This window comes from Mixophyes fleayi, chromosome 1 (genome assembly GCF_038048845.1).
Source record: "Mixophyes fleayi isolate aMixFle1 chromosome 1, aMixFle1.hap1, whole genome shotgun sequence".
NCBI classification, from domain to species: domain Eukaryota; kingdom Metazoa; phylum Chordata; class Amphibia; order Anura; family Limnodynastidae; genus Mixophyes; species Mixophyes fleayi.
Genome location: NC_134402.1, coordinates 49,989,020 through 50,061,108, shown reverse-complemented (window position 1 = coordinate 50,061,108; position 72,089 = coordinate 49,989,020). Strand labels below are relative to the sequence as shown.

Sequence of the window (72,089 nt, the reverse complement as noted above, 5' to 3'; positions counted from 1 at the left end):
GTGTCTGTGATGGCAGATATGGGGAGATCCTCGAGGGCTAAGGCTGGGTTTACTTCTATGATGATGTTTACCTGCACCAGATACAACTCCAATTTGCCTTCAGGACAATCATGTGTGGCTAGTTGGTGCGCAGCCTGCTAGTCTGAGGATCAGATGGTGTGTGCCGCTGGGGCTCTGGTTCTGACATGGTGGAGGCTGCCTGGGCTAGATCTCTAGCCAAGTCTATTGCTGAGCTTTCTTAGCTGATCCATTCTTAGGAGGGAGGTCCATTACAGATTTCCTAAGGCTCTACAAGTAGTTTGGCTCATGCAGTGTCACCAGGCCAAGGTTCTGTGGGCCCTGTTGTCTGGTCCTAACGGACCAAACTTGAGCCAGAAGTCTGGGCTGGTTATGGTTTCCTCATCTTCAGAGAGGATGTTGAAATCCACTACGCTGCACATCTCGCACACGCTCAGGAATGAGGTGACACCTTAACTTGGGAAAGAGATTCTGACTCTTCCTTTCAGGAGGAGGATTAAATGCTCATAGAATCTAATGTTGAGGACTCCTCTTTTGGGCGGAGGAGCGGATACAGGCAGTGTGCAAGGTATTAGACACAGTGGTCCCTGAGGCTACAAAAACTTCTCTGTTTAAATTAAAGGTGAAACGAAAGCTTTCATTTCCTTCTTCCTCTATGCTGGATGATTTGTTAGGCAGGACATGGAACTCACTGTAATTGAGGTCCAGGTGTCCCATAGGCTGCAGACCTGTTATTCTCTTCTTTCAGAAGATATTGGTAAATGGGAATCACCCTCTAAGGTGCATGCATCTGTTGCACAGTTGTCTACAACAACTACCATCCCCATTCCCAAAAGCAACCATGCTTAAGGATGGCACAGACCGTAAGGTTGAGGACATCCTTAAGTCCATTTTAGTGGTGGCAGGAACTTCTTTAACCTCCACCTTAGCCTCTGCTTGGGTGAATAAAGCTATAGAATGCTGGTCCAAACAGCTTTCTGGGAGCTAGTTAGCTCGGTCTGTATTGCTCGCCTTGGTGGATCAAATTCAGAGAGTTTCAGAGTACTTGGAAGAGGCAGATTGTGTGGTGCAAACCATGATCCAGACCAGAAAACCAGTTTTGGATAGAAATTATCACAGAGTGAAGAACATATATCCTGGTTCAAGAGGAAATGGTTTCCTGCCTCTACTTTTCATTTAACGAGGTTCCTTATGTTCAAGAGGAGTTTGATGCCAGTCTGGATATTATCTCTCCTAAGATTTAGGTGTCAACTATTTCCATTTTTTTCAAAGACCACTGGCAGTGTGATCAGATGTTCAGATATGTTTGCAGGGTGCACTTCACGTACAACCTCTGAATGTCCTTCCGGTGGCCCTATGGGATCTCAACTTGGTCTTGAATGCTTTACAACATTCGCTATTTGAACTGTTGCCCATTTCTATGACTAGGAGATATTCAGTGTTAGCAGCCTTGTCCTGCAAGTCTCTACTTCTGATTTGCCGTGAGGATGTGGCAGTTTCTCACACCAAACCTTCTCTCCAACAACCTCTATCCAGAGGCAACGGGGATGGAGGGGGGTCAGAGGCACACACACAAATTGACACACAATGGGGGGGCACAGATAGGGGGTGACAAACACAGAAGGGTGGGCAGACTGCTGCAAACATAAACAGAGGGTGAGACTAACAAAGAGGGGAAAATGTAGGAGAGTGTAAGTAAAGGTGTGCAGGCTTACTTGGGACAGCAACAGGGTGCTTCATTTCCTAGGAGAAAGTGAGTGAGGGGAATGAAAGAGAGGTAGATGTGGTTGAGCAGGAGGAGCAGTCCGTGGCACTTCTTCAGATGAGGCCACTCACGGAGGTCGGCGTGGGGGCAGGAATGCACGTGCGCACAGAGACTGCGGTGGCTTTGCACATGGCCAGCCTATCCCAAATAATTGAGCACAGGACTGTTCCTGCGGCCAAGCAGCCTCATATTGTCATGGGGTTGGCATTGGCCTCCCGGTAATACTCCCGGTAGGGCCAGTTTATGGCCAATTCGCCCTGAATGGACTAAGAGAAAAGGATTTAACATAAGCATAAAAAGTCTGTGTTTTGTATATTCCTTCCTATGAAGAGCTACAATGTGGACAGCAGTAATAATTGACATCTGCTCCTCTTTTATCTCTTTTCAAAATGCCAGCATTATTTTTCTTTCACACACTGTGTCCTGCATCAGGGAAAAGGAGCTTGCACCTCCTTGATATTAATTAACAGTTTTTTTTCTTATGAGGCTGTCCTACTATTTTGTGATCATTGTTTACGTTATAATATTTGTATTAGATGGTTTGTAAGTATACTGTTACTGATTATTATGTACGCATAGAGGGGTCTATTTGTGCATCACTCCCTAAATCACCCACAGCCTCCTTGGTATTTATATATATTTAAATCATTGTGGTATTTTTGATTGGGACATGACTATGTTTGTATGTTTATTGCAATAATAAATATATATTTTTCTATTTTGTAGTGTGGTTTTACCCTACCTTTGTGGTTTTATTTTGGGTAGTATGATAATTTTATTTTAATTGCCAGAGTAGTTTCTGCAGGGTATTAAGAGCTTCAAAGTGCTTTAAATACACTCCAAAATAGCATTGATTGGTCTGGATGTGGCCATAAAGCTCCGGCATCATAACAAAACAATAAACACAATAAAAATACATAAACACATAATTTTGTTAAATCGATTGCTGATTTAAATTGTTTTATTTTTGCATAAAATATTACAAAATGTGCCTAGGTTATATATTTTTTGGAAATATGATGTACATGAATCATATCTCCTAAATTGTTTTGGTAAGTTCCTTGGAAAGAAAGATTTAGGGAAGAAACAAGCTAACAAATAAAAGTGATGATATTATGAATGGTTAGTCCTCAATGCCAACTGGAGTGGGATTCTCAGAGATTACATAACTACCACTTCTAAAACCTGGAAAGGAAAACCGCATACAAAACAATCCATAGTTTGCCAAGCATACCTTCTGCCAACTCAAGTTCCTCTATTTTCAGAGCATGCAGCTTATACCAAATTCTTTTAAGTTTTCTAGATATAACTTTCTCATAGCACATTAAAATACCATCCAAGCGATTTGCACATTTTTTTTTTGTCTTCCTTTCCTTTTTTGCTACCTGAATGTGTTTCTCAAGCAGCTGAATTGGCCAGAAATGCTTATGTTTCCATTCCTGCCGTCTCCGAGCCTTCTAAGCATGAAATGAAGTGATGCTATGGGCAGCAGGTGTCTGTGCACATATCATTAGCCAATGTTATTGTGGGTCTCGGCTCCAATTGATGTACTACAGATGCTATTTTAAGTGACTAAGACATAACCCTCTCAATACCAGCGCCCCTGTCTAAATCTTCCTAACACACACAGTGAAAACTTGCCTTTGTTTCAAGCATTTGTAAGAAGAAAAAAAAATACACTATGGAATGTAGCCATTGGGGTAGGAGAGGATGCAACTGCACCCGACCCCATCTTGCTTATTTTCGTTCTCCCTCTTTGTGAACATGGAAACAGCAGTGCAGTCCTCCCACAAGAACTCACTACTAGAAAGTCTCCAGCATCTGTTGAACAGTCCACATTGGTGCTTCTGCATGTCCAGAGGCCATTATTTCAAATATAAATAGATTTTTTTTACAAAGCAAGTAAAAAATGGTGATACTGATATTGTTTACAGTATACCTATTGAGGCAGCCATGTTGAGAATACAGCCTGGGGGCCAATGACATTGGTGGGAGTAGGGTAACCAGTGACAGTGGGACTATCTATTCCTGTAAAATTTTCATTATTTTTCTATTGAGCAACGTAAGTCAGGGCCTTAAAGTGCATTCTTTTGTTTTGATTGTTTCAAAAATCCTTTGACCAGTATCCTAGACAAGCAAATACATTTTGAAAGAGAGTGGTTACCATTTTTCATTTAATTCAAATATTCATGCTCTAGGTATATACCATACTTGCCAACTTTTAAATGTTGGCCTCCGGGAGATCTGGGGGAGAAGTGGGAGTGTAGTGGCAGGGCTTGGCCAATGGCATCATTCTGGCCCCTCCCCCACAATGCAATGACACAAACTCGTCATTTTACCGCACGAGGACGACGACAAAATGACACGATTGCCCCGAGAATCGCATCATGGAGGCTCCAAATCCTGCTCACTTCACTATGAGACCTACCCGGAATATGGGAGTCTCCCGGACATTCCGGGAGAGTTGGCAAGTATGGTATATGCATACACTATATACTTAACATGGTTTATTTGATTTTCTTTGGGCACTGCCCAGATAAAAGTGAGTGAATACATTTAACTATGTTAGTGTTCACATTTTTATTATTCCTATTTCAGGACCCCATGTTGGGACATAAGCTATATGGTCAGTTGATCTGACTGATGGAAAATGGTAACTACCACACCGCTATGCTGCTAGTCGGGTGGTGAGGGGTTAATGGACAACATAATAATCGTATTATAATAATCGGCCTCCAGATATAATAAGGATGACTGTATACAGGGCCTTATTAAGGGTTCAGGCCACCCTAGGCTAATATGCTAGTGGTGCCCCCTTACCATCCACCACAGGCTAATATATGGTAGGTAAAAACAAACTCATCCTTATATTAAAATCCACATATATGGGTTTAGGTACGGTCTGCATATATGGCACTTGCCGCATTGAGACAGACACAAGACACTGCAGGATACGTACAATACATATGTGGAATATAAAGTTCCAGGAGAACGCAGAGAAAATTTTTTTCATTTATTGTCACCTGTTAATAATATAGTTTGTTTTGTTTTTTCTACATGAAATACATTTATCAGGAAGCTATTTAATTCTACTTTAATTGCAAACACATGTTCTAGCATACATACGACCACTCAGCACTTACACCTGACCTGTAGCTGATGCAAGTGATATGACAGAAAAATACGTACCTTAGAGATGCCCAAAGCTTGAATAGGTCACTGCTGCGTGCGCTCCAGCTTGGCACGCCCTTACTGTACATTAGCTATGTGCATGCGCCCATTCCACTCCCCCTTCCGCCCATAAAACCAGTTCAGAGAACTTAGGAAATATCAAACCCACTTTGAAGACAACAATGTGTGGAAACTAGTAAAAGTGTTTCTGTTTATGTTATGTGAGCTTATGTGACAGTGAGACCAAACCTGAAGTATGCCTATGCTGCAATTACTTCATATTGTAGAATCAAGGACTACTACCTACTGAAAGATGATCATTAATATGATATTAATATTATAACAACACCATTAAGGCATATTGTTGTTTGTAGCCGTGAAAATGTCTTGAATGAATTTTTTTTATTGTTTGCATTTAATTCTGAACATCACAGATTAAGAATAGAAAAACAGTGCAAATGTTTAGATAATGATAGATCTTATTTTAATCAGCAAGTTTGGTCTAGACGGGTTTCCTCGGACTTGCCTATAAGCAAAAGCAAAGTAAAACAGAATAAACCATAGGTTGAGTGACAAATGTGTGTCTGTTAATATCTAGGTCAATGTCTGTGTGTACTGTATATTTGACAATGATTATGTATTTATAAAATTAAGGCTAATGACAAGCAGATACTTTGAGAGCCTGCATCTTTTAGCCTTAGGTAACCTGGAGTTTACAAGTTGTATTTACCTGCATATAGCAAGCAGTGTAAGCGCTGAATTCCTCTTACATGAAAGCGGATGTGTTCTATGAATGATTTATGCAGCATTCATAGAGAGCATTACAGCATATGTGACACTGGTTTCTATTAGCTTTAATTACAAGATAGGTATGTGGGCATGTATGTTAGAACATGAAAGAGATTGGGAAATGCTGACTTAAATGATTACATGCCATATGGGCAGCATAGTGGTTAGCACTTCTGCCTCACAGCACTGGGGTCATGAGTTCAATTCCCGACCATGGCCTTATCTGTGTGGAGTTTGTATGTTCTTCCAGTGTTTGCGTGGGTTTCCTCACACATTCCAAACACATACTAGTAGGTTAATTGGCTGCTATCAAAATGACCCTAGTCTGTGTGTGTGTTAGGGAATTTAGACTGTAAGCTCCAATGGGGCAGGGACTGATGTGAATGAGTTTTCTGTACAGTGCTGCGGAATTAGTAGCGCTATATAAATAGCTGATGATTTTGATAAAGATTTGGAAATGTCACTGTTTTTTTTTCAATGCTGTGTAAATAAACTCAGCAGAGCACGGGATGTAATTCTCCATTATCTTTTTGTATACTACAAGTTTCAAGTTAGTATTTCCAACTGGCTTACTGTATTTTGTGTATTCCCACTAAAATAAAAGGGACAAAAAAATGATCATTGACCTATGATAGCTGCCATCATGCCAACAATTCTTTGTGTGTGATTTCCCGGTTACGATTTTGGCTTGTCTGACCTTATGCTTCACGTCCTCAACTCTGATTACGCCCAATCACATGGTAGAAATGCCTACGGTAACAATGTCTAATGACTTACAGAAGGTTACCAACTCTCAGAAAGGCAGTTGAAGTGTAATGTGGGGCCATTAAATAAATAAGTGTGGTTGCCAAGATAGCACAAGATAACTAACAAAATCAATGTTGTGGGTCTAATAAACTGCAGTGTTGAGAAAGTAATAAAAAGGTGCCAGATTATTAAGAAAGACCAGATCTGTGACTGCCAGAGGCATGTCAGTGAGCTTGAATGAATATGCCCAGACTGACGGAGTTGAAGGACTGAGCAGTGGAACTAGAGTCATATGCGCTCTTCATATAGGCACTTTATATTTTTTATTACATTGAGTTCTTACTAGGAGGGTTTCTCTCTCCACCTGACTTCTTATTCGCTTCCACTTCTTTCACCAATGCGTCCTTGTAAAATGCCTTTTGCATGTTCAGTAGAGTGGGCTGTATTTGATCTGCACCTTTATGTATGATGTTTTACTTATTATGCTTAATTTCTTATTGCTATAGCATTTATGTTTGTAGAATGTTCAGCATTTTGTATCAAATGAGGAAAGATACCCAGTTCCTAGGGGCTTGCCATACCATGCACAACAGATGTTCTCTACCATAATGTGGATCGGGTGGTATAGGAATTCAAAGCAATGAGTTCCTAGCTACATTCTATGATCAAATATTTGATAGACACCTGAAGTCAGAGCAGACACAAAAGGCTGACTTGCGCTGCTTCCATGGTCACAGATTAGGGATCATCATCTGAGTCTTAAGCAAAATATGCTCTTTCTCTATAGACAGCCTATTCTGTATGACTAAATTGTGAGACATGACACAGATCAATTATATGGCATCCAACTTCTGGCACTTACATGAGAGCTCCTCCAGAGTGATCTAGACAACAAAATCTACATTTGAGCAAATCATATGTTCATTCAATTGGGGGAATTCAAGTCAACACAAACTCCCATCAGAGCCTTGTGTGATGTGCTCTAGAGTGCACTTCCAGGTAGTACAGTGAGTAACACATCACTAGTACATGATTAATTATGTTACACACTAATAAGTACAGTTAATTCATGTTATACTTACTTAATAGCCACCGCTTGACTCTCAGATCATTTTTGCCACACTGTGGGCTTCCCCTGTCATAATGTGAAAACAACCCCAACCTGGTCAGTAGGGATATGAGGCCCCCAAAACTTGTATGTTCCTTTCCCAGCAGGTGCAAGCGGCCCTGTTCTGAGTAGCACCGGGGCTCTTCCTGGCTGTGTGTCCCAGGGTAATATTAGATTGTCCGAAAATATTATGTATTGTTGTGGGACTGCAACTCCCAGCGTGCCCATGCTGCCAGATATTAATGGCACATGTAGTTCCACAAAAAAAAACACCAACATAAGTCATTTAATTAAAAAAACACTATCCTTTTTGTTACACCTTTATGTCCAAAGAGAATCTTATTTCCTAAAAATTCTATAGGAAATAAAAAAAAAAACATAAGAAACTGACGCAATGTGCTCTTAGTGGAGCCATGACACAAATGAATTAAATCAAGTGACCTGGGGAGATGTACCTTACATGTGCCCCCTACTGTACTCAACTTATGGTTGCCCCGATCCATTTCTCCAGGCTGCAGGGTCATCTGCAGAAGACCTAAAGCAGATCAGACCCATACTTCAAGGAGAACTGGTCCATCCCTACAAGGACAATTGGTACACCCTACGCTTAAATGTTTAAACATCTAGGGCCTGATTCATTAAGGATCTTAACTTGAGAAACTTCTTATTTCAGTCTCCTGGACAAAACCATGTTACAATGCAAGGGGTGCAAATTAGTATTCTGTTTTGCACATAAGTTAAATACTGACTACTTTCTCATGTAGCACACAAATACTTGATAGCTTATTTGTACTCTGACATTTAAAGTTTATATTTGTGTGCTACATGAAAAAACAGGCAGTATTTAACTTATGTGCAAAACAGAATACTAATTTGCACCCCTTGCATTGTAACATGGTTTTGTCCAGGAGACTGAAATAAGAAGTTTCTCAAGTTAAGATCCTTAATGAATCAGGCCCTAGCTCTCATCCTGTAGACATCAAACCCGGGCGGATTGCTACACACAGATAATCTGTAGTAAGTTGTACATACAGACACCGGAACACGACCCCTTCCACTTGGTACAAAATGCTTTGTACTGAAGATAACTAAGCCAATTCAGCCCAAGTTATAGCATCAGGACCATAAGTGGGATGTTTGGGAGCAGAGCATTAAGTAGGAAGAGGGCCTGGTACCAACAGTATTACAATAAAATATAATTAATTTAATAAAGTAGGTGGTACTATTTCATTTTATAATAAGCTCTTTACATGTTATAGCTTAGAATTTATTTTATTATAGGCTCTGGTTGCCCTACTTTCAATTGCTGGCATGCTTTGCCTGCAAGAACTGTTTCCCAGGTGCAGGTTTGAGTCAGCAGTGATTACAATGTGAGCTTCCTCTCTTAGCCAGCCAGCCAGGCACCTGCTACTGTTGCTTTTCTAAAGATATAACAGTTTTCAACAAGAATAAAAAATTGAGAAAGTCCCCTAACAGCTGGCACTGGTAACTCTCCGCTCCTTTATAGATCGCAGACACCTGGACATGTGCTGACATAACACTGTGTTAGAAAAAAAAAAAGACATGGTGAGGTTTTAAGTTACACTACAACTATAAATAGCTGGTTTTCTTGCACCTGAAGGTTGCTCAACCACGTCATCCCGAATAGTGATTTATTTCAGATAGCCACACTTGGCGCCATTCATGTTAAAGATTCCGCAGTCTCCTACGTCAATGCAGACAATGGAGCTCGTAATATTTCTGACTGATGATAAAAATGAACCAAAAATTCAAAAGTAAAAAAAGAAAGATAAAAGCAATCTGATAGAGGGAGTAATTAAACAAAAGATGTCAATCCTTTTTTTTTTTTCTTTTTTTTTTTTAAAGAAATATGTTTTATGTCTGTAGTTCCCATACAAATATTAAATAAAAAGTGTTGATATATTTTAGTGATGTTTAATGCTATACAAGATTCTAATATAAGTGGATTTTTTTTATATTTTTGAGAGAAGCTGCTCTATATTTTGTAAATCAAATACAGAGAGCGGTAGTGTATACAAATGAGGACATTTATTTTTTCATACTGTGTGAAGGAGATCATTTTTATTGTAACTTTTTTGCTAAATATTTTAGTCAATAGCAAACAACCCTATTCATTGTTCTGTGTTATTTGTTATACTATGTTATGTATATTGCATAAACAATGTTATTAGAATTAAGAATTAAAATGCAATTGCTATGGTTGCTACTTATTTTTAACATGGCTGGCATTATATTTAACTTATTAGTGTAACTGATAATAATGATATGCTAACTGTACAAAAACTGCAAAACAACTGATCATGTGACCTACATATTACCAAACATTTTAAAATAATTATGACAACCACTTAACAAACCCAGGTTTTTTATACCACAAAGCCCAGACATATTTGTACATGTCTGTGTTGTGTCACATAAACCAGGAATAACTTTTTAATTGTTTACTCTTCCCAAGTGAATGTTATTTTTTTTCCAGAAAGTTGTTTTTTTTAATAACATATTAGAATAATTATATATTTATTTTTTTAAAACGTTTTATTTTTAATAGAAGGTGATACCAGGTCATAGAATACGTTAGGTGTGTTTGACAAAAGAACTGTGAAGAGAAATGGACAAGGCTATATGTTTATTTTAATTGTAATTTTAATTGTAATTGAGATCAAGCATGCACTTAGGGGGGTTATCTGTTGCCCAAAACCACCACCCCCCACACTCAAATTACGTGACTCACCAGTACATCTGCAGTCTTCCACACAGTTGATCCTGCTGCACACCCTTTGCACCATTGGCCTTTCTAACACTGTCCTCTCTTGAGTCAACTCCTATCTCTCTAACTGCTCTTTATCTGTTTGTCTCTTTGGGCTCCTCCTCCCCATCTTCCCTATTTTCCATAGGATTCCCTCAGGACTTCATCCTTGGCCATCTACTCTGTTCTCTGTACACCTCTTCACTGGGTGAACGTATCCATTCCTTCGGCCTCCAGTACCACCTCTATGCCGATGACATCCAAATCTACCTCTCATCTCCTGACCTCTCCCCTTCCCTCCTCACTAAGGTGCCCTGCTGTCTCTCAACTGTTACGTCCTCAACTATCATTCAAAACAGTGTTTCCCAACTCCAGTTCTCAGGGACCCCTAACAGTGCATGTTTTCCATATCTCTTTGCTGGAGCACAGGTGTATCCATTACTAACTGACACAGTTTGAAAGATCCACAGATGGTACTAATTATTTCACTTGTGACCTGGAAAATCTGCAGTGTTAGGGGTCCCGGAGGACTGGACTTGGTAAACATTGATTTAAAATAAGAATTGTCCAAGGCGATCGCTGTGGTTCCAAAGCACAAAGGATTTATTAGCAAAGGCAAAGTTTGGTATACATACACGTGCGGCAGTTGGCACTTAACTCCAGCTTCAAACAGAAAGCTCTGGGGTCCAAAACCAGAGCTCAACAAGTAATACACTGTACAGTTGTCAATGTAGTGACATTACAGAGATATACAGTTACAGTTGTAAGGTCTTCATTCATAGGTTTAAGGTCCTTACATTCTCAGGTACTCAACGTGGCATTGGTGAATTCCTCTGGTCATTGTTCATCAAACTGCCAGGTGTCCTCAGGCTCCCGCGCTGTATGTACTGGTTTTCATGACCCCTATGTACTGGTTTTTTGGTGATAATATTTATAACTAGCGTTCGCACCTTGCGAACGCTACACAAGTAAAACCGGAAACATTCTCATGAATTTGCAAGCAGATTGACACCAAACTTAATGTAATTCAGATGTCATAAACATTATTTAGCATTTTCCCAACATTATATTTTATATGAAAAGATTGTAAATTACATTAAATACACTTAAATGTTATGATAAAAATTACGTTGCATACGATTTGCATCACAACTGATTGTAGTGTACAGGAATTACTAATTTAGCTCCTTCATCCAATTAATTATCTTTAACACAACCATCTCCTCCTTGATGTCCAAATGTTTCCTTAAACTGAACATGACCATAAATAGTCTTCCCTCCCTCAAGAGTCTTCTTCCCTCCCACCCTCTCATCACTATTGGTAATACCAACATCTCCTCTCTTACGCACGTTCGATGATTTGGTGTCATCCTTGACTCCTCCATTTCCTCCACCACCCATATCCAGTCCCTCACCCAACCCCTCACCCAATCCTACCACTTTCATCTCCGCAATATAGCTGGTATCCAAACCTTCTTCTCCACTGCCCAACTTCACCGCTCCTTACGTCTCCAACCTCATCTCCAGTCATATTTCCTCTTGCCCTCTACAGTCAGCCAATGACCGCTGTCCCACCACCCATCTGATTACCACATCTCACTCCCACATTCAAGATTTCTCCTGTGCTGCCCCCTTCTATGGACTGATCTCCCTTGTTCTGTCAGGCTATCCCCTAGCCTGCAAATCTTCAAACGATCCCTCAAAACCCTCCTGTTCAGGAAAGCTTACCCTTCATCTGTCTAACCTCCTCGATCCCTCCCTCAGCCCACCTTTTCATGAGGGCACAGGTTCAGCGTGCTTTAATTCACTTCGCACTCCTCCTTCCCTTCTTTTAGTTTGCAGTGCCCTAGAATCCTCTTATGCCTCTTTCTCCAGTGTACCAGTTTTTAGCCGGGTTGATAATTTAATTGTACTTTGTTTTTATTGCCTGTTTGCCTGTTTTGTCCTATGCTCTCTGTATGTCACTGCAGACTTTTGTGGCACCTTATAAATAAGAGAATAAAATAGTAATAAAACACATCACTTTACCATACAGAATGATGTACCACATTTCCCACCTGGCTCCTGTTTGTACTTTCCCTGCAGCTGATAATTAGCTGTTTATTAGACAGGGACACAAGAATACTATACCTCCCACAATGCAGCAGGAAGCAATAGGATCACATGACAGCTCTTGCCCTGATTGGTTCTGAAGTAGACAGATGACTACTGGAGAAGCTTAGCATTAAAGTAACTCAGCTCCTCCACAAGTGTGGGACAAGGCAGAGAGTATGGTCTCGGCCCTAATCTGCACTTATAGATATAACAGTCTTGATCCTGCTCCATTTACTGCTTTCATGCAAAATAGTAACTTTTGTGGTTCGTAATTATCTTTATTGGCAAAACCATGCTGAAAAAAAAAAATGTCAGTGTCACTTATGACCTGTAGGTATCTTTCACGTGAAATGTATTTTTATTTTACAGTGGACAATGGAATGTGTAGACTATGTTAGGATTGAATTCATAATGGTGCAGCACAGTGGTTAGCATTCCTGCCTCTGTATGGAGTTTGCATGTTCTTCCCATGTTTGCATGGGTTTACTCTGGATTCTCCAGTTTCCTCTCACAATCCAAAAACATACTGATTCCATATTCACTGTACAGCACTGTGTAATATGGTGGTTCTATCCCCAAACACACACATACAAATCTGGCATTTGCCCCTTCTTAAGGCCTTTTTAACAGCAAACTGGTCACATATATAGGTATATTTTTATGGTTGCTCTTTGTTCATATAGTGCTGCTAGATAATGAATAGAATAGATACGTTAGTGATTTATCATGACAATACCAAAATAAATCACAAGCCTATACTACGGTTTCTCTTGCATATATCATCCAGTTTTTGGATCCAGCGTTGAAGAAGAAGCCAGGAACTCTCGCATCATTAACCTCTCTGTCCCTGCTGATTGTTTTGCTCACCACATTCAGTATGGATTTCGGGGTAGGGTTAGTTAATCTGTTATTTTGACTAAACTCAAAGCTTCCCACAGACAGTGTGTTCCGGAGTGGAATATGAGACTTTATGCAAATGAATGCATGCCATGACTGCTCTTTTCACAGTATACAAAAGACTGAAATTGCTGTGTATAAATGTGGAAAATGCTGATATTTTGTTTCTTTAAATATCTCGCCTTTGGAGTGTCGAGTTTCATTGGTGCCATTTCCTGGGAGTTTTTTTTTTTGGCTTCTTATCGCTGTTTTTCAGAGAGCTGAATACAAATGAGTCTGTTCTGCGGATAGTCCCAACAATCTGCAGCTAGAATACTGGTGACTGGTTTCCATTCATCTGAGGATGAGTGATTATTGGGAGAAAATTGCAATCCAACTTACACAATGGTACGCAAAGTATAATTAGTGAAGGTGTATTAAATGTTTAATGGCAGCATCCCTGGGTGCTACCTGATTTAAGGCTTCAATGCAGCGCAGAAAACATTTGCAGTTTTCAGTGTTAAGGCCCTTTCAGTCTGCTGCCTCAGTAAGGATCGTAGGAGACAATGGCACAGAAGTCCCACAACTTGAATAAAAAAAAAACCAAAGATATAACAAGTCAGCAGCTGGCTATTTTAGGAAGTGATGACCCATATTCGGCAAGCTCACAGTGCTGAGCGTGAGGGGCAGTATATCCCGCTAAATGAGGCATTGAGTTCAATTTGCAATAAATCATCACGGCTCAACACCTGCCACATATGACTGACAGGTATAATAATACATTTCCAAGCAATTAAAAAAGTTAATTGATATATTTTTTGTAAGGTATTGAAAATGTTATAAATGTTATGTTATTTCAAATTGTCCAATATTGCTGTTTTAGGTCTGTGACTGAAAATGTTAAACATAAATGTGAAAGCAGCAATCCCATGGTAAATCAAGTGTATTTTTTTATGTGAACACTTTTTCAGGTTATAAGAAGAATGTTATTTTGTTATTCCCTTGTTTTTTTCTTCTTCACGGTGCTATTAATAGTTTATTATTCTGGACTACCATGGCAACCACAGTCACATAGCACATGAGGTAGTGAGAAGAGAGGCTTTGGAATACCCCATCTATATCTGTGTGCATTGTGACATATGCCCCATTTGCCATCGCAGGACATGCTGAGAGTTGTGAGCCTGTGTCTGTGTAACACAGATTGACTGTGTCTGGCAGACATTTTTGTTTACCAACCAGAGAGCTTTTGAAAAGAAGATAATGATTTGTAGGATGATAGCTAAGAAAAATTATTATCAGATTCATTGTTAAAATGTACTTAACATCTATGTGGGATTGTTACTTTAAAAACCAAAGAGAACACACAGTGAAGGTAGTCGTTTTCTCTTCTGAACCATTATCAATGAGAATGCATTCTATCAATCACAAGTATTGAAGCGACATCACTGAGACATTGCAAAACTAATATTCATGAGGCATGACTAATATTCATAAGGCATGACTAATATCCATGAGGCACTGTTTCCAACTGAATTTATAGGCTTTCTCTCAAACAATTTACAGGAAGTTTTTCAAGACTCCTTATTTTACGTAATTAGTGCATATAGTGTGTGTCTAGGAATCATCGTGATTTATGGATCCCCCAGTCTTTAAAAGTTGGATGCCCCCCCAGACAGCCCCCCAGTCATTAACAGTTAGGGTCCAGCTCTTCATAGGCAGTAAACAGCAGCCATCTCTAATGTATATTTATCAACATCTGTTCAGAGCTATGGTACTTCTAAAATGGGCATGTATAAATGTCACATGATAAGAAGAGTTATTTCACTTTCAGCCTGATACATTGCAGACTATTAATTAAATTACTTCTAAGAGCTGCAGAATATTGCTCTGAACCAGCTCTCCTTGACCAATAGACATTGAAAGAATTTAACATCTTGGAGTCGAGATCCAAAACTGAATTTAGGTTGACTCATTCATTTCTGACCAGCCGCAGTTCTTTGTTCCTTTTAATTATTACCTTAAGAAACACAATTCGTGCTTGATCCACTTAAATTGAAATACATAATGAAATATGGTATAGAGTTTTAAACAAGGAATAAAGGTGAGACTGATAACAGCAATTTGGGTGTATTTGCTTTGTATCAAGTGCAGATATACTTAACAGCAAAATCTTCAGAAAACCTGCAGAAATTTGACATAAGGCTCACATCAATACTCATTCTAATTCCACTACCTAGCACTCATGTTGTGGCCTCCCACTTGTCCCCATTTCCCTCCATGACTTTCACATCAGGGCCCACTCTCTGTGGATAGAAACCAATGACCAGGGTAGTTCTTTACCAGTAGCAGCTCTCTTTGCCTTAAAGCTTAATTGCCCCCAGGACTAGTACAGGGTAAAAGAGCATCCAAATTCAGAATTGTCCAGAGCCAAGGACAGGGCAGGCAGATAACAGGCAAGACCAGGAATCAGGCAGAGTCACTACACAAGGGAACCATGGATACCCCACCACCAATTGAGAAGGGTTCCTTAGGACCCAAACCACTTTGTTTGCTAGGATTTTCATAATTTAATAATAAGACAACTAACATGATTATTCTGAGCAGGTATCCGGAACATATGACTTCCAGTGGACCAAATATTGAATTTTCAGGACTTCACATTCTAGATGTCCTTATGCAAGATTGGGTGGTGGTCTTTAGCTTAAGGTGAATATTTTTGGCTGGTTCTAAAAAATACACATGGAAGACCTTTGGAATTCTCATAATTAATAAACAAATTATCTAATTTTGCGCGGATGCAATCTGTGACAGTTATGAATTATTTTGTGACAATCAGGGCCGCAGAGAGGGGGGGGGCGGGTACTATTTACCTGGGCCCGGCAATGCCAGGGGGCGCGGCCCGGGCTCTCACTGCTGAATTTTTTGTAAAAATTCTATTGCAATTTTTTTTTCTTTTGACATTTTTTTTGCCCCCGAAATGGAGGAGGGGGGGGGGGGAGAGGCACAGAGTGATAAAGAAGGGGGAGAGAGAGACTCAGAGTGATAAAGAAGAGGGGGAGAGAGGGGCACAGTGTGATAAAGAAGGGGGGGGAGAGGAACAGTGTGATAAAGAGAGGGGGGAGAGAGGCACAGAGTGATATAGAAGGGGGAAAGCAGCATGGAGGGCGCAGTGTGATCGTAAGGGGACACAGTGTAGTTGTGATGAAGGGGCACAGTAATGTGTGTGTAATGACACAAGGGGCTTGTGGCAATGTAGTGTGTGTGAGGTAGGTGGTGGCTAATTAATGGGTGCTATTTTGTTTGTGTGATGGTGAGGCAATATAATAGTGGGGATTATCAATTTAAGATGGGGTGGTTTGAGGGCTATTGAATGTGGGGGTGAGTTTGGGGAGAATGAGGTCTATTTATTAAATGTGACTATGAATTATTTAATGGCAGCGATGGTTGCGGGAAATAGGTATATTTCTGAAATGTAAATATTATTAATTCATTGCTGGGGCTGTTTGCAGAGAGGGAAATAGGTTTATTTATTAAATGGGAATACTATTATTTTAATGTTGGGGCTGGAGGAAGGTCTAATTATTACTCGTGGGTGCTATTGATTTAACATCGGGGCTGGTTGTAATTTTCTAAATGTACCCATTTTTTTCCCAAATAGGGCCCCCAACATTCCAGGATCCAGAGAAGCCGCAACTAAATAAAGCAGCAGCCACAGGTGGTGAAAGTGAGAAGAACAGGTAGGAGAGTGTGTGAAATGTGGGACAATCCCAGTTTGTGGTGAGTGTTCTGCCCAATGTAAGGGGCAGGCCAAGACTGTGAACTCTTTATGTACACACTGCATTCTTTATATACTACACTATGGTGCTAGATGTCCTGAAGGTCAGGAATGCTGGGACACATGTCACGTTCCGGCAAGCGGGCACTGCACCCTTGTGTCAATGGTGTACACAACAATGCAGGTATTTTTTGTGTAGGAGGGTGGCCTAGCACTTTTCAGCTGCTAGGCATGCCCCAATGATGTATAGCCACGCCCCAATAGTATGACCACACCCATATAAATTTTTGTGCCACCACGGAGATTTTTTTTTAGCATGCTCAACTATAAGGGGGGCCCCATGAAATTGTTGTACCGGGGCCCTGAATTCCTTTTGTCAGCCCTGGTGACAATGCTAGGTATATAATAAAATCTAAAGAAAGAATACTCCAGGGCTTGTTTGGAATAGGTAAAGGAAGCAGTTGACCTAAATTGGGCTACCTTAAAGACTTTGATTTGACACAAATGGTAAGAGAAGTAACAAAGGTCTTCACACCTATTTGAAAAGTAAGCCACCAAACTGAAACCCAACAAGAAAAAAATATACCAACAGACTGGATTCAAGACCAAAAATCAGATAATATGATTATTCAATACATAATAAAACATAATTTATAAATCTCATTGTGGCGACAAACAATTTCTCTTAACACATGATTATAGCACATACAATGAAACACATGAAAATAATGAAATGTGCCATTAAATGAAAATCACAAAATAAAAAAAAGACAAAATTATTTATAAACACAAATAATTAATATAATCATCAAAACAACTCCAACCAACCTTTTTATTCATTGCGCAGAGTCTAGTTGTAAAAAAATTATAATGTTAAGCACGTCTTTATAGAAAACCACCCAAACTAATAATAACCTTAGCTATTAAGACATACAAAAGTGCTGATACATCAAATACTCAAACCATAACTAATGACTGTCCATAAATACATGAACAAGCTCGCCTGAATCTATACACACAAGCAATTAGATGATCAACCTAAATATGTACACCACATAAAGTCTTAATGCCAATGAATATAAATAGTACCAAGCTATTGATTTTCGGCTCCGAAGAGGTTCTGGTACAAATAGTAATATATATTTTTTTATTGTTTATTGAAGGCATCAAATTAAGGAAACAATGATTGGTTCATTGGTTTTTGTTTATAAAACTCATAAAGATTATCTGTTAATTGTAATAGAGTATTTATTTTATATTTAAATTAAAACGGGGGTTTGGAGGGGCGGCCTGTGGGCACCTCTTGGACAGGACCATCGTTTTAGAGGGACAAAAAAGGATGCAAAGCCTCAGCAAGGCAAGTGAAGTGATAGCCTTCTACAACTGATGAGATGGAAGACTGCTGAACTGTGTATGTGTTGCCCAAGTTTTGTAGAAGTTTAGGGAGGAGATTCTCATTGTGCTAGTCATAATCTCCAGTCCATATGTGTTCTACATTTCGTTTTCTCAAGGCTAGAAGAGTTGGAAGATTCTGTTTGTCCCATGATGTAGCAATCAAACATGATGCAGCGCTGCAAACATGTCTGATACATTTATTTAGGTATTTGGGGACATCTGGGGTAGGAAGGGATCAAAGTATCTTCTTAGGGTCAAGAGGGATGTTAGTATATGTGACTTCCAACCAGGATTTGCATGATAGGGAAGACCAGCGTACATGAAAGTAGGAACCAGGAGCCTGGCAGCCTCACCAACACAGAGGAGAAAAGCTCGGGTATGTTTAATTTACTCTAGTTGGTACCAGGTATCGGTGGAAGAACAGTTTATAGGCGTTCTCTTTAATAAAATAGTAATTCTTAATACAGAACAATCCCTAAACTGCCTGAATTTGTGTTACATATTAAGCCCCTCAAAGTATCTAACGTAATGAACTCCTTGGTCCCAGTAATTTGACTACAAAGTTCACAACTGAATAGATAAGGAATTATTTTATTTTTTTACTGCTAGTGTATTGAGACCCCTTAGTCTTTAATTGCTATCTTTTTTTACTTACAATGAAGGACCTTCTTCCAACTGTATGGGTGTAAAGTCCAATTAACTCATGTCTACATTTTCATTTATATATTCTTTCATCGCCAGAGATTCTGTATTTGAAAGAACATAACCTTTCCTATTAAGGAGCATACATCTGTGAGGCAGATCCATATAAGCCAAGAGGAAGCAGAATTTTGGCAGATTTTTTTAAAGACACTTCAGCAAAATCATGGTACAGAAGAGGTACATGTTCAATAATAGCTGTAGCCAAGTGTACAGGAAGACAATTCTGATAACAGTCCAACAAGCAATTTCTTGATCTTTGCATTATTCTGCTTTAACAAGGAAATTCTAGAATCACAGGAAATTCTGAAGAGTTTCTCAAATAAATATATACAGTTTCAAAACAAAGGTAATTAATTTTTCCAGAGGAAACAATATAAATGATCCCTTCCAAGAGCGGCTGAACAATTACTGCTAGTATGCTGAAAGAAGAAGGCAGCAGAGTAATATGAAAACCCAATGTCCTAACTAACAAAATATATGGAACAATACTAGTAGCCTCTGACTCAATGAGAGCTAAGACCTCTGGAAATTCCTAACATAGCATTCCATTTGCATCTTCTCATTACAAATTTAAGGAGAACATACCTGATAGCCGGAAGTATTCCACCTTCTTTTTATGGGCATAAGTATGGACAATGTGTCTTTTCTCTCCACAGAAGCAATTGATTTGTCTATGATTCATTCTCTGGAGATAACTTTAAAAAGTTTACTTGCAAAGGTTCCTCCAAGCCTGCAGAAGATGATGAGCTGGCTATAAATGGTAGCAGAGGAGCAGAAGAACCTCACTCTTGACAACTCTCCTGAGGCAACAAACAGTTTTAGTAGCCAGAGCAATAAAATCTTCTAATGCCTCAGGAACAAAGAAATGACCAAGGGGTATATTTACTAAACTGTGGGTTTAAAAAAGTGGAGATGTTGCCTATAGCAACCAATCAGATTCTAGTTATCATTTATTTAGTACATTCTACAAAATGACAGCTAGAGTCTGATTGGTTGCTATAGACAACATCTCCGCTCTTTCAAACCCACAGTTTAGTAAATATACCCCCAAGTGTCCTTAATTGACTCTGACAAGCCATAGCAAAATTGAGATTTTAAAGCAACATCATTTCATACAGTGATGTCTGATCCACAACCTTGTTTTACACCTCACAGAGCATTCTTAGCAGAAGCATGGTGATACAAATCAAAGTAAAGTACCCAACTGGACAGCCTCCCTCTATCACCAATGATAGTGCAGTTTGTTCCTGAACCCATCAATAGCAGCACAGAGCAACTGAGCACCAGTTTTAATGAACAGTCACTCTGTGATTCTAATTACACTGCTGGGTTTTAATGCACCAACCACAGCTGCATTTTATCCAGGATCCGAGCAGCCACAATTGATAAATACATTAAAAAAACTTTTATCTATGGTCAGGTGCTCCTCTACCTCCTCTGCCAGCATCCGCCCTACAACACCAACCGTAGCAAAATATCAATACATGTTACTTGATCTTTGCTATGACAGAAAGAAAATGAAAAGGGTCAGTTATAATGTATAGCATTGCCCTATATGGAAAAATAAAAATAATGCAATTTGGCCAGGAGGTCACCCAGGGTATTGTTAATGATTTTATATATAATATATATATATATATATATATATATATATATATACAGGGGTATAGCTGCTAGTAGTATATTTATTGATCTGTTATTCCCTCTTATTTCTAGTTTGTAGAAACATATTCCCAAATGTTCTTGTTTTTGGAAGGGAATAAAAATGCATGTAATCCAACCTGACTCGTATGTGAAATAATTCCTGACATCTCAAAATCCAAAATCCAGAATGCAAAGTCCTACATAGCATTAGTGTTGGAGCCCTGTGCCTCTTTTTTAGTGTTCATTCTTTTCACTTAACATTATTTATTGCACTTGTTATTTTTATGCACAGTGCAGCTCTTACGCCAGCATATTAAATTAACTTCTTTCTGTTTGGTGATGGTGCTTAGGTCATTTTTCTCCGTTTGCAAGTGTTTCACAGAGCAAAAATAAGAAAATTGATACAGCCTAGAATGTTATTTACTCTATAATAAAAAAAAGCAATCAGTGGAGTCAAAGCCATTGCTTCAAAGAAAGTTGTTAGATTACAGTTTGTAAGACATTTATCAAAAACTAGTTGTTTTAAATGGTATTGTAACAAACCGGGTTTGGTATGTTACAGATCTATTTTTATGAGGGATGTTTCTTAGTACACTCCTGCTGAAAAATAGGTTTTATCTTTCTCTTGCGTTTTATTTACTACCTGCTGTTAAATACTAGGCTTTCAGTGGCAGACACTACACTGCTGGGCTGTCTGCGTGATCATAAGGTTGTCTTACCACTGAGGTAAATATATCTCTGTCTAACACTATCTAACACTATGATACCCAAAATGTGGTTGTGATTTCCAGGATCAATGGAAGGAAAAGTGTTAAAAGTGATATCTGCTTTGAACATACTTATTGAAAACAAATTTTTTCGTAGTAATGTAATAAAATTTGCAATTAGCACTAAATAAAAATGTATTTGCGCTCTGTTTGCCTCCACTTTCTTCTCAGTTGCCATTCACCATAGATCACTAAGCTCCCGATCGCATGATGTGTTGTCCCTGCGCAGTGTTGGCATATCCTGTAGGCAGATGACTGAACTGTTAGGCTGCAGAGAAACAAGCAGGGTAGCTTCAAACCTAGTTTGCTTGTGCTCAGCCAATCGTGCTTAGGAGTAAACAATGGAAAAATAGTAGGTAAGGAAAGATCCCTGGCTGTTTCTTATGAAAGATATAAAGGAATGTTCTAAAGTAGTGGACATTGAAACAAAACAGATTTTATACCACTCTCACCTCCTTCAAGACCAGAGGGTGTTCACACCTGCACAACCATGCATCATAGGTTTCTTTTGGCGATAAGCAAGCGGTGAAAGGATTATGAGCACCATACAGTGTGCTGTCCCAGCATGATTTATTTAATAAATAGACCTGAAAAGGCATCCCTTATCTCTGCAAAAAGTGGTGATAAAGAATGATCACTAATAGGGCAAAAATGTGATTATTGATAAATAGCTCCCATAGGGGTCTATTTATGACCCTTCGTTTTTTTCACTTGATACTTTTCAATCCTTATCTCCTTGATAAGGATTGAAAAGTAACGGCTATGTATTAAAAAAACTTCTCAGGGACAGCAGTGCCGATAGACTGTTGTCCCTGAGAAGTGACTCACCTGATCATCGCAGTCTTTTCTCAAGTTTAAAGGCTGCGGTGATCTTCTCTTTTTTTCTTTCCTTTTTTGTTAGTGCCCATGCACCGACTGAAAAGTTGGTGCATGCGCACTAGCCTCCTGGACGGCAAACTGTAGGATGAGGGACAGGGAGGGATCACATGATCCCTCCACACATGCGCTGTCCAGCTCTGCTCTTCAGAACAGAGCTGGACAGCGCGAAAGTTTTCAGATATGTTAATGTACGCCAGCTCCAGATGGCGCCAGTTTCAGATGGCGTACATTGACATGTAGAAAAAGAGAAATTTTTCTCTAGTTAGACTTTAATACATAGCGGTTCTGAGCACTTCCCATAGACTGTTATGGGGAGTGCTCAGAAAAACGATAGCAAATGCAAAGCAGCAGATATCTGAGATATCTGCTGCGATGCTTCAATAATACATAGCAATTTCACGGTAAGCACCCGATTTTGGGTGTTTAACACAGGAAAAATCCTTTATAAATAGACCCCATAGTGCTTAATTGTGGCAGCACTTTGAAATTTATAGCTTTTTATTTTATTTTATGGCCTATAAGTAGGAGAAAAAGAAAAAAATCACAAAAAATACACTTTCCATAACTCTTACCATAGTTATCTTTACAGACTTAGAAAAAATTATCCTGAAATGTCATCTAAATCTCCCGAGTATAGGAATTCTAAATTCTAAATAAATAATTATAGGGGCAGACACTGACGTATTTTTTTTTCCGTCTCAGCACTGAGAAAACATTGATATGTCTGCAAAAATATAACAGATGTTAAAAATGTTCACCATTTGTTGCTGATGAAAAGATGGGGGGTCGGCAGGGGCAGGGGGGGCAGGGAGCATCTTTGGTAGGCACACAAGGCACCTGTAATTAATCGGTCCTCATGTACAGTGTACTGCTTGAATTAAGAAAAACATATTTAAAATAGGCACCACCCCAAATCCTCATCCAGCCACAGGGCTACACAACCTGAGCTTGTTTCCAATATAACAGAGAGACCAGAAGCATATAGTGATAACCAGCTTCAGATTGGTGTCTGTATGGGGAGAGGCTGCAAAAAAATAGCATACTTTCCCTTCAAGACGCTGGCAGGCTGAGAATCACAGAGAGTCTTCCCAACACCCCAAGGGCTATGGGGGATGGTTTATTAACAAGCCTTCATTTACATTAATAATTATTAACCAGCCTCCCCAGTGATCCCAGTATAATGGACAGTGGTCTGTAATAACTCTGCCAATTATGCTAAAAGAGCAAATATATATATATATATATATATATATATATATATAAAAGCCTAGTGGCGTGTGTCTGTGTGTGAAAAAAAACAACAAGCTGCAGCGCCACCTGCTGGGCGAAGTTATACACTGACCTACTAAATTCTTAGTGTGTTGTTATGAACTTACCTGATCCCCGTTCCGCTGCGCTGCCAGCGTGGTCTAGCAGCTGTATCCATTCTGTGCAGCACTTCTCCTGATGGCGTCCCCGCACTTCCGGGTTCTTCCTGCAGCTAGTCATGTGACTTCTGGGCGGGGAATTCAAATACTATATCTTCTCTGCTCTGACACACTGCCTGTGTCAGAGCAATGTGTTTCCTGTTCCTGGCTAACAGTTCCTGTGTTCCTGACTCCTGAGAACCTGCTCCCTGTGTACTCCTTTATTCCTCCTACTCCTGTGTACCAACCTGGCTGTGACCTGACTATTCTTTGGCTTATTCCTGGCACCACGTATTGGACTGTCTTCCCTGTGTACCGACCCAGCTGTGTTATCAACTACTCTCTGGATTTCCCTCTGGCACCGTATACCTGATATCTCCTGTGTACCGACCCGGCTGTGTTATCAACTACTCTCTGGATTTCCCTCTGGCACCGTATACCTGATATCTCCTGTGTACCCACCCGGCTGTGTTCCTGGACCCATCTCCTGCTACGCACTCATTAACTCCGTGCATGTACCGCTTACTGCTCCAGACCTCCAAACCCTGGAATTCACGGTTAGTGTCTGTACTTACATCACTTTGTCATATTGCCTGTCTGACTATCCATCACTTAGAACCTTCTCCCTTACGTCAGTAGGCTAACCTGGGGGCCGCGACCTGCGGTTCTTCTGCAGCAAAGACCACACTACCTTGCGGTGGTTCTTGGTGAAGACCGGAAGGCCGTTAGACTCCGCGCCCTAGGTAAGCCTGTGCAAATACTGACTAAGGCATTTGAATCGTAACATGTGTGTGGAAAAAAAAACTCAGAAAGGGCTGAAATTTGCTGCAGCGCCACCTGCTGGGCGGAGTTATACACTGAAATTTGGTATACTAAGATGTTTTTAATTTGTTAATTTAATTTGTTAATTGTTAAAAGTGTTTATAAAGATTTAAAAAAAAAATATATATATATTTCTTGAAGGAGAAGTGACAGTTGGGAGTGGTTGGTGGTTGCCGGGAGTGACAGTGGGGAGTGGTTGGTGGTTGCCGGGAGTGACAGAGCGAGAGGAGTGTGATACTCAGGACCGCTGAGAGAGATCCCTGTGTCTGGATAGACATCTGGATAGATGTGGCGATAAAGATGAAGGATGAGGTGATGGAGAAAAATGATGAGGTGGTGACATGTGGACAAAACCACGTTAAAAAAGGGCGCTTGCGTCAGGAAGTAACGCTCTTCCCCTGAGGAGGCCTGGGCTATGGCCCAAATGCATGACAAGAACCTTTTTAACACTTTAAGTAGCCTGATTTGACTAGAATGCATGAGTATCATGCACGGGTTAACTTGTATATATATATATATTATATGCTTAATTTTTAAATAAAGCTGTAGCTGCACTGTGGAGGTGTCAATTTGCACTTTGTAAATTACCTGTACTATGTCCATGTCACACAAGAGTTGATTCAGAACACTGTCACCCTATAGGTGTGCTACATGTGATACAGTACATTTAGAGGCGGAACTAGCGAGCTGTGGGCCCCGGTTCAGGGAGGAGGGAACCAGGGCCCCCGACCCTCTGCAGCGATCCCCTTTATCTCCAGCACCGCACCTGCTGCACCAATGGTTGTTCCGCCACCGATTCCATTGTCACCCAGACAATTCAGTAGATGAGGGAAACTTTATTACATTATTAGATATCAGCAGCCCATAACTGCGCTATGCTAATCTAGTATGACCTGCCTCAAATACTTAGTAGCAGTTAGTTGTATGATAGGTGTTAAGGAATGAAGCTGTTACAGGAACATAAAAGTGCTGCAGCATTAAGGCCCCTTTTGACAAAAAAAACCCAAGAATGGTGGAGGGCATTTTGCAGGGTCATCATCCTTTTGCTTTCACGGGTGACATCAGCCAGACCCTCTGGGGCTCATGTAGAGTTGTATGTAAGTCTGGTTTTGCATAACATACACATTGCCGTACGGCACATGCACATTGTAGTTGTTTCTTTTTTTGGCTGCTATATCATGTGAATTCATGGCCATTCATTACTGAATTAATTTGATGGAAGGTATTGTCATTTTTTTCTTTTATGTAAACTGTTGTTTAGCTCTTTCTATTATTGTCATTAATATCCTTTAGTGGTATTAAAGAATGTGTTATCCTATTACAAAAAAAACTATTTATACATCAACATAGATTATCTTGGATGATCCATGTGTAATTAATTAGTAAAGACTCATACAAGCATTTCTCTGTATATAGACAAGGCTTATTTTGGAGCAAGGCCCAAGAGTGACCACATCCAGCTCTTAATCTCTCATTTATACTGTGTGTTTCACATGATCCTTTACATTCTAACATATAAGTAGCTACTGTACAAGTAGCTGACAGTCAATGTTTTTTTTTCAGCCACCAGTGTTGTTTGCATATCCAGTGACAAACATGCCCCAGCCTCTGCTGTTACCTCTCACACTGCTGCGCAAACCTACATCTCATAGACTTGTCTACCAAAACTAAAATAACACGTGCAATGTGATACACTTGTAAAGGTGAGATTTCCCTCCAGCAGTCCCCAAGTAGCTGTAGGTCACTGTCTGTGTGACAGATCACCCACAACAACTCTGCACTTGTTCAAAACAGACATCTCTTCGGATCCCTTGCAAGGTCATCCCCTGATTTGATCTCCTCATGTTCAAGGAGGAACAAGCGCAATGAAATGGAGTAGGAACCTTTGCTACTTGGGGATTATTTTTAAACCCAACCGAATGGAGTGTTTAATAAATTATTCATTGGAGGGAAGAAAAAAAAAAAAAAACAGGCTGCAGCTGAAGTGCTGATGTCAGGAAGCAAATGCAGTGTAGTATGCTGCGGTCAGAATAAGGAATGCCTGCCAGGCAGCTTCTTCCTAAGCCTCTGTCCTCACTGTTTCACAGTGCACACACATACACTCTGGGGGGGTCAGGATGATGGCGCTTATTAAGGAACCCCTGCGATTTCTTATTTTGCTGGGATGCATGCAGCACGCTCTTCAAGTTAAGAAAACTGTGAGATGTCCGTCCACATGCAGCTGCACCAAGGAATCAGTCATTTGTGTCGGCTCTTCCTGGATCCCAAGGACCATTCCCGGCGACATCAGCTCCTTGTAAGTGGAACGTCGGCTGCAGAAGTTGTATGAATGGGGAATGTTGTATCCTGACCAACTACAGGAGCTTACATTAAACTAGAGTCCCACAGCATGTTCCTAAGTGTCAGGTTTAAAGTCTTACGTCTTCATCTGTGTAGTATCAGGATAGAAATCAGTGCATTGATTAAGTAAAAGGTGCAGTAACTGATAGAACATGTGCATGCAATTTGCTGATAGACACATGTTTATAAAAGACACACACTTGGGTGAGTGAGGGACGCCTAATATATTCAGAGCGCGGGCTTCCATGCAGGTGTGGCTTGTCTGGACCATTGATGTTGATGATCTGGATTGAATTTCAGTTAATTGCTCATTTTGCCTCATACACCAAATGAATGCAGATATTGTGATGTACTTTTACCCACTATTGTCCTTTCCTAACAATATTCACACTTTAATTGATTGCAATTAGTCAGTTTAGCCTTTTCCTCATTATTATATGTCAGATGCTGAATTCCACATGACAGACAACAAGATTACATTGGTCTGTAAGATGTAAGAGACTTTTTTTTTTAATTTTAACTTTAAAAAAAAGTTATAATTTTGATTGTTTTGTTTACAATACTTCTCCGCCCCTTTAAGATACTCAGATGTTCTTACCTCCACTAAAGTTCATCTCGGCACCTAAAATTTACCCTTTAAACCACCATAGTCCTTCCTAACTAGTGCCATCTTGCAGCCTTCTTACAATATGGGTTGCATGGTGAGATACCATCCTGTATTGCCTACCACATGCCTTTACCAAACCACCATCAACATTTTGTATACAATATTGGCATTTAATAATTATTACATGTACAAACAAAGTAGACGTCACTGATGAAAACCAAACACACTTTGTCCTATACCCCTTTTATCTCTGGGAGAGACCAGAACATATTTGTGCAACTGCATGTAAATGATTTGATACGGCTCCTTAGTGGGTTCATACACTATGTTACGCTCACTCCCAGGCGGTTTAGGTCACAGAGTTACTGTCTTATTAGTGCTTGTGAGGCGGGAGGCTGTGACGTTGGGAGAGAGGATCGAGTTTTACTCGGAAGTTCAGTAAAGTTACTTAAATACAGTGCAAACTAATATGTTATGTTATCTCCCGGAAATAGAGAGAAAGGACCAATAGCAGGACTGTGTTATTTTCTACATGTGTAGTGATAGGGTACTATACACAAAGGTGACACCTTCTCTTTAAGAATTATTGCTGTGTTCTCTGTCCTTATATACTTATATGTTTAACTAACCTACAAATTTAAAATATATATTATCATACCAATTTCATACACTGATGTTAATATAAGTACATTATAGCTATTATTTACAATTTTTTTTATTACGCTGAATATTTCACATGATCTGCAATTACTTTTCTTTGTAGCACTTAGCTGTCTGAACACATCAGGGCTTATTTAATAAAATAGTGTAATCAGAACACGTCTTATCGCTCATAGCAACTAGAATAATCAGATGCTAGCACTCATTAGGCTGACTAAACTAGACTGTGAAAGGCTGATATTTGGTAACTTGCCACAGGTTACAACAACACAACATTGCTCTATGATATGTTATTAAATAGGCTTAATATATATGTTTTCACTTTCTCATTTGTATTTACAAATGCAGACTTGTAGCAGTACAAGTAAGATATGGTGTTTCTTGGATTTCAGAACAAGTTAGATATGGTTTTCTTTGTATTTATATTTGTAATTGCATATTTACTAGTGAACTGCTGCCTAAACTCATATCCGCATGGGGATAACCAGATGGCATTCTCCATTGGTGCACTGCTTTAACCCTGTCAGCCATGTGTTGCTGGCACATACAACATGGCCCAAAAATTATAATGTGATCGCCCTTCCCGCTGGGTGGTCATGCTCACATTGGACTAAGCAGCAACAAGAAGGGTCAGTCTTTTTGTGTTATCCACGACAGGCATGCTGGGATTGAATTTACTTAACGTATTTACGCCTCCATGGTGCTGTTTAATGGAAGCCTTGATCCCATTGGCTGGGTTAGGTACAGGAAGCATACCGAATGGTTCATGGCTCCCTGGTCCTAACACACAATACTTCCATACTTGTAATAAGAAACTCCCTCTTGCTTCCTCATGTGACGTCATGGGGCTTTCCATGGGAGGCAGAAAGACCATATTAAATAAACCACTTGTCCTATGTGAAGCAATAGCCAACCGTATCCATGCAAGATGGATCTAAATTGTAATAGCTGCACTAATTATAATTAGATTCAATGTGCATTGGATTTATTAGTTCTGAAAATAAAGAAGATCTATTAGAGTTCCGTGTCTTCCCTGGTGCAAAGAAATAGGGAGGAAAAAAGTGATAAATAAAGGAAATAACGAACTGAAATTGGTGTTTCTAAGCTCAAATGTGATATATATTTAGGGGTTATTTTTCAGGGTTGTAGCTAAAAACTACTATGGGAAGAATTCAAGAAAAGTGTATATTCTTGCAGTTTTGTCGATTTTCCCCTCCTTTTAACTAAAAAAAATATTTAATTGGATATTTAAAACAATATGGTACCAAATTAAAGGTTTATCACTTCTGACAAAAGATAGAACAAAAAAACTATCTAAAAATAAATATAAAATGTGCTTATTTTGATTTAGGAATAAAACAGTTATTTTGAGGGGAGCCGATACAGCAAAAAAAAAAAAAAAATCACAAAACTTGTTCTGGCGATTAAAGTGCAAACTGCCAAAATACAGGGTCTATTTATTAATAATAGGTGATATGGAAGATTTTCTATTGCTGCGATAAATCTTCTTTTGCCCAATTTAAAAATAATGCTCAGCTCCCCGGCGGTACTGTCTTGCAGCGGTAAGAGGGCTCCTACCGCTTTACCAACCAGTGCAGGGTCCCACTCGGCTAAATCAAACACAACATTCTTCACATTATCACATAATACCACAACTTGCTTCTCCTAAAATAATGGTGGCTGATGGGCCAAATGATAAATTATTGTCTTTTTTGGTTGTGTTAGACGCAGCCTGACACCTTAGAGATGCTTGAATAAATACAGTGCCATCTTTTGTGGCTTGATCAATTAGCTTTATCAACATATTGAACTGATATATGGTATTTTCACATTTCTGTTATTTGGATAGGGGGTGGTCCTTATGTACAATAAAACTTTTGGGTGGACATATACTTTAAGGAAATTCTCACTATCATATACTGTACATAATTATAATACATTTAGGTGCTTTTATCACAAAATAGATTTTCGAGTAAAAGAAGATTCTGACTCAAATTTGGCATATCCTCAATTTTGCAGTGCTACAACATACTGTATAATGTATATCACTAAACTGATTCAGTAAATAAGGAGCTTTCATTATGTAACAAACTACTGATGATGTATTGACGTAAGTTACCTTTTGTAACACAAAACTAGATTGTAATGCTTTTGTGTCAAAGTAAATTTTGTAGTATTGTAACATATTTTGTTGTCACAATCTAATTTTTGTCTGTCTTGTAAGGTTTTTGTATTAGTCAACATCTCCAAAGAGATATCTCAAAACATTTTGGCTAAAGTTTTTTTATGGTAAATTATAAGTGAACAATACACAGTAAAACGCTATGTGAATGATACATTTTGAAGTCTGTTAAATTGCATATAAGTTTGGTAAGACCATGGTACCATGTAATGCACCGCAGTAGATGACTATCTGACTTTTGTCTCTGTATCCTCTTGTAGGAGTCTGGTCAATGGGACATTTTCTGAGATCAAGGACAGAATGTTTTCTCATCTGCCCTCCCTGCAGCTGCTGTGAGTACTGCTATCTATAACAATACACCGACTGTAGCTCCATTCATAGCTGTTAGCACAGAGCATCATTGCCATTCCGAACACATCACTGCAAATAATGTTTCAGAGGGCATGTTAGCTGCTCTCTGATGTTGTTCTTTTTCAGTAACAAACATAGCTACAGTAGTATTAGTACAGCAATTGGATCTCACATCAATATTTGATTCTGGTCTGCCTTTTATATTAAATAATCCATAATCTAGCACAGGAAAATATCAAACTATTTCTGGACTGTTTTAAAGTGGAGTTACGATCCCAGTACAAACCACGGGAGTGTCTTTAAACCAGCACATAATTAAACCTGTGTTATTTTTACTGTAATGCTATATTGGCAGAACCTTCAACTTTTTAAACTACAATCTGTCCCCTCACTTACCTTACTGCATGCTGTAATCATAAAGCAGAGGCTGCTAACCAAGTAATAGGATGAGAAAGCCAAGAGGTTAATCACTAAAGTAAACATTTTTGGAATAAATACATGTTTAGGTAGCGTTTGATGCATTATTAAACATGCATAATAATAATAATAAAAACAATAAATAATAATAATACATGTTAATGACGATGCTGGCAGCAAAGACCACCTCCATTTGCAGCATCACAAGAGTATCTCACTTTATGGCAAACGCATACAGTAAATGGGCCTATTAAATCAGTTATACCGATACCGTAACCACATTTTTTAGCAACTTCCCACCAGAGATTCCCCATTGGAAGTGTGGCTGATGACATTACAGATGTAGTGGTCATCTTTAAACCAGATTTACAGACATGCTAAAAATGATGTGATTGTTGGAAATCAATTTGCTTATGGGCCACAATGTGTCAATGTCAAGCAGATATATCACTGTGTGCATGGCCAGCATACCTGACACTATATTAGGTAAATAATGTTAATTATATAAAAAAAAACACAGTTCTGCACTAACAAAGTGGATCTGTAGCCTCTTGTTCCGAAGTGTCAACTTCACATACATACATAAAAATGCCTTAATGGGTAAATGACAGTTAAAAAAAATCATATATGCTTCAGATTTCAATGAAATATTTTGATTTTCCACATTTTTTGCAGTTCCCTTCCCTTCACCCATTACCATTAACATTTTGGGGAAAGATGTTGGCGGTACCTATAGCTCCTGCTGCTAGTTAAACACAAGGCTTGTAGAATGCGACATATACATATTGGACATGAAACCTATTATCAGGGCACTAATGCTGTTATATGTAATAGTTGTCAGCGGCGTTGGTGGTGGATGGTAAACCACAAGAAGCTTTTAGACTTAAAACAATTTGCTGGTTTTATTTCAGAACCTGTTGTAACAGATGATATATACATATATACAGTTGCTCAAAGTTGATACTGACTGCAATAGACAGGCAGTATGACAAGTTTACGCAGTTAATGTACTTAACACTATTATAGTACATTCAAATATGCAGATGGTAGTAAGCTTATATTGTGGGCAATGTCAGAGAACAGGTTGCTCATATATATTCTGTGCCTCCGCTCACATATATATATATATATATATATATATATATATATACACAAAAGGGGGCAGCATTAGTTATTACATCTTTACAGTTCAACTGTCACTGGAAGAAACCCTTGAGAGCCCAACTTCCTGTCTTTGCATGCTCAGTAAAGCAATGCAGAGAGCTGGAGGCTGCCCTACTTCCTGTCTTCACTATATCACAGGGGGCACCATTACCAAGATAGGAGATGGAAAGTTGCGCTTCATATTAACAGTACAAACAAGCAGTACAAAAAGAACACTAATTCGTACGATACACAAATATCCTCACATTCAGATTATGTTTGATGCGCATTAAAGAGAGCTTCTGAAAGCATCCCCACAGTGTTCATTGTGATGAAACGCATTGCTGTAGTGAGCATCAAAATTTGGTAACACAAAGGGAGGGAAAAGTTTGTCAGAATATGTGTGGGCAGGTACATTTGACTAAGATAACCTATTGCACTTTGTATGTCCTTTCACAATGTGCATTAAGTGTTTAAAAACAACAATACACCCTTGTGTACAAGTCCTATGACCTACAAAAAGTTTGAATGTGGTGATGACCAAGTAACGAACAAGAGTGGAGAGAAGTATACATAGCACTCTTTCCCCCTGCCTATGTCTGTCAGGCGCCGTCCCGCTGCTTCCCCAGGACGGCTGCCTGCCTTCTCTCGGCGACGTTCCGGCAAGCCCGCGCGGGCCTCTGCGCATGCGTGTCCCATTGCCTAGCAATGGGGCGCTTTCTAAGCCTCCCTCCTTCCTTTTGGCTACCCAGGGTTTATAAGGCAGCTTCTGTCATCCCTCTGTGCCAGAGTATCAGGTCTTCCTCCTCTTCCAGCGTTCCTGTGACCAAATAGCTAGTTTGACTTCTCTGCTTTTCCTGTGCCCTTATTACCCAGATTATTTTGACCACTCTTTTGGATCTCCCACGTGTATTGTTGTCTGACTGTTACCAACCCAGCTCATCTGACCTCCCTTCTGGATTTTCCCCTTGTACCGCGTTGCCAGCATCTTACTGAAACAGCTAGTCTGATGATTCTAATCCGTGCCTTGCTATACGACTCAGGGAAGGACCGCGACCTGCGTGTCTCCTGCTGTGGAGCCCATACCTCCTTGCGGGTCCTGGGGCATCTTAGATTCCGCACCTTCCTTTCAAGTTGTGGCAACGTTTAGCATGTACGCACCGTTCAGTTGTGACAATGTCCCTTGCTCATTAAGGTTATAAGGGCACCTTATTTAACCTAAGAAAATATTTTATTGAATCAGTGTAATCAGATGTATGTGATCAATGCCGGTGTGACAAAACCAGCAATACAATGCTTCCCTATGTCAGCCATGTCATATGTACCACATATGCGATATGGTGGAGGTAAAGCAGGCAAAACTTTTTTTGACACTAAATTAAACACCATAAAGCAAAACAAGAAATACAATTGCACTTTTATTAGATAATGTCATAAACACCTTTTTAAAATTGCTTCATTATTCCATATATAATAATTTAAAGACAAATGATGATATTACAGCTGTCCGAACATATTCTCCTGACAAGTAGCAATTGTGGCTGTGTGGACATTAATAACATTATGGTGTCATATGTGCATAAATTAAATCTTCCACTTAGACCTGAGCAGTCTGACAATCTATGTAATGTCCTAAACATGGAGTCCCATACGTACTGAAAGTATTGAAACCAAATACCCTATGGGAATAAAGGTTCCATCTATCATAAATCAGATGGTTTCCCCATGGTACAGGAAATCCAATTCTGCTGAAAGTATCCACAATAAAAAGAGGTTTTGAATTAATGGTGCTGTAGACAAAAAAGCCATTATGTGAAGAAAAATGCATTATATTAGTAGGAAGCAGTATAGGTTAACTGACTGAATCAAGCACATTAATGTTTCCCCCATCAGGGTAGTGGGTTAGGCAGGAGCCAATACTGTTTCCTACCGGGATGGTTGTTTTTGGCATTAATCCACTTCTGTACTATAGAGACAGAACATTTTGCAAAGTGAATATAGTAAATAAACCAATCTCGGAACACAATAATCGCCACTGCTGATCTACCAAACCCTGCCCTGATCCCAAACCATACCATACATCTTTTAGGATCTACTCATTGGGACAGTCCCACCAAAATTGTGACTACTGAGAGTTATGAGGGGATCATTTCCAAAGTAAAAAAGGGCAAAAGTGTAGGGGAATTATCTTGACTTCGCCCATTTTTTTTCTAGTTTTGCAACTTAATAATTAGTTACATATTCTACTCATTTAAGAACGGGCTCTATTAGAGCTGAATTATTTCCATATACTGGTTTGGGACTTGTTATCTTGATAACTGAGGTTTTTCAGATAAGGAGTTTTTCCAAAATATTGAGTATCATGCATAAAATATAGTAAAACAGATTAAAAAATGATCGATCTCTTTTCACCCACTGACCATCCCCTCTTTATTACATTTTGTAGCAGTGCTCCTAGTAACTGTAGGAAAAATCACCAATATTTTACTTTTTTCCTTCCAAAACAGAATTCCAGATAAGAGATCTCATACAGTGTACTCTCCTTATGATCCCTCATTTATTTACCACTATTTCTGTTATATTGCAGCCCCCTTATAACATACTTCCCAACATTCTCTTAAAGAAAATCAGGACAAGGAAGACTCAGGCTCTATCTGCCCAGACCACACCCATTTGTCACAAAAGCATGCCAAGACCACATCCTTTTTTAAATTATGACTTTCCTGGGAAATTTAGGACTACTGGCATACCTCCCAACAGCATACCTCAAAACATTGGAGGAGACGGAACTGCGTCATATTAGTGGTGTGTCCACGTCTCAATCGGAGTGATCACACCCCAGGGTCGTTTGAAGTGCTTCTGAGCACGTGGCAGCCCTTAACTCCCTCCCTTAAAAAAAAATATTAGAATTTCCACACAGCAGAGGCACAATACTCTTGTGCAAACGGCATGCACTCACCACGGCGAGTGAGGATATACCTCCTAGCGTCGTGTGAGTTGGGATGACAGGAGAGTCCCCTTAAATCGGTACTGTTCTGCTGGAACTGGGACAGTTGGGTGGTAAGCATTTTATAATGCAACCCTTACTATAACTCCAGTTGTAATTATATTATAGAGAGGGGATGAAAACTACCCCTTGTAATGCCATGTGTGTCCATTGTCACGATCGTCTGTACTTCTCGATTCGATTCGGGACACTTGGGTCTAGCTGAAGCAGGACTTGAAACGGAACATAGAGGCCTTGATGATCTCTTTGCTCATCTAGAGTCCTCAGAGTAGCACAAACAGTATAGGAGTATAAGGACTGGAGTGTGTGCCTGACTACTGGACAGGAATCCGGCGTAATAACTGATTGGAACTGTTCGTGGGAATTCAATCCCGGCTCCTGTGGCCAGGTACACGAGACTGGAACCCACTTATAAGAACTCAGATAGGAAACGCACGGAAACTCAAAACAGAACGAACTGGAGACAGGGACTAGGAAGTCAGAACCATGACACGGGATGTCGAACTCAGGACTGCGTGGTAGGCACAGACCTGGAACGCACAGACAGATACACAGAACTGGAAATAAGCCCTAGAGACTCAGAACCAGCCGTAGCTACAGAACAGGTGATACCGGTAAAGTCACTGGTACTGCAGAATAGATACTGGATGGTGCAAAGTTCTTACTGAGGTAAGTGCTCCTGCTGAATACAGAATATTGCAGGAAGATGAGCAGCTTGGAAGTGCAAAGTATATGCAGGATGATGAACTCCAGGTAATGCAGGAAGCTTGATAGAAGATATGCACTATAGAATGCAGGATACTTGCAAAGCGATATATAGTTAGTAATGCAGGATGTACACAGAAGATGATCACTTTGTAATACAGGGAATCAGGAACAGTGCAGTAACAACTGGAACCTGGAGCCAAGCACCATCCTCAGAAGAGAAGTATGTTGTTCTGGCAATAAACAGATCTCAGCAGCAGGTTTACATAGGGTGTACAAAACAACTATTGGCTGCACAGTTCATGTGATCACAGCTGCTGAATCTGGTTGGTCTGGAATGATCACCTGACTGCATCCAAGATGGCCACACCCATGCAGCAGAACAAACAGTATGTGTTTGTTTACAAACGGTGATGGACAGGAATGCTGCAGGCGACCAGGAGGGACACAGATAGTTGTGATATGACAGCGGCGGATGAGACCCCGATGTGTGACATCCATTAGTTTACTGTATTTCTCACACATTGAAAAATGTTAGTGTTAATAAGATGTTAAGACACAATATCCAGAGTTTTGCAAACACATGTTATTCCCACGTCTTATAGTTAACATACTTAAGTTATGATACCCAGTGATCAGTGTCAGCGTAACAATGATACTACTTTGAAATAATTTATGTAGCACTGGCGCTGAAGTTACAAATGAGACCTCGCGAGGTGCAACATCAACAACATCTATGCTCCTTCCTCTCAGGATACCACATTTAATTTATGAAAAATGTGATGAGCCAGTTCCTAACAACATATTATCGTCATCGTAATCTCATCTATTATTATTAGTAAATGGTAAATATAAATTATACTTCCTGACTGTCAAGAGTAGTATATTTGCTCTAATTGTACCCTTAGAACCTTTATAGCCTCTATTCCACTTTCCTAATGGTATTTCTCACATTGTAGATACATATTAAAATGTTTTCCAGATGTGACATTTGCAGAAATCAGCAGTTAACATTTAATATACCTCATTCCAGAATAATACGAAACCACTGTATTATATCTAGCCTGGACCTCATTAATCAAAGAAAAATAATGTAGTACTTGGAATATATGTGTGCACTAAATACATTCATCATGCAAGGTGCATAGATAGCAGATAATTATAAAGATTTAAGGGGAAGCACAACTTTCATTTTTTTGTATTCTCAGCTATTTCATATAAAATACACACTTAAATGAAATGAATGTTGTATATGGCTCATGCATTTTATTTTTATTTGCAACATTTGTTTTGTTTTTTAGTCAGTTGAAAAAAAAAGTGACCATGTAGTTGCCAATGGCATAATAGTTTGGCACTTGTGGGTAGTTTTACATGAGTATATGAAGATGGGAGGGAGACTAAAGTGCCATAAACATTACATTTAAAAGAAGCTTAGGATATAGTGTTAAAGTAATTTTATCGCTTACCAATAAAACATTGTCCAATGCGATTGTTGTGGTTCCAACGCACAATGTATTTAATTGCAAAATATAGCAGGATTTTACAGCAAGCCATTATTACATATTAAAGATGTTACATTAAAGCAGGAAAGTATAAAAACACAGAATACATTACATCTTCCTTATAGTGTTAACCCTGCTCCAGTGAATACAGCCATGCTCTCACGTTGCCAGGATCAAAGAGAGGTAGAACAAAAGCCAGCATGTTTGTATATACTGTACAGATAACACTTAGTGAGGTCTTCATTGGTCCAGGGTTAATGATTTTCCAGTTCCTTGCAAGTTATAGGTCAGTTCATTGGATCCTTAAAATGGGTGAGGGGAACTTCCCCCACCCCTTTGTTCACATGTTTTGACTCTGAATGACCAGTTGAAACAAAAGTACTTTTGAATATTAATCTCATATTGCTTGTATCTTGCGATCGCTAGATGTGATCGCTATTCCGTCCACACCGGGTTAATGCTAGTGAAATAAGCTTTAATATGAGTCCAAACTCTTTACCTTTTAAAACACCTGAACCATAATTACCTTTACTACAGTATTATATATGCATAAATATACAATCTAATACATTTTACTAATAAATGAATGTGGATTGGAACCTTAATAAATATGGAATATATAAATAAATGAATGTAAAAGTGTGAGTGTATGCGTGCGTGTTTTATGGTGCGATCACGCCATGACACGTAACACGTGGCGTACTGATCGCAATCGCACGGTACAACAATATTAATCAATATACTTTTTCATCCAATTATACGACTTCGACAATAGACAGAGACAGATCATGATGTGTGAATGTTACAGTGGGTTGTGTCGGTAATATTGTACCTAGTGTTGGACATACTGTAATGTATAAGAGTTAGTGACATTTGTAAGATTATTGTAGAAAGTGGGGGACGCCGTGGGGTGTACTGACTTATGTGAGCATATTACTGTAGACAATTGGGATGTTAATTTACTGTGTGGGGTTTAATGGTGTTTGTGTAAAGTAGACACAGTGCAAACTATGGCTGTATGTTTATTACTGCAGAGAGTATGAAATATATGATGATATGGAATCTAATAAAATGTTATTGTTCACATTTTACTTGTGTTTATGATGGCTGTTGGGAGCCTTTAACTTGTTTTATGTAAACTCTTACATTTTTTACAGTTGAACTTCTTATTCTGATAACATTCGTTGGTGTTTTTATACAAAATTGCCTCAGAATTCCAAACAATCTAAGTTATTATTACTTGCGTTCACATCAGCAGTGAACAGAGGTAAGAGTTCAGACTTGGTACCTGTTACTCATAGTCTTAGTAGGAGGATCATGTGTGAGATGACTACAATTAAAAGTCAGCCCAAGAAATAATGAAACTGCGCAGGAGCTTCCTGTCAGGAGGTGCATATATTATTGCCTTCTCCTCAGCTCCTCGCTGAGCTCTCTACTGAGCTCCTCACTAAGCTTTCTCCTCAGCTCCTCGCTGAGCTCTCTACTGGGCTCCTCACTAAGCTTTCTCCTCAGCTCCTCACTGAGCTCTCTACTGAGCACCTCACTAAGCTTTCTCCTCAGCTCCTTGCTGAGCTCTCTACTGGGCTCCTCACTAAGCTTTCTTCTCAGGTCCTCGCTGAGCTCTCTACTGAGCTCCTCACTAAGCTTTCTCCTCAGCTCCTTGCTGAGCTCGCTAATGGGCTCCTCACTAAGCTTTCTCCTCAGGTCCTCGCTGAGCTCTCTACTGAGCTCCTCACTAAGCTTTCTCCTCAGCTCCTCGCTGAGCTCTCTACTGAGCTCCTCACTAAGCCTTCTCCTCAGCTCCTCGCTGAGCTCTCTACTGAGCTCCTCACTAAGCTTTCTCCTCAGCTCTTCGCTGAGCTCTCTACTGAGCTCCTCACTAAGCTTTATCCTCAGCTCCTCGCTGAGCTCTCTACTGAGCACCTCACTAAGCTTTCTCCTCAGGTCCTCTCTGAGCTCTCTACTGGGTTCCTCACTAATCTTTCTTCTCAGCTCCTCACTGACCTCTCTACTGAGCTCCTCACTAAGCTTTCTCCTCAGGTCCTCTCTGAGCTCTCTACTGGGCTCCTCACTAATCTTTCTTCTCAGCTCCTCACTGACCTCTCTACTGAGCTCCTCACTAAGCTTTCTCCTCAGGTCCTCCCTGAGCTCTCTACTGAGTTCCTCACTAAGCTTTCTCCTCAGCCCTTTGGTGAGCTGTCTGAGTTCTAAACCGAGCTGTTGATGCCTGTGGTCACTCATCTTTTTAACCTTGTTGGGGTAGATCCTAAATTCCATATAGACATAGAAAAAACAGGCACTGCCAAGGTGCTCATTTAGGAAAACAAATGATACAAACCATACTAGATAATAATCTGTTTCTAATAATAGAAATAGATATGTCAACAAAGGAAGTCACTCATTGGTTTTTACATCTGAAGTTTTTTTGAAAAAAGAAACAACTTTTAGTTGGATATGTGGTTTGAGAAAGGAGAAGTTTTCTCTGAAATGACACCTACTGATATTCAACTAAAAGCTATGTTGTTTCTTTTTAGAAAAAACTTCAGATATAAAGACTAATGAGTGTCATAATATAGGCTAGCTGGCGGTGGCTGATACTGCAGCAGTATATGGACTAAGTCTTGTGGTGTTATACTCCACTTCAGAGAAAGTGTAAAGCGGTCTAGCTCCGCACTTCAGTGTGACTCAGCGCTCCCTAGGTTTATTTTCAGAGTGTACTTTTATTGCAAATTAAAAGCTCATTCATGTTTAAAGTTTTAGTTTACCAGATGGAGACCCTTATTTTTATGCACTACAACACAAATCACTGACCAATATATATGTTTTCTATATAAATCTGCCTTTCCCTCTTCCAAATTGTCACTTATTTGGGTCTCGTGTAAGTCTCTATAAATATAGAGAAGTACACAAATATCTTTCTGACATTTCATAATAGCGTTCACCTTGTATAATATTACATATATAATATTCTGCAGTGTTTGTAGGGGTGTATAATAACGTGTTTAAATTGTAATTTGGAACCTCAAAACTGTAATTTTATAGTAAATCTTAAGTATCTATCTTTCATCATTTGAATTACTGAGCTATATAACATTCAAGAATAAGTGCTTTCATGAGCAGTGATAAAGTGGATATTGAGAGGGAGAATGCCTATTTTAAAAAGTACTTTAAAGTTTTTGTTTCAGCAACAAATAAAACACTTAGGGGTCTAGTTATCAATGTGATTTTTACAGGATTTGGGGCTTTTCCCTATTCACCAAAGTCCCCGTCCGGGGAAGACTATCCCATGGATCCCAAGTTATTCCTCCTCTTATTGGGAATACCATCTGCAACCCATCATCAAAACAAACAAACAAGACATATCATCTCTACTGTCATCTGTCAGTTACCTATAAACTAAAAACAACCTTCAATCATTTACTTAGAGGATATCCAATATTTAATTATTAATGTCCACCCAAATGCCTGAGAATTTTGGGCATCCCCACTGGATATGAAAAAATGAATCCTTCTAGAGGCAGCCCCTCCAGCATCTTTCAGAGGTATCTGGATGTATATTTTGAGCCTAGTAGGTGCAAAGTACCATATGTATAGCAATTTATATACATTTTCTTTGATCCATACATAGATCAAGCTGGAGGCAGATTTCTCTCTAATCTCCCTTTCCTCATTATCCAGTGGGTCCCCAAGTTCAGCGCCCTATGCTAGTTCATGAGGGTTGCAGGGAATCAGGGTTGAGGTCTCATGTTCTGAATGTAAAGAAGAAACATGCCACTTGACTAAGACAAAATAGTTCAACAATAGTTATACGTCCATGATTAAGCTGCATTTTGATTTTACTATGGAAGAACCTATCGTTTATAGTTGTGGCCTTGGGGTTATTACTTTAGATATATTGAACATAGCATAATGGAAGGTGGTCTAGTAATGTGTGTAGATTACAGATCCCATGGCCATCCCCCCCTTAAATTATTCTCATGGCCAGCCACAAGAGAAGGGCAGGGCTTAGTGGGTAGAGTTGTTACCTTTAGCAGAAGAAGCAGGGGTGAGGTGAGGATTGTATAAACTGAATCGCACATATGTGAAATATTGTCATATATATATGTGCAGGGGCATATCTACCATAGGTGCAAGGTGTGCATGGGGCCCACAGCTGAAGGTAAAGACCTCCATGCATATGGATTTGTTCACCATTGGGTGGTACATAGGGGCTGTTTCAAAATGTTCCTATGGACCCAACAAATGTCTAGTTACATCTCTGTATATGTGCGTGTCTTACTGTTCATTCAGTGTGTGAATTTATGTGTCAGTGTAGTGTATTTATATATCCATCAGGGCAGTGTGTGTATTTCTCTGTCATTGCAGTGTGTGGGTTTCTGTGTCAGTGCAGTGTGTGTGTTTCTGTATCAGTGCAGTGTGTGTATTTCTATGTCAGTGCAGTGTGTGTATTTCTGTGTCAGTGCAGTGTGTGTATTTCTCTGTCAGTGCAGTGTGTGTATTTCAGTGTCAATGCAGTGTGTGTATTTCAGTGTCAGTGCAGTGTGTGTATTTCTCTGTCAGTGCAGTGTGTGGGTTTCTGTGTCAGTGCAGTGTGTGTATTTCTGTGTCAGTGCAGTGTGTGTATTTCTCTGTCAGTGCAGTGTGTGTATTTCAGTGTCAGTGCAGTGTGTGTATTTCTCTGTCAGGGCAGTGTGTGCATTTCTGTTTCAGTGCGGCGTGTGTATTTTTTTGTCAGTGTAGAGTCTGAGGGAGCAGTTACTTACCCGACAGGTAAGTTTTCAGAGCAGGTGTTGTTTGGTAGGATAATATACAGAATTTTCTGTCTTTTCATATGATATGCATTTTTATAGTATAAGTCTATTTACAGTCATGGCCAAAAGTTTTGAGAATGACACAAATATTATTTTTCACAAAATCTACTGCATCAGATTTTATGATGTCAATTTGCATATACTCCAGAATGTCATGAAGAGTGATCAGATGAATTGCAATTAATTTCAAAGTCCCTCTTTACCATGATGATGAACTTTATCCAAAAAACAACATTTTCACTGCATTTCAGCCCTGCCACAAAAGGACCAGCTGACATTAGGTCAGTGGTTCTCTCATTAACACAGGTGAGAATGTTGATGAGGACAAGGCTGTAAATCACTCTGTCATGCTGATTGAGTTAGAATAACAGATTTAAGCTTTAAAAGGAGGGTGGTACTTGAAATCATTGTTTTTCTTCTTTTAACCATGCAGAGCAGTCATCACTACTCTGCACAAAAAGGGCTTCACAAGCAAGGTTATTGGTGCTAGTAAGATTGCACCTAAATCAACCATTTATCAGATCATCAAAAACTTCAAGGTGAGAAGTTCAATAGTTGTAAAGAAGGCTTCAGGGCACCCAGGAACGTCCAGCAAGCGCCAGGACCGTCACCTAAAGTTGATTCAGCTGCGGGATAAGGGTACCACCAGTGCAGAGCTTGCTCAGGAATGGTAGCTGGCAGGTGTGCGTGCATCTGCACGCACAGTGAGGCGAAGACTTTTGGAGGATGGCCTGGTGTCAAGAAGGCCAGTAAAGAAGCCACTTCTCTCCAGGAACAAAATCAGGGACAGACTGATATTCTGCAAAAGGTACAGGGATTAGACTGCTGAGGACTGGGGTAAAGTAATTTTCTCTGATGAATCCTCTTTCAGATTGTTTTGGGCATTTGGAAAAAACGCTTGTCCTGAGAACGAAAGGTGAGCGCTACCATCAGTCCTTTGTTATGCCAACAGTAAAGCATCCTGAGACCATTCATGTGTGGGGTTGCTTTTCAGCCAAAGGAGTAGGCTCACTCACAATTCTGCCTAAGAACACAGCCATGAATAAAGAATTGTACCAAAACATCCTCCAAGAGCAACTTCTCATAACCATGCAAGAACAGTTTGATGACGAACAATGCCTTTTCCAGCATGATGGAGCACCTTGCCATAAGGCAAAAGTGATAACTAAGCGGCTCAGGGATCAAAACATTGAAATTTTGGGTCCATGGCCAGGAAACTCCCAGACCTCAATCCCATAGAGAACTTGTGGTCAATCCTCAAGAGGCAGATGGACAAACAAAAACCCACAAATTCTGACAAACTCCAAGCATTGATTAGGCAAGAATGGGCGGCCATCAGTCAGCATGTGGCCTAGAAGTTGATTGACAGCATGCCAGGGCGAAATGCAGAGGTCCTCAAAAAGAAGGGTCAACACTGCAAATATTTACTCTTTACATAAACTTAATGTAATTGTCAATAAAAGCCTTTGACACTAATGAAATGCTTGTAATTTTACTTCAGTATACCATAGCAACGTCTGTTAAAAAGGTCTAAAAACACTGAAGCAGCAAACTATGTGAAAACCAATAATGGTGTCATTCGCAAAATTTTTGGCCATGACTGTACTGAGAACCGACCCTTATATATATATTAATATAGGTACACATTGTTTAAATGATTCAATTCATATATTGTTTTACAGTAGTATGCACAATATTTAATTCATTTTTGGCTGATATTTAGATTCATAGCATATTGTTTAGTTTAGTGTGCTGAATATATGTCATATACACCATAACTTTCAGACAGGAAACAGAGGACCTCATTTGCGGAGCACAATTCATGTGTAGTGCAAAACACTTTGGTTCTACATCAGAAAGATGATCTACCTTACATGCCCACTTTCCAGTCTTGGAGGGTAAACCCTGAAGAGGTGCATTGTGCAAGAGTGTAAATGTCACATCAATAGTCCAGCTTCCTACCACACCTTTTATTACATAAAACGTAATTTTTCTATTAAAAATTTGCTTAAAAACTTAATTTTTGGCTTAAATCAATTATTGGTGAGATGCCATCCGGACTCCCTTTATTACATGTGGCCCTTTTGTGTGTTTGAATATTTATTTTACATTGGGCAAACTGTGCCAAGTACGGCACTCAGTGAAGTGCAACTGGAAGGCACAATAATATTCTCATTAAAATTATAGGATAGGAACCGATCTCCGCCAGCTCAGAACTGCTAGATAAATCAATTCCTTTTGCAGAGTGGAAACTTCCACTTTATCTCATCTCAGCAATCTCTCCCTGCAGAGTTAATATCGTTCTACAGAAGTATGTGCACCAGTACGTAGCACGGAACGCCCTAACTCCACCAACTTCTCCCATCGGCTAGTACAAACCTCTGCTATTTCACAAGCACAGCTGTCTTGTGCTGAAGACCAACGCGCTTTGGCACACATCTAGGCATGTTTGCACAAGACAAGTCGCACAGCACTAGTAAAGAGGATTGTGCACTGTGCCTCAAATGTTTTGCACTTCGTAATTGAGACCCAGGGGCCCACAATTCTGAAATAACATTTGGCACACTGTGAGCAAAACTAACTGACATCAACCTTAACATATAGATCCGCTGATGAAACTTAGTTATGATGCTGTAAATAATACTATAAAATATTTCTCATCAGAATTTCACTATCAGCTTATTAATGTGAAAACCACCAACACCAAGGTTTTTATCAGCTGCCAATAGAGAATGAAGAAAGTGACTGTCACAGTGGGAGGTTGGTGAGAACCTTGGGACAATAGGATCAGGACTGAGAATTTGTCCACTAGTTTTGGGCTCTGATCCTTGCACCACAATAGTTGGTGTAGTATAGCACCTGTTGCGACATGCTACTAACATAAAGGGGCATATTCAATAAGCCACGTTACTTGCAAAAGTAATGCGGCATTAAAAGTATTACCGTTATTATGGTAATTATAACCCGGATTCCTGCCAGCAGAAAGCCGGCGTAATAACGGTAATTACGCGCACTATTACTGTAACAACGGTAATAGTGCACAAGCCGCGTTACTTTTGATAGTAACGCGGCCAATTGAATATGCCCGAAAGAGTGCAAAGATATGAAGCAAAGGTAAAACACACAAACTGGAAAAGATTAGTGTCATTGATACTTACCAGAAACTGAATGCTGTACTCTTAATTCATACACACAAGAAACTCCAAATTTAGCAACACAGAATCAGAAACAAATTGATTGTTCTCTTAGATATCTATGATGTTGCTATTGAAGGCTTCATATTGTATAGTCTGTCAGGGTCAGCTTAGTTAGAATTTATGCCAGGGGATTCAGTGGTGCATTCGAAGCTTAAATGGACCATTTGATGTGGGAATTCATTAGAAAATTTACTTTATTTTACCCGATACACTGAAATGAGTACAAAACAAATGTATGTATATACAGATTTTGGCTTTTAGACATGGCAGACAGCTCAGTACTGGTCAGAGGAACAAGTAGATGTTCTTTCAACAGGATAGATAAAAAAACATCCAACACTATTTAGTTTCTGATTTACAGTGTGTCCCTATTACTCTTTCAGCTTCTCATAATTAATTTACAACGTTCTCTAGTTATCTTCATTTACTAGCTCTGGTCATTGCTGGCATAGCTAGAATATTATCTAGCGTGTTGAGATTATACTGATATCAAGCAACAGAATATAAAATATAGATCCCAAACCTTTTTATTACCAGTTTTCCTCAAGGCAAACTAGCATACAAAATACAATGTTTGTATTGTAAACACATAATAATATGAATACAAATATAAGACATTTATTTGGATAATTTACATGGTGCCCTTCTGCTCCAGAGGAGATTTCTGTCCTCCCTGAGCTCGCCTTAGTACACCTGTGTTACAGTTTCACAGGTATACCGCCCCAGTCAAACTCCCCATCTGCAATCCCACATATGTTTTTTTTTTCTTTAAAGAGCAAGTTATGTACTTTTAAGCATGCATTTGATAGTCTTAATATTAGCTAACCTTCTCCAAATTATTGTCTTCTTTTCAAAATCTCTCTGTAAGAGAGACAAGTATGACTGCTAGAGCAATATATCACCAGCGGCATTTAGAAGGGTTTGCCAGAAAGGGACAGATACATTTTATTTTTACTTTGTTTTTCTTTTTAGTTTTTAACAAACATGCAGTAAAACACAAAATAAAAATGATGGTATGATGCGCTATGGAAAACTTCAATATTAAATAAGAAATTAGTTTGTTGTGAAATATCCACTATAATAATGTAAGTGGCACAGTACTAAACAAATACAGAAATAATTTCTTATGTTACCACATATGCCTTAAGTGATTATACTTTGGTAATATAAAATATTTGATTAAATATATATTTTTGGATAAAAAAAATAGCTAACATGGTAATATATAATAATATAATAAGGAACAATAATAACTTTGGGCCTGATTCATAAAGGATCTGTCAAAAAAACAAAACAAAGCAAAAAAAAAAAAGAATGGCCAAGGATGGCTCTTGTCCCTTGTACAAGGAACGACCGAGGAAATAATGGGTATTTATGGGGAATAGGCAAACATGGGCACAGCGAAAAATAAGACTCACGGTAAAATGCCATTGGTACATTTGTATTCCTCATTGCCTCTTAAACACTGAAATGAGGCCGTGTTCCTAGGAAGGGATAGAAAACTAAGTATCACAGGGCACAAAAAACAGGGTCACATAGCTATAATAAAATGTAAAAATCAGTCATTAATTATAACCAACCTCAAATGTAATGAAAAAATAAATGTATTTCACTGAAAACAAAATCAAGCTAATACAGTTGAATTTTGAAAAAATGCCCTCTCTGGTCTGTCCTAAACTCGTATGTAATCAAACAAACATGCCTTAGATTGCCTCTCATTATACTTTGTATTTAAAATGAAACAAAATGTATCAAATAGAATGTCCATGCTGTTATAAAATAATTGACATTGAGTATATACTGATTGTTGTATCATCTGTCGTCTAACACAAGGAAAACTTATACTTCTGTTACTGCTGGCCCCCCAAATTCTGCTGCCTTAGACGACTGCCTCAGTCTGCCACTCCTGAGTACCTGATGCATTTACCAATACAATTTGTTCATTTTTCTATTCGCTATATGAACGCTTAATAAGCAGAACTCTCTGTGACATTTAAAGTGTAGAGTGTAGAGTGCCACTTACATTAAGAAGATGAAGCTGCCTTGTTTTCTACTAAACAGCTTCCTAAAAGCATTAGTGCTGTGTATAATATTGAAGTCGCTGCAAGTTGACTCAGCAGCAATAGGCAGAATATTGCACTTCTCAATGCTTAGCGGTCAATAAATTCAGCTTGACTAATTCTGAGCATCACAAAGTCTGGTTCACGTCTAACCTACTGTCTTCATTTTCAGCTTGCTGAATTCTAACTCATTTACTGTCATTCGAGACGATGCCTTTGCTGGTCTCTTTCACCTCGAATACCTGTAAGTGCTCCAATTAATGTCATATGCTGTATTTTATTTTTATTCCTGAACTTATTTTCTTCATTCTCTGGCTTGTGCAATTGTATGAACAAGCAAAATAACTAATTGCATGTGTTTTTGTTTGCTTATTTTCTTAATCGTGAAATCCATATTTTGGCTGAGATTTACAAATGTGGGATTTGAGACATAAAGACAAATAGTATAGACTGTGAGCACTGTTCTATCTAAGCTATGTACTCTTGAAATAAAACATTTTTTTAGTAAATGTTATGAAAATACCACCAGAAGGGCTTCATTGAGAACGTTTTTAATAACAAATTCCGCTTTTAACACTAATTTTCAGATTGTACATCTTAGAAAGGACAATTCATGTCAGGTCATTTTGTTCCTCACTTACTTATATAAAATTGAGTAAAACTTATTTTAAAGACTAGAAATCTGACTAGTTGTTCCATCCTAAAACAACTCGCCATGTTTTGTAGGGGCCAAGGTCACTGGAAAAAAGTGTGTCCAGAATTAAGATTAGAGTTTTTGGGAAATTAAGTTGCTTACTGGAACAAGAGGCAATTCTGAATATTGGTTCCATTTTGCTTCCAATTTCCACTCTTTATTTCCAGCTATGCATCGTCATCTCCTGGGGGTCCTGCTCCGTTGACAATGAGTCCTTCTTGGATTCTGGAGTTGATGGAGAATTTTATAGACTTTGACTTTGCCCAAAAGATGAAACTATCTATGGTTCCTAAAATCAGGCCAATTGTCATAGAAGCTGTGGATGGATGACCCGTAGCCCCCGCTTTGATAACCCACAAGACCATCCAGGTACTGATGTGTGTTGGTTCTGGTCACCAAGAGCTGATCTCATCTCGCTCCATCCACACTGCAGGAGCCCAGTCAACCTGGGTTGTCCCTGATTTTATATTCAGAACCCAGTGATTAATTGGAGGACAAAACAGATACAAGGGTGGGACAACTCATGCCAGAACACTTGTCTACAAACATTGAGAATGGCAATGGTATGTACACCTATTAAAGGTGAAGAGACTAAGTCTGTATTAATGGGGCTGCCCGAGGAGTACCGAGGGTTCATTGAGGTCTTCGATAAAGAGCAGACAGAGGCACTCCCACCCCACAGAGAATGGGAGTGCCAGATCGCCCTACTGCCTGGCACCTAGTGTCTGAACCTGGTACAAGGGCCATGATGACCTATACACAGGGGAACTTAGAGTGAGGATTGATCCAGATCGGTGTAGCAAAGGAGAATGGTTCTCTAAGACCTGTCATCAATTATCAGGGGCTTAATGAAATAACAATCAAGAATTGGTACCTCCTCCCAGTAATCTCGGACCTCTTCGAGGGGCTCCATCAGGCCACAGTCATCCCTAAAGTGGAGCGTACAACCATATTTGAGAGGGAGATAAATGGAAGATGACATTCAACACTAAGGATGGGCACTACAAATACCAAATCATGCCATTCTGGCCATTGTAATTCCCCAGCCATCTCCAAGCCTATGTGAATTCCCTCTTTAGGGACCTAATGGAGACATCAGTCCTCATCTACCTGGATGATACACTTATCTTCTCTAACAAGCTCAAGGAACATCAAACCCATGTGAGAGAGTTACTGCAAAGGCTACTGGACAGTCAATTATTTCCAAAATGGAGAAGTGTTCCTTCAACCAGTCCAGTGTGAGCTCCTGCAGACATATCATCTCAGCTATGGTATAAGAATGGAACCAGAGAAGCTCTTCACTGTGCTCAATTGGCCGGCAGGATCAAGGCCATCGAGAGGTTTGTGAGGTTCAGCAACTACTGTACTATAGATGTTTTATCCCAGACTTTTCAAGAGAAGTTAGCCATATCATGACCTTGACCAAACAAAGGACTCCCAAGGACACATGGACACTCCAGGCACAATTCATTAGATATGTGAATCAGGTCATCCATGAAATGGAACCACGCAATAGAAATAGATCCATGCAAAATTAATGTAATGGCAGCCTCTGCATGAGTTACTAGATTTAATTTGCAGTGCATCTATTAGTTATGAATATATAGGAAAGATATTGTAGTCTCTGCTGACTCCTTTAAGGGATCGAAAGTAAAAAAAAAAAAAAAAAAAGAAATGTGAAAAAATAACAAAGAATAAAAATTGACAAGTAAAAGAACAGCATCTAGAGGTTGCAAATTCCGAAAGTCAAACACATGGGACCAGGTGACGATTGTAATGTGAGCTGACTGCTTATGTAGGATAACAGGGACAGCCAGGCAGATGTAATGCATAATTGTATATTATACAGCCACAATGAACCTAGGGACCTGGGGCGTGGGAAGGTATTTATGTCAACAGCCCTGCACTGCATGGGTATTATGGATATCACACAGGGGTCAGAGGTGGAGTATAGTGCAAAGCCCTCTTGGATTCTACTATTGAAGCATAAGCAATATAATACCTCACTAAGATCAATACTCTAGTGCTGCTCTCCTCTCTGTTACTACCATTGCATGTTTCAAATAGGATCAAATATGTATTGCAATTGATGTGTAGATGCATATCAGTGACTATAAACCAGAAGCTTTTCTAAACAAACTATTTTTATCCAGTTAGCAACACTGGGTCTTTAAATATCAGGGGACATTTAAAAGGTTTTGTAAAGTAAGTACAGTAGCACCATATGTGCCGCACCAGCTAAATATCTAGGTGCTTGGCAATGCCACTATTTGTCATGATTGTCTGACTACAGTTGAGCATATCTCAGAATGGATGACAAAACAAGGTTATTATGTAGTTCATCAACTGCACACGACAGGCCTTAGTCTAGATAACCTTGTAGAAGACATGGGGCAATCTCTGCAATATAGAATGAGTCATTTCTATAATAGATATGGAATCCTACTGTAATGGAAATGTAGTCAGTACTTCAAACCAGAAAAAAATTATTACTGCTCTATTAAAACCACACACGTACTATTGTAAAACTTTCGTAGCAAGATATGTATTATCTGAATATGTTTTAGAGTAGACATGGAAGTCAGTAAACAATAACATGTCTTGGAAGTCAGTGCCTTTTTGATAGTTAGGAACATAGAAGCATTTAAAATAGACTGATTCAAACAAAGTTAATTTACATACGTTATCCCATTTCACATAAAACAAATATTTTGTCTATTAAGGGCTCAGAACGCATATATCCAAACATGCCAGCAGAATGAAATTCACAAATGACTCTCATAACACCTCAGTAAACAACTTAGAAATGTTGCATTTGTATCATTTAGGATTAAGCATCTTTCCAAGAAAGTTCTGGGCATAAGGGAAAAAGATGTCTTCCACTGTGGCCACAACATGATGAGGGTGTGGCCACTCCCCCCAGAGGGCTTTAAAGCACTAGGCTGCCCGTCTCTAAACACTACAGCATGCGCCAGTAGCAGGTGCGCTGTGCTCCTTCACCCGTTTATACGTTGAATGGAAAACACTTCCCTTCGTTCCCACTCGCGGAACAGACATATCCCACCAAAATTGGGACTATTGTGAGGTATGCTAAAAACATGAAAAGTATTATACAAGCTCAATACACCATAAATACACCATAGGCACAAAGAAATAATTTGAATATAAATGTAAGTAAATTACTATTAAAATAAATAAATGCATAAAATAAAAATAGGAAAGAAGTATGCTAAAATTATTAGGATAATGCAGGTATAGCCAACTTTCTATCTTATCCTTCTGGAGCTAAGGTGTGTTAATTTAATATTCGGTATGATTTACAATATCTCAAAACAATGTCACAAAATTTAATATATCTGTTCTGTCCATTTCTACATTTGCTTATTTCTATCTCTGTAATAATAAGGTGATTTCTTGTCAATTTTTTTTTCTTTTAGAGATAGGAGCAAAGCAAAAAAAGGAGCAAATTGGCTCCTTGATAAACCATGTTGCAATGCAAGGGGTGCAAATGAATTTTTTTTTATTTTGCATGCAAGGAATATACTGGCTGCTTTTGCATGTAGCACCCAAATGCTGAACAGCTTTATTTTTACACTGCAGTTTAGAGTTGAACTAGGACACACCCCTTCTAACTCTATATCTGTTAGCACATTGTTTTGCCAAGGTGCAAATTTGCTCCTTTTGTGCTTTACTCCAAAATGATTCCACTTAAAAGAGACCCATTGTCATATGAGTAGTACTAGCTCCTATGCTCTAAAAGTTATCCCCATGGCTTCAGATAATGCAATCTATATATTGGATTCCATTTATATTTCAAGAGATAAATCAGATATTGTCAATTGCAACAGTTCCAACACACTTATAATTTCCTACAGCAGAAAATAGTTTGTTCTTTTTGATATATAATGTTGAATTGTCTATATCCTTTTGGAAGAAGAGTGTGTGCCAATAAGTTTGTCAGATATACAATTTTCTTGAAAATAATCTGAAATATAAAAACTGAAGTTAAGTAATGGATTATTAAAAATGATATTCCAATAATAAGTTCCAGTAAAAAGTTCTAGTGCTACCTATTGTGATGATCACAATAACTAGTCCTTTATATACCCCTTCTAAAGGTGCAAATTTATCCCCTCCCACTTTAAAGTTGCCTACACATAGAGATGCAGAATGTGTCAGAGATTAAATACTCTGTCCTGCTGTTAGCATTATATTGCTTATATTGCTCTGTGAGTAGCCAGTTTTGAATAATGAATACAGAAGGTGCTCAGGCTCTAATCAAACATTAAAAGTTATTTTCATAGGGAAAACCTCAAATTGCCATTCTAGGGCTTCCATATATTCAGACTAGGCTTCTCTGCTGAGTCTAGCTTCAATTTCACATTTCTATAAGACTATGGGCAAGATTCCGAGTTTACAATAAAAAAGCCACCTGGAAAAATAATTGTAGTCATCTCAAGATGCATCCAGGTCTGCACCCAGGGCCGGATTAATCCGAAGTCTAACCGTGCTACAGCCCAGAGCCTGTCACTGTAGTCCTTCTGCGGCGCTCAGTATTCTCCTCAGGCTAACAGGGGGGCCGGCTCACAGGAGGGGGCCTCACAGGGGAATGGGGGCCCCATTAGCCCAGAGGCCTCCATTCCTTTAAGCCGGCCCTGTCTGCACCAGCAGCTTATCCACCAGGTTTATAAAAATACTTTTAAAATACTATAATCACGATCAATACAGAAAGCACATATCAGCTTCAGAGGTTAATTCACAGTCAGCCAATCAGAAGCGGCTAGCTAGTGCTGGCGACTGTCACCATCATCATCCGTGTGTATATGCATCTGCATCTAGCAAGTGTTAAAGATATGGCTTCTGACAGGCACATATATGTCTCCATTCTGGTCTGCCTCAGACTATACTGTACTATGCTACTCACCCTCTGTTAAACTGCCCCCTCCCTCCCTGTTCCTCCTCTTTACTTGTAAGGAGGCGCAAGTGTAAAATTCACGCAAGTCTGCATGCGCACATAATATGTAGGCTCTTTCTTTGTAGGCAAGTGCCAATTCTCTGAAATGTTCAGAAATTACGCTCTGCAAACACGCATAAGTACAACTCAGCGTCAGGCCCTGTATGTCTACTTAATTTGGGTTTATCTCCCTATGAGTAGGGGTGAGGTTCTCATTGGTATAAGCAGCTCCTCATCTGTTATGCAAGAGTTCTATATGGATATCACATGATGAGAGTCTAATGTTTGTAACAGTCCAAACTAGGCTTGGGTCCTCACGGCCGAACACAAGCCGTTGGGGTGTAGTGCGGAAATAATTCCTAAATCTGTAAAGCGGAGCTCTACAAAGAGCCAAACTAGAATAGCTGATCGCTGCCTATTATACTATTTATGGTTTGGTACCTTCACGATATATAACTGCATCAATAAACCTTCCAACTAATTAATGTTAACTAAACAAACAGTGGAATAGAAAATGGGGCGTCAACAATGAAAAGACTTAAATGTATCCTAAATTAGTTAATTAATCGTCTATTATTATTTCATAGAAAATAAATTCAGATGATTCTTAGTAATAGAGTAAAGTTCTTTTTTCTAATGTGTTTTTTACTCTCTAATAAATAATATAGCCAAAAATAAAAATAAAAGATAATGTAGTGTAGTACCACAAGGATAAATCTATAAATCACACAACGATCTCTTTTATGATGAGACAAACATGAAGTGGAAAAAAAATGCAAAATGTTGTTTTTTTTCATTATCTATTCTGCTGTTTGTTTAGTTATATTATTGATTTGGGATGTTGATGGCACCTTGGTCTAGACTAGGCAGCAAAAGAAGAAGTTTTGTACTAAGTAATTTATTTTGCATACAGTTACATTTTGATAAAACACACTTAAATGTGAACAATTGAATTTAGTGTTTCCCAACCAGTGGCACTTTGGAGTACAGTGAAGTAGACTTTAGTTTCTCAATAGCTGATGCTGATAAAAACAAGTTATACATAAGAACTTGGTATCATACAGAGTGGGTTTGACATCAGAATGTTCCTGCATCAGTTTAGCAGAAACCTCATATCATTACTCTATGCTGTCGGAGACTCTGCTTCATGTATTATATAATTGTCAGTCTGTGACTTTCCGCTTTCCTCCATTTACCTACTCACATCATAGAACTGCCTGTCACATGCAGTCCTGTCCTCACTAACCTAATCATACTAGTGGACATGACACTGCCTTCCTCAAGATCTGCACATTCATTTCTTGAAATACTGTGAATGTTCTGATGATCTGAATAGCTACTAGTTGTTCTTTCCTCCCTCCCCCAATTTAAACCTGGGTGCTGTAACCCATAGCTAGCAGAGTTTTGCTTTTGTTTTCCAAACTGCACTGGAAAAGAAGACATATAAAGAAAGATACTAGAGAAATTTCATTTTACTCATACCTCTCAGCTCCAGGGCCATCTTAACAACATTATGGGCCCCCGGGCAAAGCAGTGCACCAGGGCCCCTATATATATATATATATATATATATATATATATATATCTATATCTATATCTATATCTATATATATATATATATATATATATATATATATATATATAGATAGATATAGATATAAATGTATAGAAATACAGATATAGATGTATAGAGATACAGATATAGATATATAGAGATAGAGATAGATAGATGTACTTGCTCAGTGACCCTTTAAGGTTTTTTTTGCAGGTTTTTTTTTTGCAGGATTATTTATTCTAATTAAGAGCCCTGCCTATGGGGCCCCCTTGCCCGCGGGGCCCCCAGGCAGCTGCCCATCGTGCCCAATGCAAAAGATGGCCCTGCTCAGCTCCTAGGTACTGGACTGGACAACCATGATTCCTTTTGTGGGTATTAAGGTTATCGAACAAGCAGAACAGGTTTAAGACATTTGTATGTTCAGGACAAAGGACATGATAGTGGGATCCCACCACATCCTTAGATCAAAAACAAGAAGGTAAAGTAGAGCGTATCATTTTAGGAATTTAGCTATGTTAGATCACTGATCTATTAGAGCTCAAGCTAGATTTAGAGCTTCAGATAAGTTGCATTTAGTACTTAGGTATAAATTTAGATTTAGGTTGATGTTACAGTTGGGATAGTCTTGAAGTTATGAGTTAATGCAATTCTGTTGCAGTTTTTCTTTTTTTTTACTTCAACATATTATTTTAGGATTATACTGATTAATACCCTGTTTACACTGCCTCAAAAACTCGGGTCATTGTCAGGGTAAGCCCAGACGACCCCGGTCGAGGCTGAGTGTGAACGGGTCCTCTGCTAATTCCCCGGTCTTTTGGAGGGTTACTCCTGGGTCTGACCCGGGTGTGAACGGTGAAACCCGGGTTTTTCGAACCTATTGTAAAGTAAAAAAATAAAATAAACCAAAACATCACAAGAGGAGCCAATCAAAACTCCCCTGCTTAATATCCAAAAGATACAAACAGATTTTAGTAGGAAGATAATATTAATATTGTTTGCACGCATATAACCTCTTGAAGTACTGAGAACAGTCATGTGACATTGCACTTATCTTTATCCTTCGGGTAAGGATTGCCAGAACTCACTGGAGCTACCAAACACATTTTTTTCCTGCTATTTGTCCAACAGAAGCGTCAGTTAGATAGAATGCTTTATATGGGGTTACTTACCACCAATTTCCATATTATATTTATTTGCTCTATGTTTGCATTTCTTTAAAGACCTCTAAACCTAAAAAACAAACTGTCTTATGTAAAGATATTACTAAATAGATTATTTCATCTATACTTAATAACCAGTGTACTTAAAACCAACATTTTAGCATTAAAGGAAAATAGAACTAATACTTTTTAGCTTCTAAAAAATGTAAAAATGTGAAATTAAAAGTATTTTGCAGTGAAATAAAGGATTGGTGAAATTAGCTGCAATAAAAAAATTCATTAAACTCATTAAAGTAAATTCATTAAACTCATTAAAGAATCTATACTATACTAAGTACTACGTGATTCTGTATTTTTTTAAACAAAATATTATATTTACATTATTGTTTATGTTCATATTGTGTTGATACCCTGTGACTGCCATTGTAGATAGACTGCCACTCTCATTGTTTTCTCATAGTCATCTATGTCTAACATAATTAATTCACTTTGAACTTTTTAAATCCATTCTAATATTGAATATGAATAAAAAAAAACAAATTTTGATACATTTCCTACTTTCTGACATGTGAAAAAAAAGTTCTGCATGTCATATGATTTACAACATCAATCAAAATACAGTAAATAAATAAATAAATTAAACAGGTTCTTTTCTCCATTAGGTTTATTGAAGGAAACAAAATAGAGACCATCTCCAGACATGCATTCAGAGGCCTACGAGACCTAACTCATCTGTAAGTCCAACTATGGGGATCTGTGTTGTATTCTATTGTTGTTTTATAATTGAATCATTTATTTCAGTAGCAGAGGCTTATATAAAATGATGTGTCTCTTTTTCCAGATCCCTGGCCAATAATCACATCAAGACTCTTCCAAGAGACATCTTCAGTGATTTGGATTCTCTCATTGAACTGTAAGTAGAGCAATGTTATCCATGCTTCTCTATTCATCTTTCCATATGTGTATATGAAAATGTGTATTTTACCATATTTCTAATGTAATTTACATATCTAGTCCAAGGGTAAACATGGAATTTTGAGGGATGTCAACTTTTCATTTTACCAAAATATTTACATGTTGCACTATGGTATATACAAATACACAAGGGCAGAACAGTAAATCAGCGGGGTAAACCTGGGTAGTGGCTCGGTGATGCCCACCTGGGGCTGGGAGGCTGGAAAGAACAGTGGGCATCACAGAATGTTGCAGAATCCTGGGTGGAGGGGTGTAGGACCTCATTTGGGGAACCCGAGATTGCTTGGCCATCTCCACCTCCAGGCCCTCCATATTTCTATTTCACTCTGGAAAAGCCGGCAAGTTAAATTGTTCTGTATAAATGAAAAAGTTACAGGTGCACTAGACCTAAAAAGGCAAAAGTACTGGAATAATTATACAGATGCTGCTCCTTGTGTATGTGGAAATACCAATTGTCAGGATTCCTAGCATGAATACTATGGAGAGTTATTGATAACACAGTTACACAGGGAGCAATAAGTGCAGTTAATGGTTAACGGCAACTCAGTTCTCAGTGGCAGTAGATTAATGACAACAGGAATATAAAATGCAATCTCCAATGGATCAGGGACTCATGTGAGTGAGTTCTCTGTGCATTGCTGCAGAATTAGTGGCGCTATATAAATGGCTGATGATGAAATAGCAAGCATAGCATAGATTACACAGGAATCAACAGATGCAATGAATGGTTAATGGCAACTCAGTTCATGGGGGCAGCAGGTTCAAGACAGCAGGGATGGCAGGTATAAGGATAAATGCAGGTTCCAAGACAAAGATTGATAACTGTAGCACAGGTTTACCAGGTTGGGCTCTGAAGCTGGAGATGCAGGGGAAGCAGGAGACACTGGATAAACCACGGGTGACAGGATTCAGGTTTAGCCGGGAGGCATGAGGCACTGGATGATCCAGGGGTGTCTGGATTCCAGTGTTTAGCCAGGAGGCACAAGCCACCGGATGGTCCTTGGGTGTCAGGAGTCCAGGTTACCCAGGAAGCACGAGGCACCGATATCCACAGGTGTCAGACAAACAGAGGGTCAGACAGGCCAAGGGTCAGAAACCAGAAAATCCACAATGCCAGGGAATGAGCAGGAGCAAAGTCAAAACAAAGCTGGGGTCTAGGTCACAAGAGAAGGTGCAAAACAGAGGGACTAGCAGGAATCATTACAAGGAAGCATGTCAGGATCAGGTCACAAGAATGCACAGAGAAACCAGCAGCAGCAATGACAATTGATGAACTGGTTCAGATTGAATCTTGCCATCAAAAAGCGATCAAGTCCTGTTATCAAGTAATCACAAATAGTACAGAAGTGAATATTCCTAGACTCAAGTAATAATCCTAATGCATTTCTCTAGCTATATGTCAGTTTCATCAGAGAATATAGAAAAAATAATGCAAAAATAAGTTAGTGCAAGAGCAATGCTAGAAATAGTTTTTCTTTCTAGTGTAATCTTTAAATCTTAAACATTTGTCAGAGAGGGGATCTCATGTCTCTATATTTCCCCCTTGAACTTACATACACAGCCATATTTTTCCACAGTACACACAATATTTTTTATTGAGTGCCTTAATGTATGTGATGAACTTAGGTAGAGTAAGCCGTCTTTTGGGGTATGTGGTGGCTCAAGGCATTACGTAAGGGAGACAAGGCCAAGCAAGTAAGGTACAACCAGCCTACAGTGAGTTTTATTGAGAGGATTACATTTATTAAAATAAAGTAAAATAACAACAAAAGTAAATCCAAGGCCTGTCCAGCTCTATTTAAACAATTAGAGCTCAGCCCACACAAAATGACAATACAAGCAATGCAACAATACAAGCAAGTTTTACAAACCTATCGATCAAAGGTCTCTCACATAGGTTTACCTTCCCTGACTTTCCCCAGGCAGTGAGCCACAGCTAAAAGGCTATTCCATCCTTTTATTTCTGCACCAGAATTTGCAAAGCTGCAGTCTGTGAATGAGACTATTGTCTAAATAGTAGTCAAAAACTAGAACTTAATTGCCATCCACACGCCATTCACTCCAGGGACCCTGTAAATCAGCTTTTACTTGTGCTACAAAAAGGAAACAAATTGCTTGCTAATACCAAACTAAAATTCCATTGAATTTTAAAAAGGCATATGACAGAAATCTGGGACAAACATACCAGTCAACCAGTTTCCCAGTACTCACAGTATTTTATAAATGTAATTGAGTGCTTCTACTTATGTACTTTTAATGCACTATTTCCTGCATAATAAATAATGCATAGATAATGCAGATTATTGCCAGCTCATCTATAACATTTTGTAGGACAGAATGCTGGACCATATTCAATGTATAGTCTAGATTTATGTCTGAACAGGCCTCTGCTTTTGGAAGCTCCTGCTTTGAAAAAACTATATACCAAATTAAGGTATCTGTGGTTCTTAGCTGTAATGGAACTAAAAGTCTATGCATGCAGCTGAATGGCAGATCGTTTTGACCAGGGCTGGTCATTATGTGTCTTCCACTGTTATGTGCAATGTGCATATTACACATAACAGTGCAATGAAACCACACTCATCAATTTATTATTCACAGCTCCAGAACATTTTGCAGCACAGATTGTTAGCACTGGTACATTGGTGTTTGAACTATATCAAAAGTAATTTTATCCTCTGTAGATGTCAAACACAATTACTGCCTAGAGGAATTCAGCCAGACTGAGGGGGGAAGGTTTCTTATAGGCACATATTTGATTCATCGAACCCCTTATATAGCACTTTAGCCACTTTGGTTTCTGTTTACTGTTAAAGGGGAATATATAGGGCCTCATTTAGAGGTGAACGTAAATATAAATTTATATATTTTCACACTATGCATACTTGCCAAAATATGTCCCGATCTATATTTAAGTATATTTTAAATTTGAAGCTTCTTACCATGGTAGAGGCGTAATGGAGGCAGGCGAGCATACATTGAGCACAATAAGGGCATGTATATATAAGTGTAGCTTCCCCTTGGGAGATGTGGCCTAATGAGACTTGCACACTTCTTAGGAAGCATATCTTTTGCAGGTACTAGAGACCTGGTGTAAAGATATGTGATGATGATGATGATGATGATGATGATGCACTAAGCACTACTTAGACGCTTTTGATTGGTTACTTTGCATATTGAATGCAGGAAACAAGATTCCCATTGGATTTATGAAGCTGTAAACTATGGATGTGTTGCTGTTTTGTATTTCATTATATTTTATATGGATAATCCGACTTTGCAAGACAGTTATCGATATAAAGAGTTTGTATTTACACCCTTACAGTGCAGTGTGGTTTGCTCAGCTGCATATTCCCTTGACGTAGTTTACTATACACAAACTCTATAAGCCGATAAGCTGAATTAGTATGTAAAAAGAACTGACCGGCTACTGTCAACATAGTAGAACAAGGTCATTATTTAATGTGCCAGCTTCCATTAAGATGAAAGGAAATCAGCATGTTGTCAGTTTCACATTCCCCTCACATGTGGATACATTCAATAGGTTTCATTGTCCTTTACATAAGGTACTATATGATTTATGTCAGCTCAGTTGTCGCTTTCAATAAAATGTAAAGTTCGTGATGAAACCAGGGGCCTAATGTAGGGGAAAAGATAACATAGATGTAAGTAAATGCACACTGCAGTGAAAGACTTTTTTCAGTAAACACTTTAGGTTTTATGATTGTTCCATAAGTTGAAGGGAGACAAACTCACACAAAAGGACTTAAAAACAAATGTAACAGGGGCTAAAATGACATTCATCACAATAATATCTAATGTGTGCCAATAAAACTGTCACTTTAAATTTAAACTAAAAGCATGCTTTAAATGTATTATATACTATATATAACACATACACATTTGTTTAATGTAAAATGTTAGAATGGCATTAGGGCGAATAAGAATCGCACAGTAAGACTTTCCTCTAGTCTTCAAACCTTCAAGCGTTCTCTGAAAACCCACCTCTTCAGGCAAACTTATGATATTCCTCAACCACCATCTAAATCTCCCTAGGTTACCCTATTACCACCCTCTACACAGCTAACACAAGACAACAACCCTCTGACCAACATTGCTCCGTGATTGATCACACAGTCCACTCAATACTTTTACCTTTGCATTCTAGCTGGTCCATTGTGCAATATGATGTAACATGCCCTTGTGTTTTAAACTCCCATTGTCCCATAGATTGTAAGCTTGCGAGCAGGGTTCTCTTACCTCTCTGTCTGTATGTATTACCCAGTATTGTTTTATTAATGTTTGTTCCCAATTGTAAAGTGCTACGGAATTTGCTGGCGCTATATAAATAAATGATGATGATGATGATTGTGCCCTAGGGATAAGAAAATGTCCCCTATCTGTGATCCTTTCATCCTCTCTGTACTGGAAGCTGACTGGGGGTAACAGCCAGTGATTACCACTGACCATGCATAGTGCTGTGACACGGTGTGTCATTACTGTACACAGCCGTGCTTTAGAAAGCAGATAAGCAGCATGCATGTGAGCTGTAATTGCCAGGAATAAAAGGTGCATTATGCATAATATAAAGGCTGGCAATGTTGGTTTAATGGGGCTCAGGCTGAGACTGTGTAATGGAGATACAAAATGGCAACTAATGTGTGAAGAGGGCACACGGTGATAACGTAAGTGTAATGAGGTAAAATTTATCAATTTAAATTTATCAATTTAAGTTTGTAAGGGAAATCGCTGGCAATGTCAGTCACTGTAATGGGGCAAAGACTGGCAATGGGCAATGGCAATGTACGTGTGATGAGGCATTTTCTGCATACTTGCCAACTCTCCCGGAAAGTCCGGGAGTTCTCCCGCATCCCGGAATTCCCTTGTTAAAATGGCGCGATTCACAGAGAATCCCGTCATTTGACGCGATTCTCTGTGAATTGCGCCATTTTGGCCCTGCCCCCGCAAAAATGTAATTTCCGATGCGTTTGGACGCCCCCCCCCTCCTGCCGCCCCCTAGTCACGCCCCTCTCCTGGAAACAAGTTTCCGAGAGTAGGTAAGTATGATTTTCTGGCAATTGGGCTGGCAGTATTAGTGTGAAAGGGGCACATACTGGCACCTGGGTAAACTTCAGGTCACATGGGTATTTTTTGCCTTACATATAAAAATTGTGCGAGCCCTATTGTGACGGTAATGCTGGAAACAGAATAGAGTCCTTTAACAAGATTTATATTAGATACTTTTGTACATTCTCTTTGTACAAATTCTTCTGAATGTAAATATAGAATAATTCTTTAAATGGAATAACATATTTCAATGTGTACACACACATACTGCACATTTTGAGTTAAAAGAGTCACTTTATTGTTATTTAATATATGTTTATGTTTTATTTAATGACATATTGAAGCTTGCGACAGTGGCTTTCTGACATATTGGGCCTGATTCACTAAGGCACACAAAACAAACACATTGGATGTAAAGATACATCTGTTGATAAATACGGGTCTAGGTCCGCTCTGCTCTAGAAAACAAACAGACAACACACTGCAGGATACGTTCAACACATATGTGGAATATAATGTCACAAAAGAACACACTTGAATTAAACAAACTATTCAGTTATCATCACCTGCTAATAATATACAGTAGTCATTAATGATAAAACAGTAAAACATTTTAAAAGTTTTTTTTCCATATTTTTTCTGTAAAGTACATTTATTAGGATGTTATAAATGTCTACTATACATAAAATACATTTATTAGGATGTTATAAATGTCTACTATTCATAAAATACATTTTTACAGTTGCTCTTGATTGCAAACACATGTTGCAGCATACATACATAGCCGTCATCACTAGTAATCAGCACTCCCACTAGACCTGTAGCTGGTGCAAGTTATAAGACAGGAAAACATGTACCTTTGAAATGTCCAAAGTTTGAATTGGACACATTGACTAGGTCAGCGGTTCCCAAAATGTGCACCGCGGCTGATACAGGGGTGCCGCGGCGCTGATACAGGGGTGCCGCGGCCAGGAGGAGAAAAAACCCCAAAACTTACCAATCTGGCAGTGCCCGGGACCCAGCATCCTCCTCCCTCCTCACTTCTCACTGAATGTTGGGCATGACGTCATCACGCCCAACATTCAGTGACAAGCGGCAGGAGAGAGGATGCTGGGTCCCAGGCGCTGCCGAATTGGTAAGACAGAAGAAGAAACAGAAGAAAGAAGGTCTGAAAGTATGGTAAGTTATGAAACGGAGGGTAATGGTATAGGAAAAAGAATGAAGGAGGGGCAGAGTGAGGATGTAGAGGGTGCAGAGTGAGGATGCAGAGGGGGCAGAGTGAGGATGCAGAGGGGGCAGAGTGAGGATGCAGAGGGGGCAGAGTGAGTGGATGCACGGGGCACAGAGTGTGTAGATGAATGGGGCACAGTGTAAGTTAGCTGTAAATTATTCTTTGACAGAAATATAATTGAAAAAAATATATAAAATTTTTATTTTCCCTTAGATTTATGTGTATTATTTATGCATACAACTAAATAAGTATTTCTGTCCTGACTTAAATACTTATTACGTTTTTTTGACCCAACTACTTATAAAACGGGACTGCTCAGTAATTATTTTGGAGGGGTGCCTTGAAAAAATTATGGAGACTCTAAGGGTGCCGCAAAGCGCAAAATTCTGGGAACCACTGGACTAGGTGCATATGCCTATTCCCCGCCCCTTCTGCCCACAAAATTAAAGGCTGTAGTAAGGGTCCTTTGCGCTCCAAGATGAACTGGATATTGTTGCGTTCTCCAGTGGATGGTTTGTTTCTTGGCAAGCACAGAGCGATTTTGCGCAAAATATGGCATCTATTGGTATTTCCGTTTCTTAATGAATTAGGCCCATTCACTCCCCAGATGTAAATTGACTAGCTAGTAATCCAGCCCCTTATGTAACCAGTTATCATTGTCATAGCATTTTGTATTTCCTGAACAAACTTTTTAGCATTTCAATTGGCCAGACTAATGTTGATATGTAGATATGTTCAAAGAAAAACAAACAGCATTTTTTTTTTCTTGCATTCAGACATGTGCATAAATCTTGTGTAAGTTGTGGATAAAAATCTTTAGAAAGCGCAACATATTATACTAATTTATAAGCATGCAAATAAATTAATTGTGGATAGCATTGCATTGTTTATTGTGTTTCACTTTATAGTTATATTGTGGCAAAAGGCACCTAAAATCAATTTCACAATATCAAAATCCATAGAGCTGTAGCGTGCAGCTTCAGTGCTATAAGTTACTTTACTGTTTAGCCTGAAAACTTTTACTACTATACCATCTGCAGTCAGAAATAATAATCTCATGAATGGATTGGCAGATGAGGTTGCAGGGCCGACCTTTGCAAATGTGGGACTTTGTGTGATATCCATTGTGGTGCCCCATTATTCCACAGTAATAGGCTTAGCTATTGTCGTTAATCATCTTACACCATTAATCATTTACTGTTAATTGCAATTACTAGCTGCCCATCTTCCACGCTTAACCGCCATTTCTCATCTTCATTCTCCATTAACTCCCCCATCATCAGTTTTCATTAACCCTCTCACCCTCACAATATCATCCACCCAGCTTCTCCTCTGCATTTTTTAAGAGGGGAACTAATTATACAATCATTCATTAATTTCCCTGTGATCCACTGCCACACCCTGATCATTTAGTTTCTGATTTCTTATTGGTTCTTCACTGAGTACGTTTAAATTTGGCGCCTGAGAATGCCGGGTTACAACACAGGATTCTGGGGCCTCGATTTGATGCTAAAGTTAGCGGTAATTTAATTATTATAATTTATCTGCTTCTACATACACCAATCCTTCTTCTCTGAATGCTGCGTGATACCTCTACTTCTGTTTTTTTTTAAATACCTGGGGACCTGTGCAGGGGAACCAGTGGCCCCCATCAAATATGGGCCTTGGGAGGTTGCACTTAACAGCTGTGTCTGGGTACACCTGGGGGTAAAAGTATGAAAGTCCGTTTTTTCCATCTCGCGGGAAATCGGCGAGTTTGCAGCTAAAATTTAAAGTGGCGATGGCTTGTAAAGGCAAGCTTGCCTTTACAAGCCATCGCCGCTTTAAATTTTAGCTGCAAAGTCACCGATTTCCCGCGAGATGGAAAAACCGGACTTTCATACATTTTCCCCCTGGTTCTGTATGCAGGTCTATGAAACCAAGAAACAAGTGTAAGGTAACAGCAGGTTAGTAAAGGGCTTTAGTCTCATAAGGGTAAGTATGAGAACTAACATGACATGTTCCACACAAAGTATTTTTATATTTAAACAATTGCAATATTCTGTATGCACTCTTTGTATATTCAATTAGGAGCTGTGACAACAGATTACATATCACTTGTCAGCCAGAAAGAGGAATTATTAACACTATGTAATGCAAATTTCCATCTAATTTCCTTATAAGTGATGTACTGGTCAAAGCCTTGCATAGGTGATATTAGAGGTAACTACAATACCCCCATATGTAATTAAATAAATGACTAAATAGAAGCACAGTGGCTGCAATACCACTTGTAACCAACATGCTGCCAAACCATTCTTCTAAACTAAAGTCTTATTTTTATTAAACCCTAGTAGGCTCATGAGTTATGAACTACTTTAGGACAAGATTAATAATAATGTCAGTGTACTGTGTGTTTTTGTTATTTATGTTTGTACACATATGTGACCAGTGTTCTAAACAAACTAGGAGACATTGGAGCCCTGTGCTAATGCCACTGTCTGTTTATAGACATAGATAAGTAGACAAGTCTATCATCATCATCATCATTTATATAGCGACACTGATTCTGCAGCGCTGTACAGATAACTCATTCACATCAGTCCCTGCCCTATTGGAGCTTACAGTCTAAATTCCCTAACATACACACACACAGACAGACAGAGACAAACTAGGGTCAATTTTGATAGCAGCCATTAACCTACTAGTATGTTTTTGGAGTGTGGGAGGAAACCAGAGCACCCGGAGGAAACCCACACAAACACTGGGAGAACATACAAACTCCACACAGATAAGGCCATGGTCGGGAATTGAACTCATGACCCCAGCGCTGTGAGGCAGAAGTGCTAACCACTTAGCAACCGTAGACAAGTCTATGTAAAAACTTTAATGAAAGGTTATGCTTGTGTAATGTCTGTCTCCTCTTTATAAGCCCCCCATGTCTACTATTCTCAGCACAAAAGTAAATTGAAGTAAATTCATTCCATGCTATATCACTGTCTTTATATTTCCACCCTCAGTGACACCCCTGTTGGCTTGTGTTTTAAGCTGGTATTATAACGATATAGCACTGTACTTACATTCCATAAACAGATCTAAATACTGCTGATCATATAAGCTCTGGGAGTTGCTTTATTTATAGTGTTGAAAAATCTGAGCAACAATAATGGTATTTCTTCTCTATGTGCATCGTGTATTTGTTTATATTCTTTTCAATTCTATGTTATAGAGATTTACGCGGCAATAGGTTTGAGTGTGACTGTAAAGCCAAGTGGCTGTTTTCCTGGCTGAAGATGACAAACTCCACTGTGTCTGATGTGATGTGTGTTGGGCCTTCTACCTTCCAAGGGAAGAAGCTGAATGAAGTAACAAGCTTTAATTCAGACTGCATAACTACAGGTACAATATGTTTAAATCTGCTATTATATTTGTGCTGTAGCCTGTACAAAACCCAGGTGATGGGGTTTAAGGACTACTGAACTTTTTGAAGGTAGCTCACTTCTGTCCTTTACTCAACTGAAAGATAAATAACACATCCCCTCTCAGGACTTTGATAAACACTTGCATACGCCATTGAACTCAGTCGCAAGAGCTGCCCAAAAATACTGACTCTCTAGGAGGAAGCATTTGACCTGATAAATCAAGTCACTAGGACAAGACTTCAACAACTTTCTGAAATTGCTCTACTCCACCATTACCCCCCACAGCTCCAGCTTCACAACAGATATGTAACAGGTCATTTACTTATTGCAACTAGAGTCGCAATAGCTCAGTATTGTAAAATCCAGTTCCCCCACCTCTTTTTGCCTAAGAACACATTATGAATAAAGAATGGTACCAAAACATCCTCCAAGAGCAACTTCTCCCAACCTTCCAAGAACAGTTTGGTGACGTACAACGCCTTTTCCAGCATGATGGAGCTCCTTGCCATAAGGCAAAAGTGATAACTAAGCGGCTCGGGGATCAAAACATGGAAAGTTTGGGTCCATGGCCAGGAAACTCCCCAGAACTTAATCCCATTGAGAACTTGTGGTCAATCCTCAAGGGTGGACAAACAAAAACCCACAAATTCTGACAAACTCCGAGCATTGTAATTTTACTTCAATATACCATAGCAACATCTGACAAAAAGGTGTAAAAACAATGAAGCAGCAAACGTTGTGAAAACCAATACTTGTGTCATTCTCAAAACTTTTGGCCATGACTGTACATATTGGATGTTCAGTACAGTAGAAATGTTTCCATGTGTTTGTCATGTGTCTCCTATTTAATGGACCACAAACAAAGAATTGAGATGAGCGGGAAATTTTGCGCAACAAAATTAAATTTGTTGGAGATTTAAATTTGTTTTTTTTAAAAGTGCAGTTTCTACAGTGCTATTTGTGGACAAGATGTGCAGATACAAACTATTTTTCTAGTGCTTATTTTTTAAAATGTATTAGATTTTTGTAGATACTTATTGTAGACTATTATAAGGTGAGGGGGATTTACTCTGTAAACTTAATAAGTGTTTTTCACATTTATATTATGGGGTCGATTTACTAAACCTTCTAAAAAATAAAAGCGGAGGTGTTACCCATAGCATTATTATTTATTTATTGCATTCTAGAAGAGAGAGAAAGAACGCTGTTGTTTTGTTTGAAACTGTTGATAGAGAGATTCCGCCACCCCGGGAATATAAAGTGCTTATGTCTGTGTGAATAAACTACATAGAGAAGTCATTATGGAATAAAAGAAACTACTTCATTATTTTTAAATTTCTATTTATTTGCAGATTTTGTTGTCCATCAGATATTGCCCTGTCAGTCTGTCTCTGTGGATACCTTTCAATATAAGAATGATGTCTTTGTGGCTATAGCACAGCCGAGCATGGAGAACTGTATGGTTCTGGAGTGGGATCACATTGAAATGAACTTCAGAAGTTACGACAACATCACAGGTACAAATACCAACCACCTTTATTACAAAGATATAACTTCACGTTATGCGGGATTCTCATTTCTAGATCTATTTTTTTACTTACTGACAGTTGTGCATTCCACTGTCACAATGATTGATGCTGGAGGGAGGTGACGGTTTGGGCAGTAGATATGGGCAGACAGACACGTCATGCTAGCATATTATAACGTATATAACGGTGAAAAGAGTATATTCCAAACAAATGAATACATTAACACACTTATGGAAGAGGTGAACCCTGAACATAAAACACATATTTATTAAATTAAATATAAATGTAAATTAAAACTTAAACCAGCAAATAACTTGGCATGGCTCCACCTGGTCCCATTGTCACGTAATAAAATAAATGCTTTTCACATGTTGACTATACAACACTGTACTGCAATATTCAAGAGACTATAGATACAGTGCAAATATAAGATAGTTCATTAGAATTTATTCAGCAATCCATACATATAAAGAAAAGTTCTCATAAATAAATGAGTAGTATTGTAATAAGTGCATCAAATGTCAGATGTCTGATGTATAGTATATACAATCGTACTTGGGTTGAGCTGTAACGCAGTTTACAATATATGGTAATCCATTTAAGTGCAGTCTTTAAAGATCAATTTGGTTACACCAAGACATTCTGTTTTCAGCTACAAACATATGGGTCTCTCCCCAGGCTCCAAAAATGGAGTGCACAATGCCAATTAATTATACATAAGTATTTGCCATCCATATGAATGGAGATTCATTGTATGCCATGAGTATGTCCAAAAAAAGAGAAAAAGAGCACACAAGGTTGGTCCAAGAACAAAAAGGGTCAATCAAGTGCGCATTGCTTCACTGCTGCTTCAATGTTCTAAAAGTTCTATTATGACCGTCACCGAGAAGAAACTTAAGTTTTGATGAGCAAGGAAAGACCTATAGCCCATATTTCGAGGATCTTACTTGACTTTGTCAAGGGTGAGATAATTAAACAAATCAACAACCACCAAATTGGTATATGTATGAATTTTATTAAAGTGCATCTTTTATCTCACAGACATCAGTTTGGAATATTTTTTAGTTTGTTGTGATTAGACATTTTAGCGCTGTCTAATTAATTATTTAGACTTAGACTTTTCTTCTATGATAAAATGAAACACTATTGTCATTTTTGTCAGAGCTGGTCATCCAGTATAACATCAGTTTAAAAACGTAGATGAAGATCAAGATAGTACAGGAATGCGTACAGGAATGCAGACAATTGTATAAGGTTCACAAACCTTCTCTCACCGACATTGGAAGCATCAAGGTGCTTTGTATTATACATTACAGATATTTGCATGTTCTAAAAACAGAATAACATTCACACTGTGATTTACAAGGTAGAACATTCACACATCACAAATTATTATTAGAAATTATACCACAATAATATTGGTTTGCCTTTGTGAAGTGAATTTTCATGTAATAATAAATAAAATATATCCTGTTTGAAATACAGAGATCTTTTAAAAGCTATATTAATCTCAATTTTTGTTGTTGTCAGGCCAGTCCATTGTTGGATGCAAAGCCATACTCATTGACGATCAAGTGTTCATGGTGGTGGCACAGCTGTTTGGTGGCTCTCACATATACAAGTACGATGAAAGCTGGGCCAAGTTCACCAAGTTTCAAGACATTGAGGTCTCACGTATATCCAAACCGAATGACATTGAGCTATTTCAGATTGAAGGTGCAACATTTTTTGTGATTGCAGACAGCTCGAAGGCCGGTTTGACTACTGTGTACAAGTGGAACGGCAAAGGGTTTTACTCTTACCAATCTCTCCATGAATGGTTCCGAGACACCGATGCAGAATTTATCGAAATAGATGAGAAGCCTCATCTTGTGTTATCCAGCAGATCACAAGTACCTCTTATCTTACAGTGGAATAAAAGCACACAGAAATTCACCCCACATAGTGACATACCAAACATGGAAGACGTCCTAGCAGTTAAGAGTTTCAAAATGAAAGACGAACTATACATTTCATTGACCAGATTTATTGGGGATTCCAAAATCATGAAATGGAACAACAAGCAGTTTGTCGAGATCCAGGCTTTGCCATCTCGTGGTGCGATGGCCTTGCAACCATTTACCTTTAGGGATAGATATTACTTGGCACTGGGCAGTGACTATACATTTTCACAAATATACCAGTGGGAGCCTGAGAAGAAGACTTTTGAGAAGTTCAAAGAGATCTATATTCAGGCACCTCGTTCTTTCACAGCAGTGTCAACCGACCGACGGGATTTTGTCTTTGCTTCCAGCTTTAAAGGCAACACTCAGATTTTTGAACATGTCATTGTTGACCTGAGCTTATAAAGGACATGGGTAATAAATATCCTTTGCCATGTACACAAGGTGGACTAGATATCTCCTGCAGAAGTACATGGAACTGTGTATTGTCAAAGTCTAATCTGCATTTTGTACAAATGCATACTTTGGTCTTTTGCATGATTTTGTTCTTTTATCACTTATTAATTTTAAAACTTTTTTTTAACGAATACTGGGCAACTGCTTTGGAATGTCTATAACAAAGTATATATATACTTTTTGAAAATGTCAATGGAAGCTGTTTGGGTATTGCATATGTTATTAGACTTAACATAGAGCAGGATTAGGCAAAAAAAAAAGACCCAGATTTAGGGCATGCTGAGACCTATAGTTCCACAGCAGCTGGAAAATCCACGTTGCCTATCTCTGCTGTAGTAGTCTAATGGAAAGTGTACTCTGTGCTACCATTTTACCATGTAACACATAACCATTTTTTCTTGCAAGAATATTTCTACAGTTCTATTGTTTGTATGCTGTAACTACCATGTTTTGTATATTTGAGATACAAACTGGAGATTTTAAAGTAGAATCAATAAATTGGAAACATTAAATCATTGTGTATACCACGGCTTAAAATGCATAGATTAGCACATTCATGTTGTCTATATCCAAACTATTCATGGTTCCTGCAACACAGGCGAGTTAGAAAATAAGATACAGGATTTCTTTTATTAGGTGTTACCATTTGAATAAATGTAGCCTTATTGTAAGTTGTAAGTACGGGTTGGGTACGTATTTACTAGAGATGGGCGGGCTCGGTTCTCCGAGATCCGAATTCATCCAAATTTCGCCTATCCGAGTACTCTCCCGCCCATTCGGAATCTAAATCGAGGCAAAACGTCATTGTGACGTATTTGTATTTTTGAGCTCGGTTCTCGCAAGATTTGAAAAGCATAAATACCAGCCCCCACAGCAATCCATCGCCATTGGACAGAGGGAGAAAGCAGGGTTAGGTCAAAAGCTGTATTAGCGCAGGTACAGAGCAATAATTGTACACCTTATTCTTTGTATTATTCTTTCATTTCGAATCTATTATATTCTATTATTAAATCAAATTGTAATTGCAATTGTTAGAGCAGTAAGACAGGAGGATAGAGGAGGCTTATTTTTCAATTTGTTTGCACTACAAGTGCTTTGGGATCTCCCATATTTCACAGTGTTTTAGAATAATTTTTCTGGCTTTCAAAAAAAGTCATATTTTGTCAGCAGTATCTATATAAGACAATATTTTGCACTACAAGTGATTTGGGGTGTCCAATATTCCCCAGTGTTTTACAGTAATTTTTCTGGCTGTCAATAAAAGTCATATTTGTCAGCAGTATCTATCTAATACAATTTTTGGCACTACAAGTGCTTTGGGCTCATTAAAATGGATTCAAAGCAGTCCACATATGAGCAGAATCAGCAAGCAGGTGCTGGCACCAGTCCTGATGGTAGTGTTCCCAGTACGTCATCT

General features: G+C 38.9%; 2 protein-coding genes across 3 annotated transcripts; one reads left to right on the top strand and one right to left on the bottom strand.

The window, feature by feature from the left end:
* The first annotated feature begins 26,561 nt into the window (after positions 1–26,561).
* LGI2 (leucine rich repeat LGI family member 2) lies at positions 26,562–71,184 on the top strand. Of its 2 annotated transcripts, XM_075194745.1 has the most exons (8): positions 26,562–27,021; positions 30,775–30,846; positions 47,880–47,951; positions 56,733–56,804; positions 56,912–56,983; positions 66,552–66,721; positions 68,097–68,261; positions 69,804–71,184. In XM_075194745.1, exons 1-8 carry the CDS (start codon positions 26,843–26,845, stop codon positions 70,619–70,621), a joined length of 1,620 nt encoding a protein of 539 aa, XP_075050846.1. In that variant the 5' UTR covers positions 26,562–26,842; the 3' UTR covers positions 70,622–71,184. The 2 variants fall into 2 exon arrangements, with proteins under 2 accessions (XP_075050846.1, XP_075050847.1); XM_075194746.1 differs by lacking the exon at positions 47,880–47,951.
* Positions 39,038–39,916, bottom strand: LOC142103595 (uncharacterized). Its single transcript, XM_075187679.1, has one exon. The coding sequence runs from the start codon at positions 39,914–39,916 to the stop codon at positions 39,038–39,040; it is 879 nt and encodes a 292-aa protein (XP_075043780.1).
* Positions 71,185–72,089: the final 905 nt, after the last annotated feature.

What these genes read in the sequence shown, in the direction of transcription:
- LGI2 (XM_075194745.1), top strand. Translation starts at nt 26,843, where the DNA reads ATGATGGCGCTTATTAAGGAACCCCTGCGATTTCTTATTTTGCTGGGA. An exon ending in CTGCCCTCCCTGCAGCTGCT is followed by an intron (nt 30,847 to 47,879) that starts GTGAGTACTGCT and finishes CTTCATTTTCAG; the next exon opens with CTTGCTGAATTCTAACTCAT. An exon ending in TTGGATTCTCTCATTGAACT is followed by an intron (nt 56,984 to 66,551) that starts GTAAGTAGAGCA and finishes TCTATGTTATAG; the next exon opens with AGATTTACGCGGCAATAGGT.
- LOC142103595 (XM_075187679.1), bottom strand. Translation starts at nt 39,916, where the DNA reads ATGGAATTTAGGATCTACCCCAACAAGGTTAAAAAGATGAGTGACCAC.